This window comes from Callorhinchus milii, unplaced genomic scaffold, assembly GCF_018977255.1.
Source record: "Callorhinchus milii isolate IMCB2004 unplaced genomic scaffold, IMCB_Cmil_1.0 Scaffold23, whole genome shotgun sequence".
NCBI classification, from domain to species: domain Eukaryota; kingdom Metazoa; phylum Chordata; class Chondrichthyes; order Chimaeriformes; family Callorhinchidae; genus Callorhinchus; species Callorhinchus milii.
The window spans coordinates 8,122,930-8,193,688 of record NW_024704764.1 but is presented as its reverse complement, the minus strand read 5'-3'; the positions used below and the strand labels follow the sequence as shown (position 1 = coordinate 8,193,688).

At 45.1% G+C, this 70,759-nt stretch overlaps 3 protein-coding genes across 4 annotated transcripts; all 3 read left to right on the top strand.

Moving 5' to 3' along the window:
* The first annotated feature begins 14,782 nt into the window (after positions 1–14,782).
* LOC103183851 (protein HEG) lies at positions 14,783–41,658 on the top strand. The gene is made up of 12 exons (XM_042343288.1): positions 14,783–15,127; positions 29,492–30,196; positions 31,545–31,661; positions 33,345–33,454; positions 34,000–34,058; positions 34,655–34,797; positions 35,673–35,801; positions 36,816–36,858; positions 37,128–37,165; positions 37,697–37,778; positions 38,031–38,196; positions 39,566–41,658. The coding sequence occupies exons 1-12, from the start codon at positions 15,034–15,036 to the stop codon at positions 39,686–39,688; spliced, it is 1,809 nt and encodes a 602-aa protein (XP_042199222.1). The 5' UTR covers positions 14,783–15,033; the 3' UTR covers positions 39,689–41,658.
* A 4,547-nt stretch (positions 41,659–46,205) lies between these two features.
* Positions 46,206–56,166, top strand: LOC103183764 (all-trans-retinol 13,14-reductase). Its single transcript, XM_042343223.1, has 11 exons — positions 46,206–46,438; positions 49,007–49,189; positions 49,876–50,117; positions 50,581–50,782; positions 51,242–51,439; positions 51,529–51,648; positions 52,103–52,241; positions 53,282–53,391; positions 53,760–53,926; positions 54,286–54,445; positions 55,404–56,166. Exons 1-11 carry the CDS (start codon positions 46,267–46,269, stop codon positions 55,547–55,549), a joined length of 1,839 nt encoding a protein of 612 aa, XP_042199157.1. The 5' UTR covers positions 46,206–46,266; the 3' UTR covers positions 55,550–56,166.
* A 979-nt stretch (positions 56,167–57,145) lies between these two features.
* Positions 57,146–66,510, top strand: LOC103183765 (cyclin-dependent kinase 6). 2 transcript variants are annotated; one of them, XM_007901411.2, is made up of 9 exons: positions 57,146–57,257; positions 58,012–58,101; positions 58,671–58,932; positions 59,163–59,298; positions 59,653–59,820; positions 61,079–61,188; positions 62,079–62,129; positions 64,272–64,407; positions 65,123–66,510. In XM_007901411.2, exons 3-9 carry the CDS (start codon positions 58,709–58,711, stop codon positions 65,231–65,233), a joined length of 936 nt encoding a protein of 311 aa, XP_007899602.1. In that variant the 5' UTR covers positions 57,146–57,257; positions 58,012–58,101; positions 58,671–58,708; the 3' UTR covers positions 65,234–66,510. The 2 variants fall into 2 exon arrangements, with proteins under 2 accessions (XP_007899602.1, XP_007899603.1); XM_007901412.2 differs by lacking the exons at positions 57,146–57,257; positions 58,012–58,101 and adding an exon at positions 58,129–58,140.
* The last annotated feature ends 4,249 nt before the right edge of the window (positions 66,511–70,759 follow it).

Genomic DNA, 70,759 nt, shown 5'->3' with positions numbered 1-70,759 from the left:
GACAGCCAATAATAACCAATCTGTGTATTTGGTATAGCGGCGTTCGCAGAGTCAAGTCTGAAAGGTTTCCACAGGATTTATTATAAAGTGTATGTTTGTAGGCAAATACCCATAATAATAATAATAATAATTGCATTTGATATAGCGCCTCATTCACATCTTTGAGACCTCTCAAAAGAGCTTCGCGGGTGTACTGTCACGCGATTTGACTTGCGTATTTTGTGGGTGAGATTCCGGTTGAAGTCTCGATCGTTAACTTAGCTCTGAAGCTGATCGAATTAGACTGTGCTACGTCCCTTTGGGATCAGTTTGCCAAAATGTTGATGTGAACAGATTTCCTCACCCAGATCCGATATTCACCTCCACCACTAGATGTTGCTGTGTAGCCAACGCGGTAAATCGTCAGCAAAGAATCGTCCGGTTTCATTCACTGAAGGGGGAGAAATCTCTTCATTAATCTTCAGTCCTCTCTCTTTTCTTTTCGCGGGACCCTATGATTATATGATTCTAGCGTCTGGCTGTGAACAGTGCAGAGACTTGGAATGCACAAGTAACTCAAAAACAATTTGACTAAATTTCAACCGTGATTTTTCTGGCTCGTGTCAGTAATCTGTGGCTTTATATCAGTATCAGACTTTTAACTACTTAGTTAAAATATTTTGTGGGTGATGCGTTTTTACAGTATCCCCTGTGCAGCGCTTTGAGACGACTCAGTGACGTGATAAGGTACAATATCAAATGCAAAGNTTATTATTATTCGATTATAGAATATCAAATTGGGGGCGGAGTACTTTCTCAATGTACTCGCTCGCCTACAAATACTATCCCCAACTGCAGCAAATCCTGTGGAGCGCTTTGAGGCGTTTTGACATCCAACATAAACGATTATGGTGTTCTTGGAACTTGATTCACTATTTTGATCAATCACCAGCTGCGTCGAGTCCAGGTAAGTTCCCCACACTTGTGATATAGACCCCGCACTCCAGAGCGGTACCGAGCGAACAATGCATTTGATATTCCTCCGCTGAGATGATAAAAAACAAGGTCTCGTCTGGCTTCCGACCAGAGGTAAGAGAACTACCAACTGAACCAGCCTGACTGCACGTTGAACAACCCGTGTGTTAGAATGGACCTGACCTCCCTTTTGCCCCCATCTACTAAAACCATTCAAAGCTAAAACAACAGCACGGCAATTGGTTTGAGTACATTTATAATGGAAACTGGTTGTCTTTTCAAAAAAAAAAAAAGGCCTGATTCTGTGAAATCCAGTTCGTTTGTATCAGGATTGCTGAATATAAACTGGCTCAATGCAACGAGTAATTAATTGGTAGATAAATAGTCCTTCACAGACAGGTTTGCTTTATCTTGACTGATGGCATAATTCATTATAAGTGACGCTTTAAACGCTGTAAATATTAGCTGAGTGAATCCAGTGTCAATAGTCCTGTAATAGTAGTAACTAATAGTCCAGCTTTACACATTGTTCATCGACCCACAATAAGGGCCGTCTTTACTGTAAACACACCTGCATTAAACAGCTATTGTGTGAACTCGCTGAGGGGCCAGTTTGTAAGTCTGGAACCTAACAGCTCTGTAATCAGGTCAAATTAGAGGTATTTCGGAACGTGATTGTTTAACAAAGATCTCTGTGAAACTTCCCAATACGTGCGGGACTTCTGCTACGCAAATAGCTGACTCAGATTACCTTCCTGGGCAAACCTGTTAGGAAATGCCGCAAAATAGATCCCGATGTTATTGGGTCGAAGGCCCATTTTAAAGGGAGGACCTGGTAGAGGCGTGCGCCAGTTCAAATGCGATTCAGAAAGTAAAGGCAGTAGAAACAAGCGGACACCGGTTTGGAGTCGCAAAGAGCAATTTCAGGTCAGACACCAGGAAGTCCTTCTTTACCCAGAGGGTTGTTAACGACTGGAACAGGGTTTGCCAACAACTTGATGCTGTGATGGGAGGACGGCAGGCAAGGATGAGATCAAATGGGCCGAAGAGCCTTCTTTACCCAAATCAAGTCCCTACGACCACCAACCTCGTGGTGACCGGATATTATTGGCAATAAAACATTCCGAGATGATTTATTTTTTTCAAAAAAAAATTGTCATTCAACATTTCCGCAAGAGAGGTGACTGACTTTACGATAGCTGGGGCTCCGTTTGGTGGACGTGAGAACATTTAATACTTTTGTTACTTGTAGGGAGTGATGAGTGTGCAGCAGAATAATGACTTGCCATAAGACAAGTTTTTAATTTCAACGGATCGGGTAACGGGTCAAGTGCAAATTGAGATCCCTTCTCGAGTTATACTTCCGCCAGTAATTTTAAGACTCGGTTTGGAGCTGTTGACCCCCGTCCAAATGCTTGCACCCTTTGTCTTGCGCTGCTAATTCTCATCGGGTAGAGGGAAACTTTGGTTAAGGATTGCCTACGAAGCGGCTGAGCCGAGGAACAGTCAAGTGTTTGGATTGTGTTTGTAGCTGGAGAGGTCTTTGTATCTCGACTCTATTCATATACGTGAAACCATATCCCGATTGAGATTATTTGCCTCTAATTCTCCCTGAGCCGAAACTAATTAACACGTGTAACAAACATGCTGTGGGTTCCTTTATCTGAGAATGTCCTCATCCTTAATAATATTATTAATAATACCAATTGCCCCTTGAATTTTAACAACAATAACTTGCATTTATATAGCGCCCCTCATGCAGGGTAGCGTCCCAGAGCGCTTTACGTTGGCAGAACAAATGCCGAACTGGAGAGAGGGGGGAGTTGTCAGATTAATGAAGATGAACTTTACTGTACCCTCTGCTTAAAGAAAAAGTGTTGGTTGGGGAGAATTGAATCACACGGACCATATCAGATTTAATTCCATTTTATTTCCATGTCAGACCAACTGGTATTTAATTTTATATACTATGCGTAAGTAAACTAACAAAGGTCTCATTATGGCTTGTTAACCTACGATAATGTTTTACCCAGTGTTGACTTTTGCAATTCCTGATTGGAGACTGTTGCTTGTTATGGAGTAAACACTGAAAGTTCCATTACGTGAAATTATCACAGGGAATCTGAAAAAAAAAAACACAATCATTACCCTATAGTTACCTCAGTAAAGTCAAACGAGAGAAGGGAGTTTATCCCGGTGTCCTGACCAACAATTCCCCCTCCCAAATAAAATCGGGCACTCACCCCATGGCTGTTTGTGGGACCTTGCAAATTGGCTTCCATGTTTGCCCACAAAATACACAGTCGCACTATTTTACAGTAGAAAATACTGCAAAATAGTGTTTCACAGCCCTGTGAAAGCGCTGTGAAACATCTCGATGACATGATAAGACGCTTCTGTTACTTTGCAAATGCAAGGATTATCGTTGATCAGTAACCGTTTCACCCAACGGTAGACTATCAAACTACCTATCCAACTTCCTGAAAGATACCTTCTCTATCATCCATTAAATCTGAATAATCCCTTTAATTTCTAGGAATTTGACTGATTGCCTTTTGAAACCCTTCACAAAATTTGCCAACAAGGTTCCCAGTCACTGTAATTCGCAGTAAAAATCCTGTCGAGGGCTTTGGGACTTCCCGATGAATTGACGAGGTGCTGTGTCAAATGCAAATGTAGCTCCACAGGTGCTGACTTTGGGGCGAAAAAAAGATTGCCAGGAAACGATCTGATCCTCAACTCATATCTATCACCTAAATGTTCATCAGTGGGGCTTGACAGGAAGGGTACGTTTAGTCCTATGGGCTGTCTCTGTTCATTACCTGTAAGACAGGTGTATTGATCGCCGTGAAGTCCTTCAAACCCGAGTTGAACGTTTAAAGATCCTGTGAAGCTGTTCGAAAAGAGAAGAGAGTTTCTCTCCTGACTTGATAACACCCCAGATAAAATTGGTCATTTGCTTCACGGTACTTTTGTGGAACATTGCCCACGTGAGCTGCTGTGTTTTGCTTTGGATTACACAGTCACTGCACTTTACAGTACCTCCTCAGCGAAGCGCTTTTCCAGTGAGGACTCGTCCTGGTGTGAAAGGCACTGTACCAAACGCAAGGATTACTTTTAATTATTCTATACCTGAAAATGGTGAAACCTTAGGCGAGTTTCCTCACTCCACCACGCGCAGTAAATAGGAAGCTGGTTGTTAGTCGATTGGTGGATTACTTTCAGGGGGTAATAATTCTTCCAAAATAAAAAAAATTGGTCAATCGATCCACGACTGTTTGCGGGACACTGCTGTGCGCAATTGGCTGCCGCGTTTCGCCCAACAAGTACGCATTCTGCGAAGCACTTTGAAACGTCTCGACGACATGATAAGGCGCTATCTTAAATGCGAGGATTATTATTGTTCTGGGGATACTTCCTCCATCCCGTGTTTTGGGCTCCAGGGAGGTGCTCGACCAACAGTTTATACTTTGAGGTGAAAATCTCTCGAGTTTCTGAAGCATCGTCTGACCGACAGCCCACGATCTAACCCACTGCTTCGCAACGCTGTGGAGATGATTCGGCGTCGGGCTGTCCTGGGACTTGATCAGTCAAACGCGGGGCTCGATTAATGGGCCTTTCAGCTGGAAAAACGACACAACAACAACACACTTCCCTTTGCTGAGCCCCTGATGGATCATTTACAGAGAGGCTTCGGGTCAGGGAACACAATGTGCCACTTCAACTGCCTCCTTCAAAGCGGTGAGGGGTATAGCGTTCAGAAGCCCGTAACCTGTTCGCAATGAAGGGACAGGGTTTTTTTTTAAGGAAAAAAAAGAGAGCGAGAGAGAGGATTGCGAACCCATCCCACAACTAACGCACTTCACAGGAGCTGGGATCGGCAGTAACCTTGTTTGCTGGATTACTGCAATAAAGAAGGCAATAATTGAAGAGCTAAGTGCAGAACGGCAGTGATGGGTGGCTTTTATTCCAGCTATAATTGTGTGTGTTTTCCCACGATTCCTTTAGCAACCACAAAACTAAATACAGGGCTGGTGAGCATAACAACTCTGGGTGTTTACCGTTCTGCAGGCGGAGGTGGATAGGTGTTTGTTATTTTCAGGGTATTAAAGGGATACGGGGCAAGGGCGAGCAATTGGGGTTGAGGTACAGATCAGCCATGATCTAATAGAATGGCGGAACAGGCTCGAGGGGCTTGAATGGCCTCCTTCTATACGCTATTCGTGGAGTCCTGTAGCTCAGTGGTTAGAGCACTCGCTTTGCAAACGAGAGACCTGAGTTCAATTCCAGGCAGAGGGCGAAACCTTGGGCAAGTTTCCTTACTCCACACAGAGCCTAATAATAATCCTCCAAAACCAAAAACAATAATAAATTGGTCATTTTCAGTCTACGACTGTTTGTGGGACATTGCTGTGCGCAATTGGCTGCCGCGTTCGCCCACAAATATACAGTCAATTCACTTTACAGTGTGTTCTGTGAAGCGCTTTGGGACGTCCTCCCGACGTGAAAAGCGCTATATCGAATGCAAAGATTATTATTATTATTATTCGGGTGTCGGCCTGGCTCAAACTCACAAGCTGCAGTCTCGAACGGATAGCCTTTCTAGGCCAGAGCTCGCAGTGAAAGGCCCTCGAACGAAATAAAAGTTAGCAAAATCACACAAGGCCTTGGTTCGCGCGGAGCGAAGAAGAAGAAAATACATTCGCCTCATCGTTCCAGTTAACAGAGCCTGTGTGCCGGCAATCCTGGTTAAACTGCTCAGCAAATGCTTCAGTTGCAGCTCAATTACAAAACGTCAAGGTAAAACGGCAGAACATCAAAGAAAAGCACAAGCACTGACTTTGAGGGCTGGACATTTTTTTTTAAAAAATTGTTTTTTAAAAAAAATGGACTCTGGTGACTTGATTCGAATTGCAATTTATTCAACACATGAATAAAATAGTTCTAATCTGGTCACTCAATCCACGACTGTTTGTGGGACACTGCTGTGCGCGATTAGCTGAAGTCTCAACGATGTGATAAGGGGCTTATATCAAACGTGAGGAGCACTATTAATATTATTATAAAGTGAAACGACTTTTGGTCATTTAGCAAAATGGGCTTTTCATCGTCCATTTTTACTGCCCTTCACACAGAATTAATTGTTGGCAGCTTGTGATGACTACTATAAACAGGTAGTTAAGGCTGTGTCAGCAGACGTAAAGGAAATTGGTTAAACATCGCAGAGCCACCATAAACCGATCATTAAACACCATTAACCTTCAATGTCCTTTTCGTCAGTGCTTCCATCATAATTGTTAGCATCACAAATAAAACCCAAGGAACTGTAATGTGTACATATAATGTCATTTGCTTCTTAATTACAGCATGGATTAAGTGCTTGCCTGAGGTCTCATTCAGTATGGCCGCTTTCTCACCTTGCATTCGCTCCACCTCCTCTCCCGAGCCCCGAAATTCAACCTGGCCTTAGCCCGCGAGTCCGTTTCATTGCAAGTTTTTCAGGCGGCGCAGACTGGTGGAAAATGTATTCATTTCTGTGTTCATTCGTAAGCTGTTGGAGGTTTCTCTCTCTCTCTCTACCTCCCTCACTCACTCTCACACACGCGCTCTCTGCAGTTCCAAACGAATAATAATAATAATAATCGTCGCATTTCATACAGCGCCTTATCACGGCTTCGAGAGGTCTCAAAGCGCTTTCACAGGATACACTGCAAAGTGGAGTGACTGTGTATTTTGTGGACGAAACGCGGTAGGCAATTGCGCACAGCAGCGTCTCCCACAAACAGACGTGGATTCAAGTGATCGAATTATTATCATTTTTGTAAACGAAGGCTGAACTTTCCATAACCATAAGCAGTCATCAACTTTGCGGCCCAACGGTCTCGAGTGTAAGACTAATTAGAATTTCAGGCAAGTTTTTTTTATTGGGGAGCATAGATGGCACCAAATGTGGCAGCACAACAGTTGTGAACATAGACAGCAAATGGCAGCAGAGTCTTTAGGAAGGAGAGAGGGGGTGGTGGGAGTGGTGTGGAGGAAGGAAGATGACCAAAAAAATCCTCGTGGGTCAAGACTTGCGGTCGGTCGCTTATTAACCCATTCCCGTTGGTGAGTTCCACACAAGAAACGGGTTAAAGAATCTACCAGCCTTACCCCTCAGTGTCACGGGACACAGTAATGCCTCCAGGAGGGACACAGTCGAGCCAGTAGGAGGTTGGTAAATTTACTTGTGGTACAAAGTGTCCAAGTTCAACTTCAAAGCCATCACGGAACGTGCCATTTAAATATCTTGTTTGTTCTCTTCTTTTTATTTTAAACGCAATGTTAAGGGCTGCTGGAAAGCCAAACATTCCCGTTATCAGATTGCTCCCATTAAACAAACATGGCGAGAATAAGGAGTACCATGTGTCTGAGATGGAAAGTACGCAAGAAACCCTCCTTTGAGAAGCATCCTTTACGTCATAAACCAACTAGGGGATAAAAGAAGTTAGAGTCCTTTGTGTGACAATAGGGGGAGTTACACAATACCTTGCTGTTATTTTTAGCCACCAATTCAGTGAAGCTTCCTCCAGACAAAACCTGTCTTGAAAAGTCATTTTAATTAATAATAATAATAATAATAATCCTTGAACTTGGTATAGCGCCTTATCACGTCGTCGAGATGTCTCAAAGCACTTCACGGGATAGACTGTGAAGTGTAGTGACTGTGGTGAGGGGTGTTCAGCGGAGGGGAGGGGAGGGCGAGGGGAGTTCAGACTAGTTATCAACGAAAGGGTGACTGAGATCTGAGTCTACACAGCAACATTCATTCAATAATACCTGATCCCTGCTTCACGTTCCCTGTTAGAGCCATGTTCTCATTAGCAAGTCACCCATTAACTGGCACATACTGTACGGGCAGGACAGCTCTGACTGCGTGCAGTGCGAGAGGAGAGTACGAGGGCGGGAAGCTGTGAGGGGCTGTGACTTTCGGGAAACTTCTGCAGATTAACAGGTTAAAAAAAACATAAGGGTAGAGAAAAAAAAACTCCAGACGTTTCCGCAACGCTCAGACATTGGGTCCAAATGGTCCAGCGAGGCCCGGGACGGGTTTTGATGGATCTACAAACCGTTGGCTGGCAAGAGTTTGAGACTTGATCACCACAAGAGAGTTCCCGGGCACGAGAACGACTTCCGATTCAAGTCTTCGGAGCTCTTGCGGAGCGTGAAACGAAAAGGCAAAATGTAGGATGTATGAAAAAAGAAGTAATTGCGTGGGCTGAGTAGGTGCAGAACAATCGATCGATCGATCGATCGCCTCTGAATCAGAAGGTTGTGGGTTCAATCCTTACCTGGACTTTGAGATCACACTTCCCGTGGGGTAATGGGGGAGCGCTGCATTGCACGTAGGCGCTCTCCTTCGGGTGAGGCGTTTAAACCGAGACGCCTGTTTAGCTGAATGTTAAAGATACTATTCGGGAAGGGAGTTTCTCCCCGTTTCCTAGCAAGCAATCCCTCGGATTACAAAACAAAAGTGATCATTCACTTCTCGGCTGTTTGTGGGACACTCGCGTGCGAAAATTTGCTGCTGTTTTAAACTCACAGTCACTATGTTTCTAGAAAAAAAGTACTCTACAAAGCTCCTTGATGGCATTTTGACTTGATAGGGCGATCCGTCAAACACAAGGATTCTTATTATTCCCAAATATACCTCAACAGATTTACATTTATACAACGCTTTTCATGTTGGAGGATGTCCAAGGCATTGGACTCGTTTTTCCCCAGTGAATTCAGCTCTGATTTGCAACGGAATTAATTGAAAATAATTGGACGATCGGAATATACAAGACCTGCTTGCTGTACTTTAGGCCGTGATCAAAGTAGAATTCATCACGAGGGGGGGGCAGGTCACCATTCCTCAGCAGAAAATACCAGCAGTGAGTTACAGCACGTGAAATTGACCTAATTTTCGTCGATTGTTAAGAGTCGGAATCTAAATCAAAAGCCCTAATCGTGTTACACTGCCTGGGGCAATCCTTTAGAAGCTTAAACGGGCCTTTCGAAAAATATGACGTAAGTTCCTGAACGCTGTTTCTTCACGCCCGGGGATAAATAGAATGAAATGAGATCACCGTGTAGAGGCTCGATGGGAGACGCGACACAAAGCAACGTCCAACAAGCCAAACAAGTTCCGCCCCAAGTGTGTTAGGGCTTCGTCTTTCAAAATCAAGTCCCGCGGGCAAAACACAAACCCAGCGCGCAACCACCAGCAATAATGACAAACCTCGCATTTGATACAGCGCCTTAGCGGGTCTTCGAGACGTCTCAAAGCGCTTCGCAGGATACGCCGTAAAGCAGAGCGGCCGTGTGTTTTGTGGGCCAAACGCGGCAGCCAATTGCGCCCAGCGGGCCTCCCCACAAACACTCGTGGGTTGAAGTGACCAAATTATTATTTTTTTTTGTTAAAAATAATTGGGGAACCATGCAGCAAAAAAAAAACATCCAGGATTGTCACCTTTAGGGAGAGGTGTTCTTTGTGGACAAGTGGACTCCACGTCTAGAAGGTTGATTCCAAAGGTCAGGTCTTGGGATTTGATGATCAGTGGTCACGAGACACAGATGGTCTCTCTCTCTCTCTCTCTCTCTCTGTCTACACATATGGTCCATGACACACTTCCACTGTCGATTGCGTTGGCCTCACTGCGTTATTCTCTGCCACGAACGGCTCCCATGGTTACTTGTAAATAATATCTCGTTTCGGAACCTTGCCATTCAATCAACGATTAGGAGTCAGTCATCCAATGTTACTCACCCTCGAGGTCAGCAGCAGTTATTACCCGGAAACTTTAAGCCGATCCGGTTTAGGAACCCCCCCCCCACCACCACCCCCTTGTGAATCTGGCTCCTCGTGACTGGCTCAGGCCTCCTGCCCGTCCCACGAGTCCACCATCGGTGGCCTGCGCTTTCAGCCACTGCGCCCCGAAACTCCGGAACACCCTCCCTCTTATCCCTCTGCCTTGCCCCTTCCTCCCCCATCTTCAGATCGTGGCTGAAGACCGACCCTGTTCGACCCGGCTCGGCTCGGCTTCGCGCTCCGCGATGCTGTCAACGTTGTTGAATTCGGTTTTAAAAGAACTCACAGAAAAGTGGCTTCAAAACTTAAGGCCGCGGTTTAAGTGTTTGTTTGCCGAATTCCTGGAGCCTCTGAAAACGCTGCGTAAACACAGTAAATCTAGACCCGGGGAGGGGCGCGGAATTTGTGCCTTAAGAGTTGGAAGAAAGGCTGACTTTGCTTTGAAGCTGATCAATTGGGAAGAAGTCAGGGACTTAACAACAACAACGAGCGCAAAAACAACAACAAATTGCATTTATGTAGTGCTTTATGTGTCGGGAGGATGTCGCAAGGCGCTGCTGGGCATTGAGGAGTTTGCATCCAAGCTGCGGGTTAGGATCAGAGAGAGGTGGAGAGCAAATGATTGGTGCGGAGGAGGAAAAATCTCAAAGGCACAAAAGGTCGAAAAGGAAGGTCTTGAGATGGGCCTTGAAGGAGGCAATGGAGGGGGTGGAGACGGAGAAGTTACAGAGGGTGGGGGCAGAGAGGCGGAAGGACCGCCTGGCTGATAGGGGAGCCCGGTTAGCACCTGGAACACGTATAGTGAAAGACACACAAGGTCACTGAGATAGTGAGAATTCCTGCTTTCGGCTGTTACAACACCTGCCTCAGTTTCGGAGCTTAAAAAGCATTTGGGGATATTGAGACGTCACAATGAGAAATCCCATTGTAGAGCTGTAACAAGTGGATTATTATTTTTAGCGTAATAAAGGCCATTTGTAACAAAGGACTATCCACAGGTTCTAAGAGCCAACAACATTCATACTATATATATATATATTTATAGTATTTTCACACTCTTGGGGCTGATAATTTCACCCTCAAACATACAGTCAATTCACTTTAAGGTAGAGAGTATATTCTGTGAAGTGCTTTGAGACTTCTAGAAGATGTGAAAAGCACTACATAAAATGCAAAAATTATTATTATTATTATTATTATCGTAATTCCTTCCGAAGTCAATGGAGAATCCTGAAACTTTGAAAAGATCGCTCTTAAAAGAGCCCGCACAGACACGATGACCGAATGGTCTGTGCTGTCAATGGACTGTGCTGTAAATTTCTCCGACTGTATTGAGCCAACGCTGACTGTTATAAGCGCACTCGGAAACAAAAGTGAGGCGTTTCTAATGGAACGCCACAGATCAGAATGCAGTTCCCCGAAAATTCAAGTAAACGCGGCTTTAAAAGCTTTTATGACTTGTACTGACTATAGTCTCTTATTTGATTGATTCTCCAGGTAACAATTACGGAGGGTTAATAATAATCCTTGCATTTGATATAGCGCTTTTCACGTCGGGAGGACGTCCCAAAGCGCTTCACAGAACACACTGTAAAGTGAATTGACTGTATATTTGTGGGCGAACGCGGCAGCCAATTGCGCACAGCAATGTCCCACAAACAGTCGTAGATTGAAAATGACCAATTTATTATTGTTTGTTTTGGAGGGATTATTATTAGGCTCTGTGTGGAGTAAGGAAACTTGCCCGAGGTTTCGCCCTCTGCCTGGAATTGAACTCAGGTCTCTCACTTGCAAAGTGAGTGCTCTAACCACTGAGCTACAGGACTCCACGATTTGTTAGGAGATTGAACAGTCCTGAGCAGACTGTATAATAACTTTTAAGAGGGAATCGGACCAATATTTACAAAGGAAAAGTATAAAAGGGTGCAGTGGGAGTGGGGGGAGGGAGGAGGAGTGGGACTGAGCGGTTTCAGAGAAGGTTTAGGCAAGGGTTTGGGCACCGTGGTCTGAATGGCCTCTGTCTGTGTGTAAAAGTCTGGGATCCTTTAAGTACAACCAAGTATAACCTCCTCCACCAATAACAGGTATGAAAACTGCACCAGCTTATGTCCCAGTGATTTATTATTAATAATAATAATAATAATCCTTGCATTTGACAGAGTGTTTAGAGTGGCCCTCTACAGAACATCTTAAAGAACAAGGTCCCACACACAGCCAGGAAGTAAACGGAGGATTACCGGGCAGGACAGCGGGAGAAACTCCCTTCTCTTTTGAATAGTGCCTTGCGATCTTTAATGGCTCTGTTTTACGGTCTCATCGACAGACGGCACCTCCGACAAAACAGCTCTTCCCCCAGTACTGCACTGGAACGCCGGCCTAGACTGTGAGCTCAAAATCTCCGACGTAGGGGAGCCCACAACCTCGAGCCCACAACCTTCTGACTCGGAGGCGACTGAGCTAGTCTGACACTGGTTCTTTACATTGTCATACACTTTGTTCCTACGGTTTGAAGTACACATTTGACACATATTTGACACAGCCACTGCCAAGGCAAAAATTGTACATTCCACAGAACAGAGTGTAACGTACATACGTACATATATGTTGTATTAAAACCTCACAAGGAATGATTGCCGGTGGTTGGGGGGGTGGGGACGGGGGAAGAGAAGGGTGTCCTGAGAATAGACATTCCTATTTTTAGGGACAATCTGCACCCAATAACAGCAGATAACAAGACTCCCTTGTGTCCTTTTCTTCTAGGAACGGAGACCAAATGTTGCAAGGAGTTTTCGGGTTAAGGCAATATGGTTTGAAGCTCGATTCCTTAATAAGGCATCAGGCAAACTAACTGGATTCAAACCTATAGCAGTCTGGCCAAAGGTGCTCATTCTGCTCCTTGGGACGTCCTCCTGACGTGAAAGGCGCTTTATAAATGGAATCTTGTTGTTGTTGTTGTTGTTGTTGCTCAGCACGTCTATACCCACTAACCCATTGGAAGTGCCATAGATGTTAAGAGCGATATAACACACACTGAGATCTCACTTCTTGTAGGCTTAGCTTGGACTTTGAGCTCTCATATCAGATCAGATCAGATCAGATCAGATTTAAAAACAAAAACAATAATAAATTGGTCATTTTCAATCCACGACTGTTTGTGGGGACATTGCTGTGCGCAATTGGCTGCCGGGTTCGCCCACAAACATACAGTCAGTTCACTTTACAGTGTGTTCTGTGAAGCGCTTTGAGACGTCCTCCCGACGTGAAAAGCGCTATATCAAATGCGAGGATTATTATTATTATAGATTGTGGTTCTCACCAACGCAACTGGATAGGAGCAGAGGAGGGAGCAAGATGCCTTTGGATGAGACATGAAACTGCCTTTCCTTGTAACTCTCGAAAGATCCCATGACACTATTCGTAAAGAGAAGGGAGTTTCCCGCTAATGTCCTGGCCAACAATACGCCCAGATGTGTTAATCGGTCATTCGCTTCACGAATGGCTGTTGATGTGATGTGGCTGCGTGCAAATTAGCTGCTGAGCTTCCTTTCGCCCACAGATACGCAGTCACTGCACGTTGCAGTATTTGTCTGCGAGGCAGTTTGAGATTTGGACGATACGGGGCGCTGTACGGAAATGCGAGGGCTGTGAACACGATTCGGTTTAAAGCTTAAAAGTATGTTATATTATGGCTTCAAGTTTAAAACTATGTTGCCCCTGTAGGGAGGGTGCAGCACTTTCAACCACCGCTCCGAAACCCCAGGACACTCTCCCTCCATCTCCCTCCGCCTTGTCCCCGCTCTCCTTCCCCATCTTCAGATCTCGCCTGAAGACCTTTCTCTCCGACCGTGTCTACGGTCACCTGCTCCCCACCCCCCTCCCCACCCCACCCCACCCCCTCAGTTCGGTGTCCTACTCCGCCACCGTCAAGTATGCGGGTGGGGGGGGGGGGGGCCGGGGTGGCTGCGTAAATGCGGATCGTTTAAGGAGACTTGACTATTAAAATGAAGTGAGAAGGGGTTCAAAGTTTAATTTAAACTCTACGCCTTTCAACGACGGTTGCAAAGTTTGTGCGGGTGAGGTGGGGTGGGGGGGGGGGGGGGGAGGAGTCTTTTCTTTCTCTCTCGCACCAGCTTTCGAGTCATTTTGATCGGGGGCATCGAATGACTTTACCGCGCCGCAGCGCGAAACAGTATTTTATGATGATATGTATGAATATATATGTAAAAATGCCCATATACATCAGGCGGTGTTTATTGGGCTAAATCGGTGTTGTGTTTGTGTGTGTGTGGGGGGGTGGGGGGGGGGGGGTTATTTGCATGTGGTGCTGGTGATAGGGCAATCCACAAGTGATGTGAAATGCCTGTGACCAGCCCCTATATAACACGGCTGGCGTTATGAAGCAGAACATACAGAGAGAGAGAGAGTGTGTGTGTGTGTGAGAGAGAATCAGTCAGTGCCATTCAAGGGGTGCGAGAGAGTCGGCTGGTTAAAGGGGAGGGTGCGTCCGCGGCGGCTTTGAAAGGACCCGGCGGAGGCTTCGGCGGCCGGACGCCTTTAAGGGGCGGAGTCTGAAGTGTACAGAGGGCTACATTGACTGAAACTGATACCCACACACACATATATACACAGATCTACACACACGGACCCACACACACACACACAGAGACCCCCACACACAGACCCACACACACACAGACCCACACACACACACACGGACCCACACACACACAGACTTACACACACACACACAGACCCCCCACACACACACACACACGGACCCACACACACAGACCCCCCCACACACACAGACCTACACACACACACACACAGTCTGGTTGATTTCAACACCTTGTGAATGGTGCCAGTGGAGCTTTGAGTGTGGAGCCTGAGGACAAGAGGAGAGACACAGACACAGAGACAGACAGACACAGACAGACAGACAGACACAGACAGACACAGAGACAGACAGACAGACAGACACAGACACAGACAGACAGACAGACAAGTCAGACAGACAGACAGACACAGAAACAAGTTTGGGGAAAGGATTTCCCATTTGTTTCCCACCCACACCTTTTTTTTCCCCCCTTTCACGAATCCAGTCTGCAATCGTTTGTGGTCGTTCCTTTTGCTCTCCAGAAAACAAACCACCAAACCTTGAACCCCCCCCAAACCCACCCCCCAAAACCCCCACAGACACACAGACACAGACACCCCCCACCCCCCCCCAACAAAACCCAGGAAGGATGGCCAGAGGCACAGTGACTCTCTTCTGCTTCTCCCTCGTTTGCCTTCTCTGCTGTTCTCTGACACTCCAGGATTCCAGCACTGTCACAGTCGGTAAGTCACCCAAAAAGGGGGGGAAAAAAGGGGTTTTTTTAAAAGAAAAATAATAATGATAATAAATAATAATAATAATAAGAAGGGCTATGAGTTAATTAGTTATTCGTTAGCTTTTGTGGACAAAAGCAGAGAGAGAGAGAGAGAAAGTTTGATTGATTGATTGGGGGGAAAAAAAGTTGGAGCAAAAAGTTTGAGAAAGTTTTTTGGTACTTATATTATACATTTATTTATTTCTCTCTCTCTATATATATATATAAATTCCTCTCCCAAATTATTTTTCTGTTTAGTTCCTTTCTCTCTCTCTCTCTCTCTCTATATATATATATATAAATTCCTCTCCCAAATAATTTTTCTGTTTAGTGCTTTTCTCTCTCTCTCTCTCTCTCTCTCTCTATATATATATATATAAATTCCTCTCCCAAATTATTTTTCTGTTTAGTGCCTTTCTCTCCCTCTCTCTCTCTCTCTCTCCCTGAATTGCTTCTCACGTCTTGGGGATCGCAGTTGTTGAAGCGTTAAGTTAAGTGACTTCACTTGTACAGCGCTGTTCAGTGTGAATCCACTGTGAAATCCAATGGCTCTTTAAAACGCGCCCAAAAATGCAACCCAAGGGCATCAGAGTCGGTGTAACTTTGATTGGAGTGTCAGGTTCTCCTTTGGGTGGAGTAACCCAACCAGTTTTATCTCTCTCTCTCTCTATAATATATATCGTATATATTGTATTTTTTTTATTCATTAAAAAACAGGTATACATCAGGCGCTATATATGTGCGAACGCGTCCCAGTAGCTGGGTATTTTATTTATTATAATAATAATAATAATAATCCTGGCCTCTGATACAGCGCCTTATCACGTCATCGAGACGTCTCAAAGCGCTTCGCGGGACACGCGGAATTGTGAGTCGACTGTGTATTTTGTGGGCGAAACGCGGCAGCCAATTGCTCTCTCTCTCTCTCTCTCTCTCTGACACACGTTGAGTCCCTTTGAATACTGTTGCCCCCATAGTGAGGAAGTAAGGACACTTGTCCTATTAAATTGAAGTTAAACGGCATTTTTTTTAGAATTATAATGGGTTTACAGAGGTTAGTGCGCTGCTCTGCTTTCATTTGCATTTGCGTCTCAAAGCGCTTCACAGAATTCACAGTGAAGTGCGGTGACTGCGTGTATATATTATATTGCACAATAATTTGCATGTGAAGCCTTAATGTTTCTATCACTGAGTTGGGCCTCAATATTCATGTTTAGATACTGTATGCACAATAATAATAACAATAATAATAATCCTTGCATTTGATATAGCGCTTTTCACGTCGGGAGGACGTCCCAAAGCGCTTCACAGAACACACTGTAAAGTGAATTGACTGTATATTTGTGGGCGAACGCGGCGGCCAATTGCGCACAGCAATGTCCCACAAACAGTCGTAGATTGAAAATGACCAATTTATTATTGTTTTGGGTTTTGGAGGGACTATTGCTCATTTCATTGGCAAATTGTGAGTAAACAAGTGGCCTGGCCCTGTTCTCTCAGTGCTAACAAAGCGAATTCAATCGGCCACATCAATAACCTCCTCTCGTTTAGCGTCAGCACTAAACTGTAGATGGGTCGCTGTTCAGTGTTTTTTTGTTGAACGTTTTATTGGGAGACGGATTGTTCAGGACTTTGCCAGTCAGGGCTCTGGGCTATTTTGGTTGCATTTCATCGTCAAGGGGAAAACCTTAATGCTCACAGTTATTTGAAAAAATGACACACGTTGAGTCCCTTTGAAAACTGTTGCCCCCACAGTGAGGAAGTAAGGACACTTGTCCTATTAAATTGAAGTTAAACGGCATTTTTTTCAGAATTATAATGGGTTTACAGAGGTTAGTGCGCTGCTCTGCTTTCATTTGCATTTGCGTCTCAAAGCGCTTCACAGAATTTACAGTGAAGTGCGGTGACTGCGTGTATTGTGGACGAAAGCACCAGCCGATTTGCACACAGCAACGACCTACGAACGGGCACGAAGGGAGTGGTCAATTTTATCTTAAAAGACTATCAGCCGGGACACCGGGAAAGAGGAACTCACTTCTCTTTTCGAGCAGTGCCGCTGGGCTATTTAACATCCCGCCCGAAAAGGCAACGAAATGACTTAAAGGTTAGGGGTTGCACCCCCCACCCACGCGCACACACACACACACACACACACAGTGCGGGAAATTTGCTCTTATTTCAAAACCTGATCGGACGAACTAAAGGGTCAATTGCCATCAGAGGCCAGAGAGAGACAAGCCGTTGACCCTCACAATGAGGCATTCTGCTTCCCTGGCCAGTTGTGAGTGTGAGTTCCAGTGAATTCTGCTGTGGGAACGAGTGCGGAGGTAATTTTGCCTGGTACCCCGGCTTGTTCTCGTGACCGCAGCTCAGAGGCAGAAGTGGATTCGGAGCGGGAGAGGCTGGTTTGATTCACGCTGTTTATTTGGGAGAAGTAGAAGTTGGGCAGTTGCCGAGTGAGAGAAAAGAGAAAGAGAGAGAAAGGGAAAGAAAGAGGGAGGGAGAGAGAGGAAGGGGTTGGGGGGACGTTTCATCACAAAGAAATGGCAGGAAAACAAGAACACGTGATTCTCAGATTGGGTTTGGACCTGCGTTCAATGGCAAATGTTTATTGGTGACGAGATTGGGGATATTTCCAGTGAAGCTCTCAATGACTTGATCGATCATCCCTGATGCACGCTTCACAGTTTAGTTTCACCATAAATCTCCTTGTAGCATCTCTCCAGCACACACAGACACACACACACACACACACACACACACACACACGGTTAAATGGGAACTGGAGAAACGCTTGATTAATATAAAAATTTGGGAATAAAACTTTTTTTTAAAATTCTTGAATCCGATATTTCTGGTCGGGAGGACGCCTCAAAGCGCTTCACAGGATTTCACTGTAAAGCGTAGTGACTGCGTGATTTTGTGTTGGGGAGGTGGGGAGGTGGTGGAAGCAGGGCAGCCAGCTGATTTGCGCACATCGACGTCCCACAAATTCCAGCGGAGTTAATGACCGGGGGATAAGAAGAAACCACTGTGAAAAGGGGATGAACAAGATAAGATCGGAATGATTTAGGATTGCGGAGACCAGCAACACAGACTGGAGCTGAAGCCTCAGTCTGTATGTGATAAGGAGGGACATTGCCCCACCCAGGTCTATTGTCTGACCCACTGGAGCTCCTGAGACAATATCTAGCCCCAGGGAGCTTTGCGAGCCTGTGTGACTAAGCTCCATTTGGCACGCTTCAGTTACCACTGAGCCACTGAGACTTGCATACGATCACGGAATGCAACATTTATTTATTGCCTGCCAGGAAATCGGGGTTTGACCGGAATGCGTGATGCTTCTGCCCGTTTGAAAACCGTGCCTGGGTCTGTACGCACAAGAGCCCCCTCCAAATCAGGAAGCACAAAGGGTAGTGGAACAAATCTGGAACACCTTCCTACCCCCCCCCCCAAACCCCAACCCCAACCCCAGACCCCAGAAAGGCTGTGGCTGCTGCATTCATTGAAATATTCGAGCCTGGAGTGGCGAGATGTTTGTGAGGTCAGGGTATCAAGGGATATGGGGCAAAGGCAGGTGAATGCGTTGAGGTACAGATCAGCATAATCGAGTGGAATGGCGGTACAGGCTCGAGGGGCTGAATGGTCTCCTCCTGTTCCTATGTTTCCAACCTTTAACCTCCCCCTGATTCCCTCTTGCCATGTTTTCTCAAGTTTCTGTTGGTTTGAAATCTGATCAAGCCGAGTTTCGCCCAAGCGGATTCAAACAGATTTCCACGTTAATTTGCATTTCCAAAACAATCTGCCTTCAACCACCTCAAGCAATTAACCACTGGGCCCAATTTCAGTTGCCCAGTCTAGTGGGATGTTTGCCAAAGAGATGGACTTATAAGATTGTACCTTGTGTTTGTGTGTGTGTGTGTGCATGGGTGTTTTTTTTTTAAGCTTTCTCTTTGTTGCAGTTGCATTGCAGTTAAGGAACTTCGAGAAAAAAAATGCAATGATTGACGCTTTTGGCTCAAACGCAACTTTTAATTCTCTTCCACGGCAATTTTGTAACGTCCGGAATGCTTTTAATAAAGACGAAAGACAGATTCTGACAAGTTATTTGTTTGTAAGTCAATGATTCAACCGCCGTTGTTTGTTGCGTGGAGACCATGGCAATTGGTTTGTTGCTTTTAATGTGGTCGGCTGCTAACTCTTGTGGTTTTGTTTTTGACGGTTGTTAAAATTCGGCCCCTGCTTTGCTCCAGGAGGTTTTAACTGTAAATTAGGCTGGTCCCAGAGAGGAGAGAAGCCTCCCATACAGCTGCTTGTTCTGCTTTCGGGATCAGCGTGTGTGTATGTGGCGGAGAATGTGAGCAGGAGCTTGCGCTGAGGGGGTTAGTTTGCTGCAGGGCGAGAGGAAAAACTGCCCCATTTCTGAGTCAGTGTCAGTCTGACCACGTGCTCCGGCCTGCTCCATGTCCCCCGCCCGGCCCGCCCCACCATCGGAAAGGTCAAGCCTTCAGCCTTTCTGCCCCCATCCTCTGGAACTCCATCACACAGTCCCTTCGCCCGGCCCCCTCCCTCGTCTCCTTCAAGGCCCATCTCAAGACCTTCCTCTGCGACCGTGCCTTCGGTCACCCTCTTTCCCTCATCCTCCCTGCCCTCCATCCCCTCCTGATCCCAACCCCCCCCCCCAGCTCGGGTGCAAAATCCCTGACCGTCCAGCGCCTTGGGAAGTCCTCCCAACGTGAAAGGCGCTGTGTAAATCTAATTTGTTGGTGTTGTTATTACCGTGTGGTGTGTGTGTGTGTGTGTGTGTTTCATTTGTGACTTATACGAGGGCCCGTTTATAGTGTCCTGACTTCAAATGATCTTTGTGAGACTGGGAGCAGAATGGGGATTGTGAGGTGCTGTTATCACCCGGAAAATTTGGGTTTGTTCACAAGTTGGAGATCGAAGCCAGTTTTTACAGGGAGCAAAAAGAACTCATAACGACTTCGGGTTTGTTACTGGCCCGAAACTCCCATCGCTTATAAGACGTCGCGGTTACCATATTGACGCCAAATTGTGGTGAATTCCATCAAATCCAGCCTTCCTTAAGCCTCGGAAATCTGGCTTCCAAACCCAGACCCAGTCAAGAAAACAACTTTAATTGGTCCGTTCAGGGATGGGCCGAATTGTTCTCACGTCGATGGAGTTTTTTTTTTGATGAGCGGTCTTAACGTGTACCTGCTTGCACTGGGTGTGTCTGACACTCTGTGCCTCGTCAGCTAGTGCTCTCGAGGGTAAACAACTGCACCTATTCCCAGCTGCCACTTTTTTGCCAAAGGCGCATCAACTTGTCAGCCTGGTTCAGTCAGCAACGCTCGCCCTCGGGCTCAGAAGCGCTACAGGTTGCCCATGTCGGGAGCGTAGGCTGATCTTCCAGCTCAGTACTAAAATGTAGAGTCACTCCACTTTACAGTCTATCCCGTGAAGCGCTTTGTGAGACGTCTCGAAGACGTGATAAGGCGCTGTATCAAATGCAAGGATTGTTGGTAGTGGGCAGTGGTACTGGGGGGCGTTGGGAAAGGGGGAAGGAAAGCACTACTTAGTCGGAAGTGCTATCCTTCGGATGAGCCGTTAAACCAAGGTCCTTTCTGTCTGTTCAGGCGGATGTCAAAGATCAAGTGACTGTTCATAGAGTTCCTCCCAATGTCCTGACCATCAGTTTCCCCCCTCAGTTTATCGGTCAGGTCCACGGTCTGTAAATTAGCTGCTTACAAAACACACAGATCCCTACACTTGATGGTAGGCAGTTAGTTGCCTGCGAAGCACTTTAAGGGATGTTGAGGATACAGGACTGGGGGCTGTTATCAAGAAGTAGATGTTGAAGTCTGGCCCAACCTGCAAACTGCGCAAGAGGACAGGCAAACAGGACAACCAGGTAATGGAACCGGCCAGTCATTCTTCCACACCGTGGCCTTCACCGAGCCTGTGCTGCTTGACTGCAAATTGGCTTCTGTTTAATTTCCTCATGTTTCATGCCACTCTCAAGGTCACTCACAAAGCGCCAGCTGCAGATAGAGTTTAACCTTTTTTAACCGACGTGTTGGCCAATCTGTGCTGCAGCGAATACTTACTGTCAACCCTTGGCAATCGTAGGGAATTGTGCCGCTCAATATTCCCTGTTCGCGTAACCTACACTTTCGCAGCGTGTCTCGGGGAGGGGAAACGTCTCAAAGCGCTTTGGAGAGAATGAGTGTGAACACAATGTGTGTGTGGTGTGTGTGTTGGGTGGGTAAGGGGGGGGAGGCTGTTGGGGGAGGGTAGGAGGTTGATGACAGAAAGATTGGTCATGGTGGTAGGGTTTTGAAAGCAGAGAGAGAGAGAGGATGTGAGTCAGAGAGATTTAGGGAGAGGATTTGGAAGGGGGAGGGGTGGTGGGGTGGGGGCAATGTGGATGGAATCTCAGCCCTCAATGGTGGGCCGGTGGTGGGGGGGGGGGGGGGGTGGGGAGGGGATGTGAGGCAGCAGTGAGTTGAGAAGCATAGAATTGGGAGTGGGTGCAGCATTCGGGAGATCACAGGGGTGGGTGAGTAGGTATGTCAGAGTGCATGTTTTAACACAAAATGTGTGTGATTCAGTGTCTACGGAAACCTTAGACCCTCCCGTCCCCCAACGCTCCCAATTTTCTCGAACCTACAAACTCTGAAATGCTGCTCGGTTGACCCCTGTGGGTTTGATGTTGAGCGTTTCTCCACAAAGCCTAAACGCTGCTGTTTCCAAACCCCCCCCCGCCCCCCCCCCAACCGCTCCGCCACCACAGCCGCTCCCCTCCCTCTCACACGCCTTCTGTGAGCGGCACAGACTGTACGTTTTTACGGGGAATCATCGCTCAATCTTCCGCGCAGATTGTGTAACACAAAAAACGTGAGCTCGCTTCAAGCGAAACCGTTTCATTACCCCCTGGCTACAGAGCTTAAAAAGGGGCTCAGTTGTCGAGCAAACTTAACGGCAAGGTAGTAAGGCGACTTGCATCAGTAAAAAAGAGAGTGGCAGAACTTTCATTCTTTAATGTCAAAACGCCTCCATCAATAGTACTTAACTATTTGCGTAATTATTGTCAAGAGTGTTGTGTGTTGTTTGTGGTCTGTGTTTGTGTGGTGGGGGGGGAAAGGGGTTTTAAGCAAACACGAAGCACTGTATTACAAGCTGACGAGTGGCTAATCTGTGATGCGGTGAATACTTAGTGGCAGCCCTGGACGTTCGAGGGCAATTGTGCCATTCAATTTTCCTGCTCCCGTCACCTACAGTCACACAGCGATTCTCGGGGAGGGTGAAAGGTCTCAAAGCGCTTCCCGGAGACCGAGTGTGAGCGCTGACCAGCTCAGCAAACCACGACGACCGTTCTTACGTGCCCAGCATCGCCCCTCATGTCGTGAGCGACTGATTTATCCGACGAAAACACAAAAGGCAAAATACTGCGGACGCTGGAAAGCTGAAACAAAATCGGGAGTGGCCGGGAGCACACGGCGGGTCAGGCAGCATCTATGGAGAGAGCGAAATGAGTTAACGTTTACAGGCCGATGACGAAAGGTCACCGAATCGAACAGTGAACTGATTTTGCTCTCTCCACGGACTCTGGCCTTGACCTGCTGAGTGTTCCCAGCCACTTCCGATTGATCTGAGGGGGGATATTGTCAGCCCGATAGGAGTCCAGGGAAAAAAAAACAGTTGTAGATGGGTTTTTTTTTGATCGGGGCCGTGGAGATCCACAGGGTCCACCTGAACACTAAGCTACAGAGGGTCTCAATGTGACCTCTCGCCCAGATGGACAGTATCTCCAACGATGCAGTCAGTGCTCCCACTGCTGGATGGGGAGTGAAGAGAAGTGAGGGCTTTACAGACCCAGCGGAGGACTGTCGTCGAGCAGTTGTGTGTCACTGATCGCTGTCGTGGTGTTAACACCCCACATTGTCAAACACGCAGCAGGTGTTAAACCCTTAAACCCTTCCCGACCCGGGTGGGTGCATTTTAAGCCCTGCATCTCTCGCGCTGTACAAGCAAACACTGGAGCTCCACCCTGCGCGAGGAGCGGGCGACAGGCGATGTTTCAGGTTTCCGTTGCTGTTGTGAAACGTTACCTCTGCAGTCTTTACAAAGGGCCGACCGACCGGGGGGGGGGGGGGAACCCACAAACCTATTGTTTTGCCTTTCTGTTGAGCCGTCCATTTTAAGAGAAGTTAATGGAAAGTGAACATGCGTAGAAACCCGAATTTCTACGGCCGTTGTTGGTCGGTTTCCAGAACAAGGTCTGCCTTCAAAAGAAAGTGGGAACTTTGTTTGAATGTGGTTGAAGTGCGAGGTTCCTGGAACCCAGACTCTTCCCCCCCACCCCACCCACCCAGCTTTCGACTGCCTGAAATTTCACAGAAAACTTCTGCCTTCCTGGGCTGACCATAAAAATAATAATAATAATATTAACCGTGGCATTCGATATCGCGCCTTGAGACGTCTCGAAGCTCATGGCGGGATTCCGCTGTAAAGCGTGGTGACTGTGTGTTTCGTAGAAGAACGCGGCAGCCCATTTGCGCGCCAGCGATCAACCTACCAAACTCGATCTCGTCTTGTCTTTTTTTTTAACGTGGGGGCGAGGGAGTGGGGCTGAGAGTGGGAGAAGGGTGCGGAGTCTTCTCCTGTTAACGGGGCTGTTAATGTTTTTCTAACTGGGAGTTTGATTGCCTGAGAAACAGGCTTTCAAAGGGCAGCTTTAAAGCTCTTCGAAAAAAGGCGCTCAGGTGTTCTCAGGTCAAAGCTGGATCTGAAGGCTGGAAAGGCAACAGCCCTTGAAGGCACTCACTGCTCGGTGAACCCTCCATCCTGGCCGAGGCTGGTCAGCTGAGCTTGTTTGCAGTGCTCCAGTGATTTAAGCACCTGGTCAGGTACATTCCTCATGCTCCAGTGTTCAGAAAGCAGACTATTCCCCTCCTGTTTTTATGCAAGCCACATTTACCGGCCAAGGTTCTCTAGGTAACAGTACGGTCAACAAGTGTTAGAGAAATACAGGAAGTTTCTCCCTCCAAGCATCCTGGCTGACATTCTCCACCACCCTCCCGCAAATAAAATTGGGCTTTCACCTTGTGGATGTTTGTAGGATATTCCCGTCGCTTTCGCTTCTGAAATGCACAGTCACTACACTTTACAGTCAACCCTTGAAGCTCTTCGAGATACCCCTGCTTTGATATGGAGACCCTGTAATCAAAGCATTGTCCTGACCAATATCTCCTCCTCGTTCAAGTTCACCCAACAGGTTTGGTAGTTAATAATAATAATAATAATAATAATAATAATAATAATTGTTGCATTTGATATTGGGCCTTATCACTTTGTTGAGCCATCTCATAATTCAAATAATTGAACCGATCAATCATCTCCCTGTCTGTGTTTGATGTCGTGGGCTGGCACAGATTAGCTGCCAGGTTTGACAGCCATCAACCCTCCCCGATCCTTGCGTGAAGCTCTTTGAGCTGTCTTAACACGATCGGGCACTCTATTAAATCCAAGCCCTGCATTTATTATTCTGTCTCTTGCCACGGCACTATGATCCATAGATGAGCTGAGTGTTGGGACAGGACAAAGCCTTTAGTGCTATTATTTACCGGGCACAGTGCTTGTAACCCAAAGACTATAGTGTTGCTTGCGACTAAATTCACATTGGTTCGGCCATTCGGAAGGACCCGTTCAGGTGGGAGGTTAAAGATCCCGCGACTCTATTCGAAGAGAGAAAGGAGTTTCTCTCTCTCTATCTCTCTCTCTCTCGGGCTAACATTCCCCTAAATAAAATGAGTCACTCACTCCATGGCTAAATGCGCGACACTGCTGTGCGCAAACGGGCTGCTGAGTCTCACCCGCAAAAACACACTCTCGGTCCACTTTGCAGTATATCCTGTGAAGCGCTTTGAGACGCCTTTACAGATCCTTGAGCCGACAAGAGGCCTGAAATTTATCCTTGAGCTTGTTTTGTCTCAAACGTTAAACATCGCGTTGAATTGTGGGCAATTCTCAAAATCGGTCTTAATTTGGAAACCGTTTCCCCCCTCCTCCCCCCCCCCCCCCCAAACGAGGACTGGATTGGAGAATTTTCCGTAATACCGGGTGAGATTTTGAAGATTAAAACAGTCTCGCAGGCGGAATTCTGGGCTCCCAAGTCCTCCCCGGAGTTAATGACAGGAGATACTGTCAAGGTTTGTTCATTAAGTACAAGAATATTCTTCGGCTAAACATTTACTTTTGTTGTTTCTCTGTGGGTTGACTCATCATCGCTCATCAAGGCAAAACAGCTCAAGTCAGCGAATAGCAAAACTAACAGGATGCAGGGCTATATTTCCTAATACCTTTGAGGTCTGTTGAAAGTCATACTCGATTTATAAAGTGTTCTTGTCAGTCTAAAGGCGGCATATAGTTGCGGTGGCCACGACATAGGGTGCAAACTGAGACTCATTTTATCCCCTTGACAATAGTAATAAATGATCCGTCCATTTGATACAGCGCCTTATCACGTCTTCGAGACATCTCAGAAATATTTCTTTACCCAGAGAAATGTAGTTGACGACTGGAACAGCAAGGTTAAAGGGTGGCTGAGGCCAGGACATTGAACTCATTTAAGAAGAACAGCTTGATGCTGTGATGGGAGGAGAGGGGTGGTAGAGTGAGAGTTCTTGGAAGGATGACAACAAAAGGACCGATGAGCCTCTTCGTCCTAACCAATCTTGTGTAATCCTAGCCCTCTCTTTTAGAAGCTATAATTGCCTCTGTAATGTTTACAACCTTTGTCCGTGCCAACGTGTCTATAACTTTAATTGGCGTAATCAGAAATGCAGTTTCCAGCATGAGAGTTGATAAGAGTTGTGATTCGATCTGTTCCTGTGACAGATTTCTTACCCGGATCACAGCCCGTAATGCTTCAGGGCTCCGCAGCAGACTTAGGTGTTTTAACAATCTGCTCCATATTTTCCCGTTAACTCCTGTGAAATACACCTCTGTGGCAGTCAGAAGTGGACAAGAGTGGATTAAATGAGTCTCAGTTTCCTGGTACTCGAACCCGCCCGCCCTGGTAGCCCAGTCGTTAATTCCTCTCTTGAATTTCCAACAAAATGCCTCTTGACATCTGTCCCGAAATTGTCCTTTGCAACCTTATCTTTTGAGCGCGAAACTTCGGGTTCCACTCATGCCAGTTGCTCCTCTGACGTCTTTCCCTAGTTCTTTCATCCGCAAAGTTCAATGTGGGAGAGGAGAGGGGGTGGAGAGAGAGAGAAAGAGAGAGAGAGAGAGAGAGAGAGAGTGGGGGAAGGTGGCTGCAACTCCTCCCGCTGGCAGTGAAGCCTGACCGAGCTCCCAAATATTTCAGGAATTCCAGATAATCCCCTGGAGTCTGAGTGTCATGACCGATCGCTCCCAGCCTGGCTCCAGGCACACTCTTGTGACTGGCCTGCACCCGCTTCGTTCATCTCCCCATCTGACCTCGGACAGAGAAGAGGGAGTCACTGTATCTTGGCTCGTTTACGCCGGACCACCCCCCACAAACCCCCCCCCCCACCCCACATCCCCCCATTGCTGAAAGAATTGCTTGAACCCTCCTTTTGTTGCTACAGCAATGCGACTCCGGGCTGGGTGCTGACTTGCCACGACATTTCTGAGCGTTTTAATTGCGGTGTTCGGATCAGTGGCTGCTTTTAGGAATCCTTTCTAATCCTCGGATGTTGATAACACGCTTCACCATGGTTACGGGGGGAAAGAACCTTTTCTTGTGCGTCTCTTAAGGTTGTTGCACTGCACTGGACTGGGGGAATCCATCAAATGTTCAATCCCTGTTTTTTAAACTTTAATCAAATAATCGCTGCGTTCGTTACAGTGCCAATAAACCGTCTCAAAGCGCTCCGCGCTGAATTGTGCTGAAGTGTAGTGACTGTGCAATTTTAGGCAAGCTCGGCGGCTAATAAGTCCGCAACAACAATAATAATAATAATAATCCTTGCATTTGATATAGCGCTTTTCACGTCGGGAGGACGTCCCAAAGCGCTTCACAGAACACACTGTAAAGTGAATTGACTGTAAATTTGTGGGCGAACGCGGCAGCCAATTGCGCACAGCAATGTCCCACAAACAGTCGTAGATTGAAAATGACCAATTTATTATTGTTTTGGGTTTGGAGGGATTATCATTAGGCTCTGTGTGGAGTAAGGAAACTTGCCCAAGGTTTGGCCCTCTGCCTGGAATTGAACTCAGGTCTCTCACTTGCAAAGCGAGTGCTCTAACCACTGAGCTACAGGACTCCACAAACAATGACCCACAAACAGCCGTAAAACAAATGCGCAAGCGATTTATCTGGAGGATGTCGGCCAGGACACCACGAGAAACTGCCTTCTCTTGATGAATCATGCCACGAGATCTTTGACGTCCACCAGAACGGGATTAGATGGGTTTCTGGAGTTGAGCTGCAGATCAGCCACGATCTAATAGGATGGCAGAACAGGCTTGAGGGGCTGAATGGCCTCCTTCTGTTCCTATACCTCAGCCAAAGGATGGAGTCTCCAACATCGCAGGCTCCCACCCCCCCACCCCCCCCAGGCACTGACCGCTCAACATTGCTTCTCAAGCTGATTGCTTGCTTGGAGATTTATTCTTCCAAACCGTTTTTCCTGTTAGTTGTTTTTTTGAGTTATACAATTGGATTTGGGACCTCATTCTCGTTGATGTCTTTGCTCTATCACAACATCTCTACCGGAATGGCAGTAATTATCCCAATTAGTGGGCGTTTCTGGAAATGCAGCGGGAAAATGATTAGGACTAATCTTGGCTCCAGTTGTATTCCATCTTCGAAACTACAGAGGTCAAGATAATTAAGGGAGGACTTGTGTGGTCCTCAGTCCATTGCTCCCTGTGTACACACACACTGGGGGCTGTAAGACAATTGTATAATCAATCAAATGCATCAAAGACATTCTATTAAAGGCTGTATTTTACAAGGCAAACAAAGAGCCTTGACGTGAATGTTGCATGGTTGGTGTTTTTACTAGACCTGAGCTTTGTGGTGGAAACCTCTGATCTCAGCTTTGCTCTATGTGGTGCTGACTCCCTCAGACAGGGAAATATTAATGATGATAATAACCCTGGCATGTGACACAGCGCCTCATCACGTCTTCGAGACGTCTCAAAGCGCTTCACAGGATATACTGCACAGTGAATTGACTGTGTGTTTTTGTGGGCGAAACACGGCAGCCAATTGCGTACAGCAGTGGCCCCACAAACAGTCGTGGATTGTGTGACCAAATTATTATTATGATCATTTTTTGAAGGAACTATTACCCCGGAAAAGCGATCCGCCAATCGACTAACAACTGGGTTCCTTACTTACTGCTGGGTAAACAGAGGCGTGTGGAGTAAGGAAACTTGCCCAACATTTCGCCCCGCCCAGGAATCAAACCCAGGTCCACTTAACCACTGAGCTCCAGGACTTCGCAAGTGAATGGACTGTATATTTTGTGGGTGACTGTATATTTTCAAGGTCTGACCGCTTGCTCAGCATCGGCGAAACTGCTCGCTCGAGCATGGTCAGCCGAGGCTAATCCAGTGACGAGATGGATTCCACGGTCACCTTGTTTTTGTCGTTTCTCTCTCCCCCCACCCCCCCGCCCTTTAAGGTATCTCTAAGGTGGTTTCAAGGAAAACCGGTCACCTGTGCAGAGACCTTGCGCATGAGATCAATGTGATCAATGACTTTGCAGCCAGAACTGCTGGGTTCAATTGGGATATATGGTCTTGGTCTTGATTTCTTCTCCCCTCAGCTCTCACCCTTTCCCCTTCACCTCAAGGAGGTCTCTGTTCTGATTTCCGAATGTTATTGAGCATTGCAGTGTGACGTGATGTGCCGCGGCACTCGTGACACTACAACGTGATTAATAATAATAATAATAATAATCCTTGCATTTGATATGGCGCCTTATCACATCTTCGAGACGTCTCAAAGCGTTTCACCGAATGTATTGTATAGCGAATTGACTGTATGTTTTCTGGGCGAAGCGCGGCAGCCAATTGCGCACAGCAGCGTCCTGCACAAACAGTCGTGGATCGAGTGACCAATTTATTATTATTATTTTACTTTTTTTCGAAAGGATTATTACCCCGGAAAAGCCAATCGACTAACCACCGGGTTCCTACTTACTGCTACGCAAAACAGGCGCGTGTGTGTGTGTGTGTGTGTGTGTGGAGTAAGGAAACTCGCTCAACGTAAGGTGGAAGTCGTGAGTTTGATCGTCAATATTTTAGATTGCAAACTCACGTGGGGTATTTGTTCTACTTGCAGCGGTCGCACAGAATTCGACCAAACAACCGCCTACGACAACTGCCGAGAAAACCTCGAGCAAGGTTGAGGGGGACACTCCTTCGACTTCCAGTCCTACGCAGGAGGCGAAATCGACTCAGGCGAGCTCGCTCAAGGATACCACGCTCACAAAGCCCGCTCCGCAAGAAGATAGGAGCAATACTTCGGAGGGACCCAAAACAGCCTTCAATTCAACGTCCTGCCCAAACACTTCACTCAGCACGTCCGCCCTCGCAACTGTCACCCCAAGTGAAGTGAACACTCCCGCCCCAAGTGAAGCGAACACTCCCGCCCCAAGTGAAGCGAACACTCCCGCCCCAAGTGAAACGAACACCTCGGTGCCCACCTTCACGCTGACCCATTCAGATCAGACGTTTTCCTTAGTGACCTCCAAGGACAACACGACGCTTCAGAATGCCACCACCGCTAACAATACCACGACCCCCGTTTCAGTCGCAGGTGAGGCGACGAGCAACGTGACTGCTTCAGCCGCTGGTTCGTCAGCGAACGCGACCGTGCTTCTGCCGAATTCTTCCTCCACCGCCATTCCTATGGTGGCTCTGATCCCCGCAAACGCAACCAACGAGTCCAACACGAGTGAGGTGGTGACACCGAGGCCTGAAACGTCCGCTTCCGTCTCACCCGGGAAGGTGTCCCAGTCCTCGAGCACCACCCTTCAGCCTGCAGGTGAGGCCCAGCCGTGTTTTGGGACGTCCTCCTGACGTGAAAGGCGCTATTCGAACATAATATGTTGTTGTTGTTTGCTGTTTGCTGCGGTCGAATGCATTGGTATATCGTCGAATTATGTTGCACCCTCTCTGAGAAGCTGCCCACGTGAAGAACGCTGTATAATTGCAAGTTGTCGTCGTCGTGCTTGAGAGCGCGCCCAGCGTGCTCGGAGGGCTGTTCGCCACTTTGAGCGTTGGCGATAGAGGTAGAACGGCCAAACGTTTCGGGGAAGAAGCGTTTTGGCGAAATAATTGCCAGATGAAATAAGATCAAGGTCCATCTGGTTCACCTTCGACTTTCTCGGTAGTTACAATCACGGAGATGTTAAAACTCCGCAACGTGGAAGGAGACGTTAGCTCATGGGGCGATATGTTTGAACAGTGCGGATACTGACTTTTTTTTAATGGGTTTGGTGTAACGTGAGACCAGGAAATGTCTGAAACTGAAGCTCAGTGTTATATCAATTCTTAGATTAGGAAGAGGTCCAGGTGGTTACCACTATGATTCCTTGTTAATCAAAGAGAGGAACAAACTTCTGTTTCTAGGAATATCTTTGTTATCTGAAGGAAAACGTCATTAAACAAAAAGCCTTTTAAATTAACCCTCGTCCAGGCAATGATGTAAGCGGAACCTGGTTAGTGCCTGAAATACCGTCGTCACTGTTCGATAGGGAACTCGCATTCGATAGGGAACATCTCTAAGCACTTTGCAAATAATTGCTGACTTAGGAGGTTTACCGCAGCTTTGAAAGCCCCAATTCCTTTCCCGGTTCAGGAAACCGCTTTGTTTTAGGCTACACGGCAGCTTCTTAAACAGTAACCGAGGTTCCTCTCCCACAAGATATGTGTTTGTATTGTATTTGATTGCAGTGTGCATCTCTCTCCTTTTTTTTAACCTTAGCCAAAATGCTCGGTTATTAAACTGCCCAGGTTAATAGCGACAGATCAATAGGGTTTTTGTGGGTGAGCTCATGGCACTCGGGTTTCTGAATCAGTGGCTTGTGTCTGAACCAATTGGTTCAGATTTGACGTTTAGGCATTCGGAGAGTGTGGAGCAAACCTCGCCTTAAACCTCACCGGCCTCTAACAGTCACAGTTGCGAGTGCTATTCGGGACAACAGTGCTTATTTCCTGGCTCTTCAGATCTGTGTCGCATTCAGGATAAAGGCGATGGCTAGATTTCGGAGAATCCGAGGTTACCGAGAGTGAATTTCCCTGCACGCGCCTTTTGATTCCTTTTTTCCGAGCTTTGATTGTTATTTCGCCGGTGGCCCATTGTAACTGTTCCTTTCGTTCCGGGTTCGCAGATCACTGTGCAAAGACAACCTGCCCTCCGTACAGCAAGTGTCAGAATCTCTACCTGTCGTTCACCTGCATCTGCCCTCCTGGTCTTGCCTTCAGCTTAAACGACAGCTGCTTACCAGGTAAAATAATCCAAAGCAATAACTTGTCACTACCGTTCGTTGCGCAAATCACTGTTGTAAAGTTGGAACACTCTTCCTCTATCTCTCCGCCTTGACCCCTTCCTACCCCATCTTCCCCTTCCTTCGTCTCATGATCCACCAGTCTGTATTGCAGTGGGTTGGAAGCAGAGCGAGACTCCTTATAACTAAACTGCCACAAAGCAGGCCATATCTAACCTGGGGGCCGAGTTAATTCTGAGACAAAAGCTCTTGAGAAATCCTCGATGTTCAACTCAGAAACTTGACCCCAACTTAGATCTTCCCGAAACATGACCACCGTTATACATTTGTGTCCACACTGACGGTTCTGCTGTGTTTGCCCCCTGTTATGAAACGGAGAACGATCAAGTGGTTCGATCTGAGGCTCCAGGTCATGTGAATCTAGGTGTGACCTGATGGGATTCTGTGCAAAATAAGCCAATGGAGGAACGAATGACGAAGAGGGAAGCGAGGATCTTTATCATGCTTTTGTTTTTGTTGTCATCTGTTAGTTGAAAGGATCTTTCCAGCAGCAACTTGCAATTATATAGCATTCTTTAGATAAGAAAATATCTCAGAGGGTTTCACGATACCCAGAGCTTCAAGCAGACAGAAGGTCACGTACTGGAACATGCCCATGAAACAGGTTTCCTCTTGAATCCCAAATAAATTGAATCCGGGGAGGTGACTTGCGCTCACTTCCTTAGACTGTTCACTGACTGAATGCGGTCAGGATTTCACACGGTAGAACCTTTAGTCATTTGTACAGTAAATTTATCTATTTAAAAGCTTCGAAGAAACACTTTGAGACGAGAAGACTCCAAGCTCTAGTGTTTGGAATCGGATGCCCGATACCCCCGAGGCGGGTGGAATCCACCACCACCTAGCGGAAATTATTGGTCATTACGGATGAATCTGCCCATTGGAAAACGATAAACCCTTTCGCGAGAGGTTTCGTTTCGCCCACAGTCCATTCACTTCGCAGCGTATTCCGTCAAGCGCTTTCAGACGTCTCGAAGACGTGATAAGGGGCTGTATCAAATGCGAGGATTGTTGTTATTATTAGTATTATTATGATTATTGCAAAGACTGTGTATTTTGTCGGGGGAGGTGGGGGAATGAGATCTTCTCCGCTTAAACCAGTTTGGGACGGACGTTTGGAGACTGACTCCCGGGGAGGTGGTAATCTGTGCCAAACCAAACATTTTCTCCAGCAAATGTTTTCCGTACCAGCTCAGAAATATTTGAGCTCCCAACGCAGCTCGCTGTCTCCTGGTAACAAATTGTCCACTATGCTTCACTTGGCCTCCGAGTAGTTGCCAATTGATAAAGCCATTGACGTCCACTCAAAGCCAATTGTTCTTTCACTCCCTGTACGCTCTTGTCTCCACTGACTCGATATTTTTGTATCGGGTGTCGTTTACCATCGCAACCAACCAATTCTCTTTGGGAATTACCTCATCATCCTTTTGGGAGAGATGTTTTGTTGTCCTTTTTTTTTTAGAAATAAACACGGAAACCCTAAAACTAAAGATGATTTTTAAAAAAAAAACTCAACGAAAGTGACACAGACAGGAAATTCCAGTCAAGTAGTGCGGGTGGGTGGGAATATCTCAACCTGTGCTTTTTATGTAATAATAAATAGACTTCGAATTATTTCTGCAGCCAGAATCTTCCCGGGAACTTTGCACTTGAAAAATAAAAAGTTCTCCGAGGCGATGAAGCAAAAGAATTCTAAGGAATTTCATTCCCTTGCCAACAAGATACAGAATTTGGTGAGTTTTTATCTGCTTTCACTTCTAATGGTGATTAGTTTGCCGAGGTGTCAACCTAGACTAGGCGTTGGAAGTCCTGATGTGAGCCCACCATCAGCTGTCAGGCCTTCAGTCTTTCTGATCCCACCGCCTGGGACTCCATCCCACAGTCCCTTCACCAGGCTTCCTCCCTTTTCTCCTTCAAGGCCCATCTCAAGACCCTCCTCTTCGACCGCGCCTTCGGTCACCCTCCTACCCCTACCCTCCCGACCCTCAACCCCTCCTGATCCCAACCACCAACTCGGACCCAAATCCCTGAACGTCCAGCGCCTCAGGACATGGCCTGGAATTTAATTCCATTTAATTTTTTTTGTTACTGTGTTCGGTCAATCAAACGTTGCAATAATATCAATAAAAAGAATCGTATTGTCTGAAATCAACAGACCCTCTTGTGGATGAATGAACACCTGTTTTTTTTTGTCCGTATTATATTCTGTGACGTTATCGCTTCTAATCTTGTTAAACCTGCTCTATTTCCCTCTCCCTCAAACTCCCGTGGCGTGTAGATGAAGAACATTTTTGCAGATGAGCCTAACTACCTGAAGTCGATCGTACGGAAGTTGGAGTAAGTGATCTTAATTTAAGACTGCACCTCAGGAGTGTGGCTAATTCTGAACTTGAACCCAACTGAAAGCTACAATAATCCTCGACGTGCCCTGTTTCCCCTGTTCACGACAGTGCGTTCATACTCTTCTGTGCAAAAAATGGCCATTGTCCTTTTTTTAAAAAAAAACCCAATGCCATTGTAAATATATTTTACTGGTTACACTCGAGTGGCCCCAGTAATTTATTAAACCGACTGCCTTTAACCAAACAATGAACGGATTAGTGATTTTTAAGTCTAATGCACGTGTATTCTGTTAAGCTTTGTATTATAAACCCACAAAATACACAATCACTTCACTTTACGGGGTATCCTGTGAGACACTTTGAGACGTCTTGAACACGTGATAAGGCGCTGTATCAAACGTCTTGAAATGCAGATGGAAATCGGGACTCTTTGTTCTGTAACCCCTATATGTTAAAAAAAGGGAGTTGCTTAACTTCTCACGTGTTGAATCAATAATAATCCTTGCCTTTGATATAGCGCCTTATCGCGTCTTCGAGACAATCTTTCTGCCGGCGCACTTGTGTTTCTTACTCGCTTTGCTTTTTCTCCAGGAAGGGAAGCGTCGAGGTCCATTTGGACACCCTATTCGGACTTGCGTCGAAAGTCACAGAAGATTCAATCCATCGAAAGATCAACAATTTCATTAAGAACTGTACAGACTGTGGCCCTCTGTCGATAGGAGACACTTACTCCGGTAAGCGACAAAAACAGCTTGCATTTATATAGCGCCCTTTCACGCAGAGTAGTGTCCCGGAGGGCTTGACGGTGGCGGAGTCTGACCCCAAGTGTAACGGACTTCTAGTACAGCGGCGGATCCAGGACTGATTCACCCCACAGTGCTTGAGAGCATTTACGTTGACATGTCAGGAAGCAGGTGAACCATCTGTTCAGTCAACGAACCCGGAAACATTCTCCCCCATCCCCGTGAAAAGTTTTTTTTTTTTTTTTTTTTTTTTTTTTTTTGCGTGAATCCCTCTCTACACTTGTTCTTCGAGACTTTTGGTAGCATTCTTTCCGTCTGCTCAGAGCAAGACTATTATTAGCCAGCGATGACTCACTCGTTGCTTTGGGGTTGCAGATTCGGAAGAAAACTGTTGCCAGAGAGGTCCCGAATAAATTGTTCCTCTTTCCAAAATTAATCTGCCTGTTTGAAATTCCACTCGAACAAAACCAGCAGCAACTCGGCTTCATGAAGTTCTTGTCAGACAGAATTCTCGTACGATGATAACTTGTAACCCAGGTGACCGTAGCCACGGCCGAAGAGGAAGGCCCTCGGGCGCGATCCGAAGATGGGGAAGGAGCGGGGCAAGGCGGAGGGATAGAGGAGGAGTGCTCCATAGTTCGGGGTGTAGTGGCTGAAAGTGCGACCGCCGATGATGGAGCAGAAGGCACGGCGGTGGGGGGGGTGCGGTGTGTGGGGGTGGTGGACGTGCAAGAGGCCGGAGGCAGCGGGTTATGGGTTGGGGAGTGAGCTGGTCGGAGAGACGGGAGGTGCCAGGGAGTGAAGGAATTTGAAGTGACCGGCAATAACTTTATATCTCCTCGTCTTTCCCACCCCCCAAAAAAAAGGTGAAAGCATTTGTCATAGAAACTACTGCGATATTAATACCACAAAATGCAAAAACAAAGATGGACTGGTTTCCTGCGACTGCCTCCCTGGCTACTACAAGTTCACTCCGTCTGATCGAAGCTGCAAAGGTGAAGCAAGCCTTCTCTGCTCTGTCGAATCGCTTGCAAGGCCACCGCAAAGAGTTAGCAGAAACTCAAACATTGGAACCATGCCCTTTGATGTAGCGACATTGGGGCCAAAAATAATAATAATTCTGTCACTTCAATCCACGGCTGTTCGCGGGGACGTCGCTGTGCGCAATTGGCTTTCGTGTCTCACCCACAAAATACAAACTCAATCCACTTAACAGTGTATCCTGTGAAATCCTTTGAGACGTCTCTAAGATATAATAAGGAGCTCGATCAAACGCCAGTATTATTATTATTATTCCAACCAAATCTGTCTCTTGAGAGTTCCTAATCGCGAGGGTTGGTTTTTAAATTGTGTTTGAAATTCCCAAAGAAGCAGTGGGTGACTTGTAAAATGCAACAGAAACCCGAATGAAAGAGAGGAGGAGGTGTATTTAAGCCGCTAATGAAATTCTTTGTGCAAAGAGGGAGTTTCACTTTCTTTTTAATCAGAAAATTAATTTCTGCGATCGGCAGATGTCCCACGAGTACAGAAGGCCTCAAGGCTTCAGTTACCGGGTGTTTGTTTGGCTTTGGGTAATTTCCGCTCCTGCTTCTGTTTGCGATGTAAAACAAGCAGAGATTTGACCCAGAATAAGGGGCAGATAATGTTAATGGCCAATAATAATCCATGCATTTGGTATAGCGCCTTATCGCGTCTTCGAGACGTCTCAAAGTGCCGCACAGAATATACTATAAAGTGGATTTTCTGTGTATTTTTTGAGGGCAAATCAACGCAGCCGTTAATTGATGCCTTTCCTGCTCTGATTAGACGCTATTGATCTGGGTTGACAATTGTTTAAAAACACCGTAATGAAAAGGGTTAACACCCCCTTCCCCCACGTCGTTTCATAATAGTGTTCTGAAAAACAAAAGCGCACGCAGTTTAACGCGAGTTTTGCCGGATGTTTTTTCACGACGACAAACTGACCGCGTAGAGTGATAAAGCATAATAATTTCTTTGTGTTTCCACAGCGTGTACCAGCGGATTCAAGCTCGTGAATGGAATCTGCGTAAAGTAAGTTGGCAAAGTAACAATAACAACAACTTGCATTTATATAGCGCCCCCTCCGGCAGGATAGCGTCCCCGAGCGCTTGGCAATGGCGGAGCAGGTCTCTGAGCCGGGGGGGGGGGGTGGTCGGTGACGCTAGGCGCTGGTCGAATAGGAGGATCTTCAGGTGCGATCTGAAAATGGGGAAGGAAGGGGCACGGCGGAGGGATAGAGGGAGAGTGCAGAGCCCAAAGTAATCAGCGAAGTATCTTTTTCTTGAATTATTTTATTCCAGGTGCCCGTTTGGATACAGAGGATTTAACTGCAACGAATGTAAGTTCTTCTCTTCTCTTCCGGGTTCTTCTCCCTCGCTTTCGGTTGAGACGTTAAACGCAGCCTGATTCACTCTGTGCGGAATGTGTCGGGCTGTAGCCCCATTCAATACAATGATGATGGCGATAGTCCTTGCGTGTGATACAGCGCCTTATCACAACTTCGAGACGTCCGTAAAGTCAATCGACTGTATATTTTGTGGACGAAACGCGGAAGCCAATCGCGCACAGCGGCGTCCCCCACAAACAGTCGTGGATTGAAGTGACCAATCAATTCATTATCGTTATANTTTTTTTTTGAAGGAATTATTACTCCCCCCCCGGGAAAAGCGATCCGCCAATTGACTTAACAACCGGGTTCCTACTTACCGCTAGGTAAACAGAGGCGTGCGTGTGGAGTAAGGAAACTTGCCCAACGTTTCGCCCTGCCCGGGAATCGAACCCAAGTCTCTCGTTGCGAGGCGAGGGCTCTAACCGCTGAGCCAATATACCGTCGAAGGAACACCCTAGCATTTGTTTTTCTCTTCTCCAGCTTTCTTGCTCGCGGTTGTGGTGATCTCGTGCGTCCTCGGTTGTCTGCTGCTCCTGTTCGTTCTGATCGCTGCTTGTCTCTGGTAAGCATCCAGCGACTACAAGACGTACTGCCTGTGTCCGTGCAGGAGGCTACGATCCTATTTCGGCTCATTCCCAGCACCGTCTCAGCTCCCTTCCCTCCCTCCTTGTTTTGAAAATCCTTTTATATATAAATACAAAAAAAAATCCCCACCTCTTGTGGCCATGTCTCACCCTGACTCCGGTTCCAGAATAGACCGTGAAGTGAATTGTGTCAAGTGCAAGGATTATTATGAATTACTCCTTTATACTAGGTGCAAAAAGAGTACAAGTAACTCCTCGTGTGGCTCACAGGACTACGTGATGTGGCCTAAAGCAGATGTGCCAAAGATCCCCCGTGTTACGATGAACTGGGAGTCTCACCAGCTCGAAATGCAGGAGAACGGAAGCACCAACAGCCTGACTGACAGCGGGAGGACCGTGAGTAATGTTTTACAGTTAGAACGGGGGAGAGGAAAGGGTGATCCTCACTCGATGACACCTTGCTCTCCATCTTTGGGGTTGACTTGCTCGCCAGTCACCTTCGAAGCCCAACTCAGTGTTTCCTCTCGTGTCCGTGTGGAGAGGTGAGCAGGGTTGTTTCACGGAATCGGCTCACTTGATAATCAATAAATAAATATAATAATAATCCTTGCATTTGATAGAGCGCCTTATCACGTCATCGAGACGTCTCAAATGCCTCCTCCAGCGATGTCCTGGTAGCAGAACGGCAGGTCAATGAAGACCTTCGGTTAAAAACTAAACTCCCAAACTTGCCGTTGAGGTGTTTGGAGGAAGCGTGGGATATTTTCTGCTGAGCGTGTTGAAGCCAAGTGAAGTAGCTCAACACAAATGGGAAACTTCCGACAATTTTGCTCACCGCTGTATTGAATTCACAAGGTCACAGGATTGGTTTGGATGGACAATTTTATTTTATGTCGTGGAGTCCTGTAGCTCAGTAGTTAGAGCACTCGCTTTGCAAGTGAGAGACCTGAGTTCAATCCCAGGCAGAGGGCGAAACCTTGGGCAAGTTTCCTTACTCCACACAGAGCCTAATAATAATCCCTCCAAAAAACAAAAACAATAATTAAATTGGTCATTTTCAATCTATGACTGTTTGTGGGACATTGTTGTGCGCCATTGGCTGCCGCGTTCGCCCACAAATATACAGTCAACTCACTTTACAGTATATTCTGTGAAGCGCTTTGGGACGTCCTCCCGACGTGAAAAGCGCTATATCAAATGCAAGGATTATTATTATTATAATTTGATCTCATCCTTCCGGAATGCCCACCTTTCTGCCTTTCCCATCACAGCCTCAAGATTTTATTACAAGACAACACTAAATAGGGACCAGATTTTGTGGTTGTTAATCACACTAGTTTTCAAATCCCTTCACTCCCTGGCACCTCCCTACCTCTCCGACCTCCTCACTCCCCCCCCCAATCCACCACCCGACACCTCTGCTCGACTGGCACCGGCCTCCTGCTCGTCCCTCGCGCACTCCACCATCGGCGGTCGCGCATCCAGCCACTACGCCCCAAAACTCTGGAACGCTCTCCCTCAATCCCTCCGCCATCACCCCCTCACCCCCCTCCCCTTTTTCAAGTCCCGCCTGAAAACCTTCCCTTTCGACCTTGTTTGCTGTCAACCTCCTACCCCTCCCTCCCCCCGGCTCGGAGTCAGACTCCGCCACTGTTAAGCGCTCTGAGACGCTGCCCTGCGTGTCGGGAGCTATACAAGCGCAGGTTATTGTTGTTAATGCACGGAAGAGATTTCTTTTAACTCTGCATTAATTTGTCTCCTTTAGGCTGAGAAGACGGAGGGCTTGAAGACCTTCAAAGGAAAGCAACCATCTCGATATACGTACCTCTGTCAGGGCCAGGAGAATCCTTATTACATAAGTGACGAGAAGAAGTCGGAATACTTGTAAAGTGGAGAGAGAGAGAGAGGGAGGAGGATTGAACTTTGGGGGTGTCAGTGGTGGAGAGGCATCTAGTTTCATTGTAAATAACCTTGTGTTTGTGCTTCAGGCGCACATCACATGAAAAGCTACTGGAAGAAAGGAAACGTTTAGAATTTTGTACAATTTCGACGGAGTTCTCGGAAAGTCTTGCGGTGACGCTTATTGCAAAACAAAACCTGGTTCGTTGTCTCAGGCAGGTTTTGAGGGTTTGGGACCCTCCAGGCTACCGAAACCTGCGTTTGGCTACTTGATCTCAGATGCTACGAGCCGCTTCATGGCTCCTCTTTGCCTCTTCTACTCCCCTTTCCCCTTCGCCACACAGTCTCTGTACATATATACAGTATAACAAAAGCTTTCTGACTGTCTCGGTCTTAAAAAATGTATCGTTATCCACATGAGATGATGGGGAGCGTTGAACGTTGAATGCCGTTCGATATTGGGGGTTCTTGTGACTAGTCACTGGAGGTGTCAGTATCTTGCGATGGCGGAGGGGGGGGGGTGTGGGGAGCTGAGCTATTAGTATGTCCATTTGTCTCAGAACGTACTGAAGTGTCACTCTTTTTAAAATTAGTTTTGAGCACCAACACCCACTCCCAAAAGTCCCATCTTGGCTGTTGAGCTTCACAAGGAAGGCAGTCAGAGACGGCAAGGAAATGGATTCCCAAATAACACACCGCGGCCATTTTAAGAATGAGTTCTTCTCCCCCTCCACCCCCCCACCCCAATCACCCACCCACCCACCCTCAACGCATCTCGTTTCCGAAATAAAACTCCCAACTAAGTTATTTTTCACTTAATTTAAAGACAAGTTTGGTTTGTGCCGACATTGCCCTCTTCCCTCCCATATGGGTATTGCACCTGCGCAGGGATTGGTTTCGTTTGATGCCGACGTTAATTGCGGGAAATAGTTCCTGAGCCCGACGTTGCGGGGAGAAAACCCGAGCCAAGTTCTTTGAAACCGTTTGATTTGGGTGCTTCGGCCACCAAGGGTTGGAACGTCCCAATGCGGTTAACGTTGTGAATTGATGACTTTGGGTTAGCGATGCGGACGGGAAGACAAACGTGGATTAAAAAACAGCGGCTAATCGGGGCATTCATTCAGTGGACAACAACAAACGGGTTCCTGGAAACTGAACGAGTGTTTGCGTAGGGAAAGGTTCCCCGTATATTCAACATGCCCTTTGTCACTCCTGTTTGAAGATGGTCCGTTTTCTTGCCAACAGAAATAAATTCAACCTTCAAAGCGTTGCACCCCTTTCCTGGGTGAAATCCGTCATTATTCCCTCGAGGCACTGTGGAAAGTTGGCATTCCATCAAGATTTGAAATTCGAATTCGAATAGTCTGGGACTCTATTTTGTCTTTGAATTTCGGGTCGAGTGGATCTTTTTCTTTTGTCTCAAAACCGGAAGCCGTTTTTTTGATCCTTAGAGAAAAATTTTAATTAACGCTGAGGTTTTAAGGATTCTCCCCAAGTTTTTAAATTTTGAGCGAAAATGTCTTACGAGATAAGAGTGAGTGGAATTTCAGACGCCTGTATCGGAAGATAATATATAACGTATTAACTTTTGTGCCCGGCATTGTAAAGCTTTCCTTTTGATTGAATCTGTAGTTTCAATGTTACTTTAATGATTTTCTTTCCCAGTCTTCGATTTTCCCTTGAAAGTGAAGGTGAAAGGTCTTTCGTTTAGTTTAGCAAGTTCTGCTTAGTCCGGTTTCTTTTTAATTGTTTTTAAATAAAAAAATATATATAGAGAGAGAGAGCGAGAGAGAGAGAGAGAGAGATCCTTCTGATTGGAACCGTCAACATTCCACGACTTAGGAGCTGTCAAATTTTAAAAGTGTCGCAAGTTAAAAGTTTGCAAAAGCATGATGATATGATTTGTAAGAAATGCCAAGCTTATGATTCTTCTGAATAAAAAAAATCTAGTTCATCGTGCTTTGGCTGGATACCTTTCTTTTTCTACCGGTGCACATTTTGTGCTCATTTTCCCTTCTGCTTCCCGAAAGGCGGCGAATGATTTGAAAATTGCGAGGTGCGACGGTGCATTACCTCAAAGGCAATAACACGGGCACAGAAAGCCATCGAATCGAAGCTCTGACCTACAGTGGTCAGTGTTTCCCGGTGCCTTATAAATAGCGCTGGGAAAGCTTCTTGGACTTTCAAGAGATTCCTCAAACTGTTTCCCACGTGTTCACGACTTGCAGGGATCCCAAATTTACAGTTCAAAAGCTTGGCAAACGGGGCCTTTATTTCAAGTGTTGCCTCGTCTTTTTTTTTTCATGAAACGTGAACGTACAAAAAGGTTCTTGAAACCCACTGTGGAACGTGCTTTGCTCACGGACGGCGTTTTTTTTTCACTTGAGTGGACTTTGCGGTTGTTTCACAAGTCAAAGCGCGTGTGTGAAAGCTTTATCTGAGAACAGTTAGAAAGAGCAAAGTTAGGAAGTACTTTTTCCCCTCTCTTTATGTGCAATACCTTATATATTTTTCCAGTACAATCAATCGATCGATCAGTAGGTTTATTTTCCTCCTATTTACTTGCTTTGAATTCAATTCCAAAGTTTAGCTTGGGACAGCCCTGTGCATCTATCTTTCCATCTTGTGTGCATTGGCAAATATTTTCTGCTGGAAGGCGGAAAAGATAATCAACGCTTTTGCCTGACGCATTCATCCTTTGAGCGGTTTGAGAAGTTTCGAAGACACGATGAGGGACTATTATTATTATATTATCGTTCTTTTTTTATTCTGCACAGTGCCTCTCTGCTATAGTCCAGCCCAAGGCTGTTTTATCTGCTGTGCCAACAGGATGAGCACTTAAAGTTTAGTGTCTGCCAACAGGATGAGTTCGCTGTTGAATTGCTTGGCAGTGTGTAGTGAGGATGGGGCAAGGACACATCTGATGTTCTTAGAGCTTTAGACTAACCACAGGATCACAAACCACTGTAATACTTGGCCGTAGTTGTCCGTTGTTCCATTATTCATCGTATAAATATTCCGACGGGCTCTGTGAAATCAGTCACTGCTGGAAAATCCACTTAATTGTACGGTGCAACTTTAACTGAGTGACTTGGCTTTTCCAGCGCACGTATGATTGCTTCTGAGTCAAGTTACAATTGCTGAATTGGCTCTCTCGGCTGCAGCATTATAATGAACTGCGAGCTCCTCAAGTCTTCTCTCTCCTCTCATTCGGAACTCTGCAGCTCGTGTACTGTCCCGCACCAGGCTTCGCGACCACGTCACTCCCACCCTCGCCCTCGCTCGCCTCCACTGGCTCCCCATCCCCCAGAGGATCGAATTCAAGCTCCTCATCCTCACCTACAAGGCCATTCACGGCCTCGCTCCCTCCTTCCTCTCCGACCTACTATTCCCCTACTTACCCCCCCGTACCCTCCGTTCCTCTGGCTCCGGTCTGCTCCACATCCCCCGCCCCAACCGTCCTATCATCGGTGGCCGGACCTTCAGCCCCGAGGCTCTGGAACTCTATCCCCCAGTGCCTTCGCCGCTTCCTCCCTTTCCTCCTTCAAGGCCGGTCTCAAGACCTTTCTCTTGGACCGTGCCTTCAGCTCCCCTCTCGACTCTCTACCCCCTCCTCGCTCCCTCCCTTCCCTCCCCTCACCATTTCCCCCCAATGCTCGGGCCCCGACCCAACTGTCCAGCGCCTTGGGACGTCCTCCTGACGTGAAAGGCGCTCTATAAATGAAATCTTGTTGTTGTTGTTGTTGTTGTTCGTGCCATTCTGCCAATTAACTGCACACGAACGAAACCGACAAAATGGTTCTCCGAGAGTGTTTGTAAATAAGACTGAAGTTAGTGTTGGGTTGTGAGAGGCTGGAACGAAATGGCTATTTTCAATGCAATTTTCAGAAGGAGGTTCTTTACAAAATGCCCCCTCCACACTGTCTAATTTGGTGTCCAGTTTAAAGCAAAGAACCAAAGGAAATCTTTCAAGCAAAACCCCGCAATCTTGCACCACATCCCGCAAAAAGTACACTAACTTGTGCCCGAGTCAAAGTGCCTCAGCTTTCGGTTCTTTAGCATTCGGTATCGTGTCGCAAAAATAAAATGGGCGACTTTTTGTGTAGGTTTTACTCTTCCAAAGCATTTTAAGTTTTATGCATTTTAATGCCTTTTTAAAAATGACCAAAGCTGTATTTCTGTTTTGATTTAAATATCGTCGGTTTCTCTCTCTGTATAATTTTACTTTGGATTTCAATAGGTGTGAAATCTTTTAAGAATGTTGAGCAACTGTTACAATCGCTGATGTTCTAACAGAATGATTTTTTTTCTTACAATTGATTGTTATTGTAATTTTAAAATGCTCCGATTGAATAAAAATAAAGAATTTCTTTCTAATTTCCCTCTTTCTTAAGAGTCTTTCCGAGCTTCTTCTGTTAGGCGACCTCGATCGACAAGGAGGATGTTGAAACTTCTCAAAGCGATTCCCGAAAAATTGCTGCCAAGTGTAGTGACTGTATTTTTGTAGGCAAACAACTTACGCCCAACCAGGTTCCATGCAGAACCATTCGCCCACAAAATACACAGTCAATTCACTTTACAGTATATTCTATGAAGCGCTTTCAGACGTTCGAAGACGTGATAAGCTCACGTATAAGGACTATTGTTATAAAGTGATCAAGACACCGGAAGAAACTATTCTTTTTAAACGGTGTCATGGAATCTTAAATGTCCCGCTGAACCTAACTGACAACTTACGGAGGCTACTGCTATGTCAAACAAAAACAACAACTTGCATTTAGATTTCCCCTTCACACAGGGTTGCGTCCCGGAGCGCTTTGTCGTTAATTTACTGTATCCTTTCAGCAAGGACTCAGTTCATCTCAACAACAATACTGGAGTGTAAAATAGGAGCTAAACTAATAACCAAACCCACGATATAGGCTGCCGCTGAATTACCAGTTGGCTTTAATTGAATTCATTTAATTAATAGCATCGTCTCGGCCATTCGTATCCACATTAAGTGTTACCCTGACTTTTCAGAGTGTGTGTGTGTGTGTGTATATATATATATAGATTTATATTCTGCATTCATTGAAATTTCTGCCGAGGTTTAATTGAGCGCAGTCAAAAGCAATCTAGAATACACTGCTTCAAAACTCTCGCTGCCAAAAAAAAAAAGGTTGAATTAAAATGCGCTGTTCGGAGTAAGCCAAGCCTTTCCCCGACTGTTTCATTTGCTTTATTTCTTCGTGTAGTTGCTCTGCGAAAAAAAAATAACAAAATTGCTTAAGAGCTCCGGAATGTCCAGAGGGACTCAGAAGTTGTCTGGTGATATTAGAGCGAATGGATGGGATCCCGATGAACCAAAAAGTGAGAGGTGTGAAGAGATTCCGGGTGTTGGTAAAAGCTGGTGACTCGCTGACTACGAACGGGTGCCATTTGCTCTGCAGCCAATACTATACTTCACCACAATGCAGTCTCTATGCAACAAAATGTCTCTTAGAAAAAAAAATGCCCGAAGCATAGATATTGCCAAATACACAGATGGCGTCATCGAGTCTGAGCCGCTCTGCTTCCTGTTTCCCTCAAAATCACCTTTTTTGTTGTTAAGAGAGCGGAAAGCGCCACCGATTACCGGTGCGCGGCAACTCTTTCGCCCGCAGAATACGCAGTCAGTTCGCTCCGTATAATCCTGTGAAGCGCTTTGAGACGCCCCAACGACCCGATAAGGGGCTTTATCAAATGCGAGGCTTAGTGTCATTAGTATTATTTGTCAAATGCCGCATCTTGAAAAAAAAACACCAGGTCCGTCATTCCTCCGCTGATGATGATCATCGTCGCTCTCTTGTTATCGCTTCCACAAAAAGAGCGGTTCACAAAAATCCCTTAAAACACAACAGGCCTCGCATTCGGTCCCCCCCCCGTCGCCCTCTCCCCCCTGCCCCTCCATTTGCCTCGCGTGCCCCCCTCCTCCCCCCGTGCCCCCCTTCCCCTCTTCCTTCCCCTGTCCCCACGTGTGGCGCCTGAAGACCGGCGCCCAACGGTCTCCTCCTCCGCTGACTCCCCCGAAATCCCCCCCCCGCCCCCCGCAACCCGCCCACCGCCAACCCCCCACCGCCAACCCCCCCCCCCGCCAACCCCCCCCCGCCAACCCGCCCACCGCCAACCCCCCACCGCCAACCCCCCCCCCGCCAACACCGCCACCGCCAACCCCCCCCACCGCCAACCCCCCCACCGCCAACCCCCCCCCGCCAACCCCCCCCGCCAACCCGCCCACCGCCAACCCCCCCACCGCCAACCCCCACGTCAACCCGCCCACCGCCAACCCGCCACCGGCCCCGGCTAGGAGTCGTGCTCCGCCGCTGAACGGAGTGGGCGGGGCTGGGGGGTGGGGTTGGGTTGGGGGGTAAATGCAAGTTGTTGTTGTTGTTGTTGTTTTTGTCGTTGCCCCTTTAAATCGCTACGGTGCGGCGTTTACCGGTCGCCACGGCAACCGCCGTCTGACGTCAGACGTCCGAGCAGGAAGTGGTGGTGTGTGGCGGTGGTGCGGGGGGTGTGGTGTGTGTGGGGGGGATCGGGATCGGGATGGACCTCACGGCTCTGGGGCTGTGCGCGGCTCTGCCTCTGGTCGCCTTCCTGGTTTACCGACGGCTTTTCCGGGTCCGGTCGCCAAACCCTTTCGCCACCGACGGCGGCGGCAGCCCCCCGGGCCCCCTGGTGACTGACCGGGCAGCCAGGAACACCGTCATCCACAAAGGTTGGGTTTGCCCCGCGCCCCCTCCCCCCCTCCATCACCCCCTCCATCACCCCCCTCCCCCCCATCCCCACCATCACCCCCCCCTCCCCCCCCTCCATCACCCCCCTCCCCCCACCCCGTCCATCACCCCCCCTCCCCCCCCCACCCCGTCCATCACCCCCCCTCCCCCCCCCACCCCGTCCATCACCCCCCCTCCCCCTCCATCACCCCCCTCCCCCACCCCTCCATCACCCCCCCTCCCCCTCCATCCCTCCCTCCCCACCCCCTCCTCCCCCCACCCCCTCCATCACCCCCCCTCCCCTCCATCATCCACCCCCATCCCACCAGCATACCCCCCCCCACCCCCACCATCATCCCCCCCCCCCCCCCCACCCCGTCCATCATCCCCCCCTCCCCACCATCATCCCCCCTCCCCACCCCCTCCCCACCCCCTCCATCACCCCCCCCCCCCCACCCCCACCATCATCCCACCCCCCCCCCCCCCATCAATAACCTTCAGGGGTTTGCTTTGCTGGGGCTTTTGAGGCACCTGTTCCCTTCCTTCTCCCCCACTCCCACACTCCCCATCCTCCTCCTTCCACCCCCCCCCCCCTCTTTGCCTCGCTGCTGTGCTGGGAAGGAAGTTAGAGAAGTTGGGGGAAGTTCAATGTCTTCTCCCTCTCTCCCTCCCTCTCTCTCTCTCTCCCCCCCCCCCCCCCCCCCCCTCAGCTCTTGTTATTTCAGTCCAGTTCCTGGTTTGCCAGGTTGTGGTCTGGCTCTCAGTTCATCCCAGTGACCTTTAGTCCCACTGTGAAGCTTGTCCTGCCATCCCTTCCTCCCAGTTTTCTCTCACTTGCTCTCCCTCTCTGTCTCCCCCCCCCCTCCCCCCACCACCGCATTCTCTTTCTCCCCTTTTCTCTCCTCTCTCTCTCTTTTTACTTGTGAATATGCAGTATTTAAACTTTGTTTTCAACACTTGCTCCCCACACACACGCAGTGTGTAAGTCCGTGTGTGTTGAGGTATCTGTTAAACTTTGCTGTTCCCACTTACCTACACTTTAAAAGTGACTCAGTCACTCAGTCCACAACTGTTTGTGGGCAGTTCTGTGCGCAATTGGCTGCCGCGTTTCGCCCACAAAATATACAATCAGTTCGCTTTGCGGTGTATTCTGTGAAGTGCTTTGAGACGTCTGGAAGACGTGATAAAGCGCTGTATCAAATGCAAGGATTATTATTATTAATAATGTTTTTTTTAAAATCTGAAACCCTTCCCAGTCCCTTTGAAAAGTACTACAGAATTTGGCACTGGCAAATCAAATGTCCTTGAAGGGTACATGCATTAATCAGGTCATTAATATGCTGCTGCCATATTAATTCTTCAGATGCCTTGAAGTTCCACCCACTGCTAGCCTGCAAGGTTATTTTGACTTGAGATGTAAGAATATACGGGATTCTGTAAAAATCCTCAATTCGGAAATCGCTTCTCTTTAAGAGAGTCCTGTAGCTCAGTGGTTAGAGCACTCGCTTTGCAAGTGAGAGACCTGAGTTCAATTCCAGCAGAGGGCGAAACCTCGGACAAGTTTCCTTACTCCACACAGAGCCTAATAATAATCCCTCCAAAAACCAAAACAATAATAAATTGGTCATTTTCAATCTACGACTGTTTGTGGGACATTGCTGTGCGCAATTGGCTGCCGCGTTCGCCCACAAATATAAAGTCAATTCACTTTACAGTGCGTTCTGTGAAGCGCTTTGGGACGTCCTCCCAACGTGAAAAGCGCTATATCAAATGCAAGGATTATTATTATTATTATTATTATTAAGAGCGAAGGATCTTTGCATCTGTCAGAACTGTGAAACGTTGGCTTCCAAATTACAGCTGATTTAAGACTTTGCTACAATTTTGTGTGGCCTTATGTTTTAAGACAAAATAATCTCCACAGGCTAAGACTAGGTAGAAGGTCACCCTTGGCTTCAGGAAGAATGGCACTATTCGAAAAGAGAATCGTGTCCTGGCCAACAATCCCCCAGTTAAAAAATTCAGTTTACGGCTCTTTGTGGGACCTTGCTACATATAAATTAGCCGCCACGTTCGCCTCCAAAATCCTACACTTTCCGGTAAAATTCCATGAAGCGCTTTGAAACATTCTGATGAGAAACGTGAAAGTATTATTGTTGTAAAGTTATTGAACAAATGTCAGTCGAGGCTGAATCATTAAAATAATAATAATCCTTGCATTTGGCATAGATCTTTTTCGCGTCTCCGAGACTTTTCCAAGCGCTTCACAGAATATGCTGTAAAGTGAATTGACTGTATATTTTGTGGATGGAAATCATTCGAATGGGAACAGGATATGCATTTGGATGTGTGTGTGTGTGTAAAAAGAAGAAATAAAAAAAATTAAGGGGTAAGAGGCGGCAAGTGGGATTGATTTAAAAAAAAGTGTGACTTAAACCCAGTTGTAGTAATGTAATGTCACCGATTTGATGAGTTGAATTACTGCCTTGATGTGATGAAAAATGTTGTCATTGAAAGTTTCTTTGCTTCTAACACTCCGTACTGCCTTTTCTCTTTCACCCCTTTTCCAGGTTTCACCCTAAATAAGGTGCCGGAAAACCTGGATGCTATCGTGATTGGGAGTGGGATCGGAGGGCTTGGGGCTGCAGCAATATTGGCCAAAGCTGGCAAGCGTGTGCTGGTTCTGGAGCAACATGACCAGGCCGGTGGCTGCTGTCACACCTTCATTGAAAAGGGATTTGAGTTCGATATTGGTAAGAATATCAGGTTTGCCCATTTCAGAAGATCATACGCGGGGTTTGGATGAAGAAAGACCCTTTGGCCCATTTGATCGCGTCCTTCCAGATTACATCCTTTTGCCCACAAAATACAATCAAATCACTTTAGAGTATATTTTGCGAAGGGCTTTGAGATGTCTAGAAGATGTGATGAGGCGCTATATCAATTGCAAGGATTATTATTATTATTAATACCCACCCTACCATCTTCTCATTACAGCGTTGAGCTGTCACTTAAATAAGCCCCAGACACCTTCCCTTCCTGGAGATATTTACCATTTGAATTCCCTGCTATATAAGGAAATGTCTCCTGTTGTCTGCCCTGAGCTTGATTTCTCCTGCCCCACTGCCTTCGGCATAAGGTTTCATATTTGAATTATGTTTTAATATAATTAGTTTATTAGGCTGCCCCCACCTCTCCCAGATTACAGAGTTTCTTAAGACTGTAGTTTTTTGTGCTCTAACTGTATTGTCTTATTCTGTAAATACATTGATTTCAAAGTGTGATGAAGCCGATAGCGTTAGCTATTGTTCTGAGGACCTGGAGGTTAGAGACAGAATGTAGCAATGAATTTCAGTGGATGTTTAGCAGAAAATATTATACAATAGAGGTTTTGCAAGACAAGGAGACATCTTACCCCAGGTGCTGTGCACTCTTTCAGGAATCCATTACATAGGAGAACTGTATGAGCGCTCTTTCTTTCGGACATTGATTAACCAAATCACAAATGGCCAACTGCAATGGGCCAAAATAGATGAGCCTTTCGACACGGTTGTCCTGGGAGATCTCGAGTCCAGACGCTCCTACGCTCTCTACGGTGGGGAACAACAGTACAGAGACTCCCTGAAGAAGCATTTTCCCAAGGAGGAGGAAGCTATTGACAAATTCCTGGAACTTGTGAAGGTTAGTTTTTTGTTAAACGTTAGTTATATTACAGTCTTCCCAAGGGGGCAGCAGTACTTGAGCATAATTAAGGCCATTTCCTTGGTCGGAACATTTGGCGGTTTAATAAATTATAGTACATTGTGTGCTTTAAGGCGCTATATCAAATGCAAGGATTATTATTATTGTTGTTGTACCTTCAATATTTTTGCACCTTTCTCTATTTGTTTTTAAAAATAGCTTTGGCGTATTAGTTTTTTGTTACAATTTTTGTTGTACTCTGATTACCTGCACATTTATATTAATCCTTTGCATTTTATACAAATAGTGCTTGAAACATCAGAATGTCCCAAAGCTTTTCATAGGGATGTTTCTGCAGGAGCAGCTACCTTCCACTAGGTGTGGCTGGGTCATCTGGGTGGGGAGGAGAGAGATTAATGTTGCTTTGCTGTATTTTGTAGAACAGGTTTTGCTTTCCTTCTAGGCGGCTTACAAACGAATACCTGTGATGGCAATGATCAAAATGATTCCTCTCTGGCTGGCCCTCTTTCTCATCCGGACTGGCATCATCAACTGGATCACATCGATGTTCAAACTGGCCGTCACACCTCTTAACGAGGTGGTCAATAAGTTGACCAGCAATCAAGACCTCAGAGCGGTCATGTGCTACATCTGTGGGAATTATGGTACGGCCTTGGGTCAATGCGCAGTTACTTTCGGGGAAACGGAGGTCAAATTTGTCTGGCTGTCCGAGTCAGTAACCCTACTTTGACCGGTAAATTAGTTATTCGCTTCATGGCTCTGTGTGGCCTTGCACAAATTTGGGGTCAGACTCCGCCATTGTTAAGTATTCCAGGACTCTACCCGTCGTGCAGGACGTTATGTAAATGCAAGTTGTCGTTGTGTTTGCCTCCAATACACCATGTGGAAAGCTCTGAGCTCCTGAGAAATGCATTTCAGAGTAAGGCACAGAATTAATTCTCTCTGGGCAACGATCCTAATTGTTACTTATTCAGTGCTTCAAGGCGTTTATTCTGCATGAAAGGTGTTATGCAAATACAAATTATTGCCTTTAGTTCGTATGATGACCTCTGCAGTTTATCCCTTCGCTGTTTAATACGTTATTCTATTTGACTTTTCCACAGGTGGGACTCCTAAGGATGCCAGCTTTCTAATGCATGCGTTGTTGATCCAGCACTTCAAGGCTGGTGGATGGTACCCTATAGGTGGGGCCAGTGAGATCGCATTTCATATCATCCCGGTGATTGAGAAAGCTGGAGGTTGTGTTCTCATGCGGGCTCCTGTTGAACGTATTCTGGTAAATCAGGATGGCAAGGCTTGTGGTAGGTGTCAACTGCTGTTGTCAGAGATTTTAGGAAGTCACTTTTTTATCAGCTTCCCACTCAAAACTTGTCTTTGTCTCTTGTCTCAGGTGTATCTGTGAAGAAGGGTGAGACAGGAGTAAATCTCTTTGCTCCTGTTGTGATTTCTGATGCCGGGATATTTAACACCTATCAACGCCTCTTACCCTTGGCAATACAGAAGAAACCAGGTGCATGGATACTGAAGTTTTTTTTCAGTAATTTATATAGTGCCGATCATATATAGGGTAGCATCTCAGAGCACTTCAAGTTTAGTATATATGATACAGAGAGTACAGCCTGAGAGTTGGCAAAGTTATAGATCTATTGTTTCTCTGCCAACTCATTATCTGATAATGTGAAATTGGGCACTGAGTGAAATGGCCATTCAGCATAATCCCACTGATGTTTCGAGCTGATGCTATAGAGTATAAATGTTAGGCCAATGTTTACCACGAAGAAGGGAAAGCTAACGAGGCAAGGTACACTCGACAAAGTTGCTTTTAAGGCGGGACATGAAGACAGGTGGATGTGATGACTTGTTCTCATTTATATTGACTGTTGTATTGCTTATAGAAGAGAATGTAACTTCTTTTTACCCTGAATGGGAACACAGTGGCTGACTATGGTTTTGCTTGCATGCAGCTATCCAGGCTCAGCTGAAAATGATAGAACATGGAGTCGGAGGATTCAGTGTGTTTGTGGCTCTTAACGGTTCGAAAGAAGAGTTGGGATTGAAAGGACTAAATTATTGGTTTTACCAACATAATAACCTGGAGGAGCTGTAAGTCAGTCTTACCAGACAATGGCAAGCTATGCAATGCTAACTTGTTAAACTCACAGCAACTACAGTTTGCAATTATATAGTGCCCTTCATGGGAGTGTCTCGAAGTGCTTGGCATTGGTGGAGTCTGACCCTGAGCCAGAGGGAGAGGGAGGTGGGAGGTGACCGTAAGCACGATCTTCATCAGTACTCCCAACACATGAGCATTGGCTTCCGCTAGCCTGTGTCTAAATATTTTCCAGAATTAACTGAAGTAGAATATGTCCCTCTGGGGAGAGAGTGCACTCACTCCATTCCAGTCAAATGGGGAATCTCCATGCATAGATGACATACGTATATAATAATCTTTGCATTTGATATAGCTCCTTATCACGTTTTTTGAGACGTCTCAAAGCTCTTCACAGAAGATACTGTAAATTGTATGAAACTCCGTCAGGTTTGGATTCACGAGCATGACAATGGGTTTCCGTGCCTGTGTCAAACCAAAAAAAAAGGCAAAACAAGAGGGGGTGCAGCGTAGATTCACTCGGTTAGTTCCTGGGATGAGGGGACTGACCTATGAGGAAAGACTGAATAAACCAGGGCTATATTTTCTAGAGTACAGAAGAATTAGGGGAGATCTTATTGAAACGTATAAGATTCTTAAAGGGCTGATAAGGTAGACACTGAGGGTCTGTTTCCCCTGGTATGAGAATCTATAACCAGGGGTCAGTCTTAAAATTAAGGGTCAGCCTTTTAGACCAGAGTTGAGGAAACATTTCTTCACTCTGAGGGTAGTGAATTTATGGAATTCACTCCCCCAGAAGGCTGTAGATGCTGAGTCCTTGAACATCTTCAAGGCTGAGACTGATAGATATTTTTTTAAAAATTAGGGGATATGGGGATAGGGCAGGTAATTAGAGTTAGGTCTGAAGATCAGCCATGATCTTATCGAACGGCGGGGCAGGGCTCGAGGGGCCGAATGGCCTACTCCTGCTCCTCATTCTTATGTTTTTATGTTCTTATGTTCTTAAATATATTCATTATTTTTTCTACTGCAGGTCAGAACGATACTTATCACCCAACAAAGAAAATGCCATTGATGGATATCCCCTGATGTTTGTTTCCTTCCCATCAGCTAAGGATCCATCTTGGGATGAAAGATTTCCAGGTAAATGGAATATGTGCATAGTGGACAGTGGACAGATGACATGTTTGTTTAAGAGTTAATCGCACTACTGGTTTGTTACAGTTTTTCTAATGTTTGCCTTGACTAATGCCTTCACGCTATATCGAATGCAAGGATTGTCATGTGTACCCACTACAAATAACGTTTCACCAAGTTAGTTTCTTTGCTCCTAAATGGATTTTGCGTGTAAGCATGTTGCTCTCTGACCTTTTTTGCCGAAAGCAAAATGGCCTTTGCTGATGTTTGGCATCCAAACTATTTTTTAGATGTTATACAACTCTTTATTTTGAATATACTGCAAAGCTACATCTTGTCTTACATGACTAATAACTTAAATTCTTAACATTCAGGGAAGTCTTGTTTGACTATTGTGACATATGCCCGCTACGACAGCTTTGAAGAATGGACGGATGAACGAGTGAAGAAAAGGGGGCACGATTATGAGAATTTGAAGATGGACATTGCAAAAACATTAATAGATAATGTGATGGAGTATTTTCCACAGCTCAAAGACAGGGTATGTTTTTGTCTGATGTTGGACATGGTGATAGAGGAAATGCTGGATCTATTTGAAGTATTGTTCACTGTTTCTATATTAAGAAAATCATTTAATTGATAAATTAAGGCAAAATATAAATAATCAACAAACTGCTTCCACTTTGGTCACTCAATCCATGACTGTTTGTGGTACTCTGCTGTGCGCAATTGGCTGTCCCGTTTCACCCACATAACATAACAGTCAATTCACTTTACAGTATATTCTGTGAAGCGCTTTGAGACATCTCGAAGACGTGATAAGGCGCTATATCAAACGCAAGGATTATTATTATTATGTGTACCAACCTGGCTTGCTTTATGTATCTGAAATCTATCTAGGTTGAGTACTTTAAAGCTGGCTCTCCGCTTTCACATCAGTTCTACATTGCTGCTTCTCATGGGGAGATGTATGGCATCCACCACGGGATTTCACGCTTTGCACCTGAAACAATCGCCTCCCTCAGAGCGCAAACACCAGTCGAGAATCTGTATCTGACAGGTAAGCTATCCAAGATATTTAACAACAACAAGTTACATTTGTATAGCGGCGCTTGATGTCGGGAGGACGTCCCAAGGCACTGGACAGTCAGGGATCCGCGCCCGAGCTGGTGGTTGGGGGTGGAGGGCAGTGAGGGTGAGGGTAGGAGAGTGGCTGAAGACACGGTCGAAGAGGAGAGTCTTGAGAGTCTTGAAGGAGAAACCATGAGGAAATCTTCAAGTCCACAACAGAAGAATGATCCCAGATTTATTTTGCTAAATACGATGCAGATCCCCAAGTTCAGCACTCAGTCCTAAATTGCATCTTAAAGAACAGCAGTCAGGAACACTTATCAGTACCACTTGGCTTACTTGGGTGAGCAACTGAGTACCTTTCCCAGCAAGTTTTAGTAATAATGAAATGGGAAAAGTATGGCCAGTGAAGAATAATAAGAAAATGAATAAAAATCAAATTAACATGGAATTTTAACAGAGTAGATTAGTGGGTCTAACCTGGGAATGGTTACAATATATAACGTAATTTACAAAACGTATAGAATAAGCAGCAATAAAAGCAAGATTGTTAAGCCATGCATTATAACATCATACACTATGGTGTCTTATCAAATAAAGTATGAATGTTATTAATTGAAAATCGATATATTCAATGGAATTGTACAGCCAACGATGTTTGGAGGATAGTATCTGAAGCATAAAGAAAGTTTGAATTTTAAGGACTTCGAAACATCTGTTTTAGTTGCAGTTTTCAACATTTTTCAGTTTTCTTTACATTGATCTAATAACAATGACACACTCTGATGCATTTTTTTTAAAATCAATGTCATGTGATGTGATTCTATGTCAGTTTGTTTGCATTGTGTATACAAAAAAACAGAAAAATCGATTGCATTGACTGTGGAACTGAGAATGACAAATAACCATTTCGATGTCTTAATCATTTTATCCCTCAATTGTTCCAGGTCAGGATATATTTTGCTGTGGGTTTGTAGGAGCAATGCAAGGCGCAGTTCTCTGTGCCTCAAGAATCCTTGGTCGAAATCTGTATGTGGACGTCATGAAACTTAAAAAGCAAATTAAAAAATCCCAAAGTAAGAAGAAAGCCTAGCATTGGACTTCAAATTCAATCTGAAAAGATGTGATTATAAGTACTGCTTGGATTTAGGTATTGTGCTCATAATGTCTCCACATCTTGAAGGCTTCGTATCAATTTTCATACCATAGTCTGAGCAGATATGATCTATGCTGTTCAAGGGTTTTAAATGAAATTTAGTTTGATCAGTGTCACTTAAATCCTATTAGACATGAGCCAAAGAACAAAACTGCATTTTTTAAAATTTAATTATTTTTAATTTTAATGTAATTATCGACGAAATATCAATGCAATTATTGCTTAATATGGTGATTTATAGAAATCACAACATCGATAAACCATGCACTATAATCTCCTACACTATGGTGCCTAAACAAATGAAAGAATTAATTTTATATACAGAAAATCAATGTGATATTCAAAATATCTTTTATCTCCGAGACAAAGTTGAAGGTACTAAATGCTATATCTCGCATACGAGCACCGAATTTTTTTAATTGTGACTGATATCATGCTTTGTAGACGTGGTCAAGCGACTCACTTGTTTTAGCTTCAAGCGGTCTTGGGGAATGTTGTGGTGTGGTCAATCACTCTCCTGATCAAAATAAAGAAGATTATTTGAAGGAGAAAAAGGGGGAGATTTCAGGGAATTTTTTTTTTGTATACACACACACACACACACACACACACGCACACAGAGTTATTCGGCCGTTAAATGTCCTGCCAGGCACGGTAACCCAGGCAGAGTTCACGTTCGAGAGGCAAATTAGATTTCTAATAGTTTTATCAACAAAAAAAAGGAATCACTTGCAGGGTACGGGACTGAATCGAAGACCGAACGCGTTTCAGATAGGTTGAGCCCGCTCCAAACCCGGCCGGTAAGCGACACTTCAGTCTTAACAACTCGACATTTTTTCTTTCTGGCTGCGAACGATTAACCGCCCGTTTCGTCCCCGACGCGCGAGTCTCCCAAGAGTTGGCGGGTATCCAACTGGCGGGGATCGGGGGGGGGGGAATATCTTGACTGTACGCCCAGTCAGTCCCGCGCGAAGTCTTAAACGTGCGCGTTTTCCACGAGGAAATCGCTGATAATAAGCGATAATAATCCTTGCGGTTGACACGGGCGCCCTGACCGCGTCCTCGAGACGCCTCGAAGCGCTTCGCGGGATGTACGTCCAGTGGAGTCCAGTGGACCCCACCCCACACCCTTTCCCCCCCTTTGAAAACCTTTTTTTCCTCACACACACAAAAAAAAAGACACAGACCCCCCCCAAAAAAAAAGAACCACAAGCACTAACCTGAATTGGGCCGCTCAAATGGACGTCCCGTGGGGCGACTTTTGGGCGGATTTTTGGGCGACCAACGGTTTTTTTTCAAAAAAAATCTCTGGCCGCGAGTCGCCTCAGTGGCGGTTGGGCGCGAGCGCGGGGCGGGGTTAGCGGCGCGACGACGGCGACGGGTGGGTGTTTCGGCGCATGCGCAAGGGGAGGGGGGTGTTTCGGCGCGTGCGCGCGGGGCTAGTCGAAGGTGGTTCGGCGCATGCGCGAGGGGTGTGGTGGGGTTTCGGCGCATGCGCGAGAGGGGTGGGGGTTTCGGCGCGTGCGCGGGGCTGGTCGAAGGTGGTTCTGCGCATGCTCGAGGGGGGGGCGGGGGGAAGAGAAAGCGCGGGAGCGTTTTGCCGGCCGGGCCTCGTCGTGCTGTCCCATGGACGCCCGAGAGCGCAGTAAGTCCCAGGCGTTTGACTCTCGGTCTCCAGAGCAAAAGTGTGTTCATTTGGGTTTGCTGTCACTAGCCCCTGGGAGGGAGGGAGGGAGGGGAAAGGTTCCCGAAGGAAAAAGGGGGGAAAGGTTCCCGAAGGAGAGGGCGGAAGGTTCCCGAAGGAAAAAAGGGGGTAAAGATTCCTTGGAGAACAGGAATGGTTCCTGAGAAGACGGGGGGAAATTTCCTGGAGCAAGATTCGTTAGATGAGGCGAAAGGTTCCTGGAAGGAAAGAGTGGGGGGAATGGTGCTTCGGAGACGACGTGTTCCTGGGGGACAGGGGGAAATGGTTCCTGAGGAAAGGGAAGAGGTTTCTGAGGAAGGGGTTGGTGGTGGGGGAGGGAGGGTGAATGGGTTCCAGGGGGAAAGGTGCCTGGGAATGATGGGTGGGGGAGGGAAGGTTCTTTGGAGAGGAATGGTTCTGGGGGTGAAGTTTCCTGGAGAAAGGTTCTTTAGAGGAGGCGAAAGGTTCCTGAAAAGAGAGGAATGGTTCCTGGGAGGAAAGGAAAGGTTCCTGGTTGGGGGGCAACACTCTGCACTATTTTGTAGACGTGGCTCGATATGAAGCCACGTAACTGCAGGAATGCAAGACACCATTTATGTTGGATCAACTGTGGTCCTCAGAGGTCCGTACACCCTACCAGCCAAAGCACCTATAGGCAGCATTAACTCATCAAGCACAGGTTACCATTTATATTTGTTGCCTATTTCCTCCTTAGACTTCCTCCAGAGTCCTGCAGCGTAGCGGTTAAAGCACTCGCAAGCGAGAGGACCCGGGTTCGATAACCGGGCGTTTGGCAAAACCTTAGGCAAGTTTCCTTACTCCAAGCGCCTCTGTTCACCGAGCAGTAAGTAGGAACACAGTTGTTATTCAATTGTAATAAATCCTTCAATAAATAAATAAATTGGTCACTGAATCCAGGACTGTTTGTGGGATGCTGCCGTGTGCAATTGGCTGACGTGTTTCGCCCACAAAATATGCAGTCAATTCGCTTTACAGCGCTCTTGAGATGTCTCAGCGACGTGATAAGGCGCTATTTCAAATGTGAGGGTTATTATTATTAGACTTGTATACCTCTCATTTGTTTTCTCCTCTTTCTGCTATTTACTTTCACTAAGCACAATTTGTTTTATTATTATTGTTGCAAAGTAGACTTTAATACAAATTTTGCAGAGAAATGTTTGTACTGAGATCTGCAGGGTGTTTATAATATCGATACAACAAGACAAAACAAGTGATAAGATATTAAGTATTCTACATAATACACAGGATCTAGAATTCTGATTGCGTATAGCTTTTTAAAAAATAGATTGAAAGAAATTTGAAAAGTGCATGTAACCCAAACCTGGAAAATTACTGATTGTTTATTCGCTTCAGGCAGGATTATTCTTTCCATGACCTGATCACTTACAAGAATGGATAGCAGTCATTCTTCTGTACAATATGAACTCCTGGCTGAGATTGGAAAAGGCGCTTATGGAAAAGTTTACAAAGCAAGAGACCTGAAGAATAATGGGAAGTTTGTGGCTCTGAAGAGAATTGAAATTCCCAGAAGAGAAGAAGGAATCCCTTTCATAGTAATTCGAGAAGTGGCCTGGTTAAAGAAGTTGGCAGTTTTTGACCATCCAAATGTAATTAGGTGATCTGTACACTTTTTCAATGTTCTTTTCTACTTTTTTATCCTTTCCACCAAATTTGTTGGCAGCATCAATGCATATGTATCTTTGCTTGGTGTAACAATTAATCGATGAATTTGCCAACCTAATAGACTAACACTATAGTTTACCTCTAAACATAGAGATGAAGCTTACAATACTTGTTCATTTCATCAAGCTTATCTGTTCTGAAGACTTACTCTTTATTGCTCAGGTTATTTGATGTACACCTCACCCCGCAAAACGATCAGATGATGAAATTGACACTTGTGTTTGAACTCATTGACCAAGATCTATCAGCTTTACTGATGAAAGTGGATGAGCGAGGACTTCCCCATAAAAAAATAAAGGTATAAAATAGTGTGCACATTCTGCCAATAGCATCTCATTGAGAAATTATGAACTTTTTAAAATGTTTTGCCAGGAAGACATTCTTAATTCATTCTTAAATTGAACAGAGTAACTTTGGAGTCTTTCTTTTCTAAATCTTTATTCAACATCTAAATGCTTAATTTTCTCTGGCAAATTTTCTATTAGAGGGTATTTGCGCAATTAAGCCTTTGCCTTACATTAAAATCTAAAATGACTCCATAATCAGCCGTGATCTGTAATGAAAAGTAAAACCAAAATATCTTGGAAAGTATTGAATGCTGTAAGTGAAGGTTGTGTTTTTCTCTTTTAACTGATTTAAAATATACACACAGGATATGATGATACAGCTGTTTAGAGGTCTGGATTTTCTCCATTTAAATCATGTGGTGCATCGAGATTTGAAGCCTCAAAATATTCTAGTCTCCAGCACTGGCCAGGTAAAGTTGGCTGACTTTGGTCTGGCACGAGTGTACAGCTTTAACATGGCACTGACACCTGTGGTAAGTTTCCAAAGCTATGTGTTTGTAATAAATATGTTAATCCTTGCATTTGATATAGCGCTTATCACGTCTTCGGGACGTCTCAAAGCACTTCACAGAATATACTGTAGAGTGAATTCACTGTATGTTTTGTGGGTGAAATGAAGTAGCCAATTCTGCACAGCAGCGTCCCACAAACAATCATGGATTGAAGTGACCAATTTATTATCATTTTTTGAAGGAATTATTACCCCCAGAAAAGTGATCTGCCAATCAACTAACAATCAGGTTCCTACTTACTGCTAGGTAGACAGAGGCGTGTGGAGTAAGGAAACTTGCCTAACATTTTGCCCTGCCGGGAATCAAACCCAGGGTCTCTCGCTTGCGAGGCGAGTGCTCTAACCACTGAAGCAAAGGACTCCACAGCTTGTTTTATTAGAGCAACCGTAAACAAATATGGTTGTTTGAAAATAATTGAATACGGCAAATAAATCTATATTCTGTAGCGAATGTAGAATTCTGTTTGGAGATTGTTGACCAGGACACCGGGAGAAACTCCCTTCTCTTTTCAAATAGTGGCAAGAGACAACTCTTTCAGAGAGCTAAGCTAGCAGGAGCTAGCACGAAGGGCCAAGTGTCCTCCTTTAGTGAAAGTAAAATTCTGAAGTTCTATGTAATTGAAGTCTATATTTCTGTAAATTAAATTAATTTATAATATCAAACTTTGAAAATGATCTGAGGAATTTCACATGTAGGTATTTACTTTCATCTTTTAAACTAAATAAGCACTTGTTTATTTCTGTTGGTCTTGTCAACAACACAACAATTTCCTTCTTCTAGAAAGTATTATTAATAATAATATTTTTACGTGAACCTTTAAATATTTATCTTGAGGTAATCATCCAGTTACATTTCAAATGTTGTGAACTCAGCCATGGTATTCCGTACCCCACTAATCCACTGTGCAAGATAATATTCTAACCTCTCCTTTCTTCAGAAGTTTTAAAACAAATGTTAGCTTTGAGTTTTACTGATTTATCGCTGTATTGTGTCAGCACCACCCAGTGGCACATAATGAAAAGTGAGAACCTGCAGTACAGTACATGGTAAATACGTTGTTGAAATATTGTAATAAAATATTTGTGTTTCACAGAACCGGAGATAGTGTTTTAAGGTTACTATGCTTTATTTTTGCATTAGCAACAATATCTATATTAGTGCACAATGGTTTATAACTTATTAAACAGCAGATATTTCTACAATTTATTATTTTATTAAGGTTGTTACTCTCTGGTATCGAGCACCAGAGATTCTGCTGTATTCCAGATATGCAGCAGGAGTTGACATTTGGAGTGTTGGCTGCATATTTGCTGAAATGGTTCAATTAAGGTAAGGTTTCAACTCTGATAATAAATGCACAAGTATTCACTTTAATAATTCCATGCTTGAAATTGAATGATCTCCTTCATTAGGTTTCCAAAATAAATATAGTGGTTTTAATCATACAGCTGCTGATTATGGACGAATCTCTTCCTATGGTGGTCTTATACCTTATCGTTTCAAAACAAAGTATGATTAAATAATAATCCTTGCATTTGATATAGCATTTGAGATGTCTCAAAGCGCTTCACTGAATCTACTGTAAAGTGAATTGACTGCATATTTTGTGAACGAATAAAGAGATATCTTAGTTTCTTAACCTACTTAATTCATACTAGAACCAAATTATTCTCACATTTGGTTATGATGGACAGCTTCTTTTAAAAGGTGGACATATAAAATCTTTTTTTTTAAAAAGTGCAGCTGAATAACCAGTTTTCAACAAGAACTCGGTATCATAGAAATGAGGCCTGTGTAAGGAAACATCAGGTAGACTTTTTCACTCTTGTAATTGTAAAATGGACGGATAGTATTAAAAAGTAAGGTATCTGGAAATAAACTCTGGTCTGAAATGCTGTACACTGTCCAGCGCCTTGGGACATCCTCCCGACGTGAAAGGCGCCATACAAATGTTATCTTCTATACATTCTGTGCTTTCAGACCATTGATGGTATCAAGTTTCTAGTTGCAGTGCAGTAGAGAAACAAGTCTGATTTTGTCAGGAACTAAATAATAATAATCCTTGCATTTGATATAGCGGTTTATCACGTCTTCGAAACGTCGCAAAGCGCTTCACAGAATATAATGATGCATATTTTGTGGGCGAAATGTAAATGACACAAAACAAAGTCTCTGTTTGCGTGTTTCATTTAATAGTTTTTGTTTCTGTTGCTTTATAGGCCCTTGCTTTGTGGGATTTCAGATATTGATCAGCTTCACAAAATATTTGAGTGAGTATTACTCAACTTTGCACGGATATAGATTTTGCTTAGGATAATGAATTCATTGCCTGAGAACCCAGTGCTTAAATGGCAGTATCCATCTATGTTAACTGTTGTTAAGATGGTTAACGTAGTTTGGAATGAAAGTGCCTTGGGACGTCTTCCCGACGTGGAAGGCCTATACAAATGTAATTTTGTATTGTATTAAAATAATAGTATACTCCACCCGCATGCACCTCTGTTGTAGGAATTAAGGCTTTATTTTGTCCCTATAGTCATCTGGTTTAGATTCTGATCAGTGTTTCTAGTAAAACAGAATTTGATTAAGGTTAGGTATTTAGCTCTAGGAAGTGGAATAAACTTCTACTTTGAACACCCACTTACTTAGCCAACCATTGACCTACCCCATCCTCAGAAGAAGATCCCTTGCTATATCAACAACAACAAAATTACAATTGTACAGCACCTTTCATGTCGTGAGGAAGTCCCACATCAGTATAGATTTTTCCATGTACCTCAATAGCTATCATAGATTGTCAAATCAAGCCCAAATTATGGACAGTTTAAAGCTATGAGCTCATGTCCACTAATAACTTGACACTGTCCAGTCTTATTTCACACGGGGCCCATTACAGTTACCAGAGAATGAAGGTGCTCATTTCAACAGTCTATGTTGAATTTGAAATGCTTCTCGAAATGCTAGTTTTGAACTTTGAAAGTGGTTGCAGTGGAATAACACACAGAACGGAATGATGAAAATAGTGCTTAACATGGTGTTGTTTCAGGTAGAAGGCAGGGCTTCACACCAACAATTTGGTACTTAATAATAATAATAAAATAATAATAATCCTTGCATTTGATATAGCGCCTTATCACATCGTTAAGACGTCTAAAGTGCTTCGCAGAATTATACTGTAAAGTGGATTAACTGCAGTTTGTGGTAATCTCACCATCTGTTAACGAAAGGAGAAATCAAAGCTTTGTATTTCTCTCAAGAGGGAAGAACGAAAACACTGCCTTAGGTGAGACTCACTTCTAAAGAGTGACATTGGGCCTGGGCGTCTTTCCCACCAAACTGGAACTCAAAAAAAATAGAGTTTATAAACTACTCAATTGTTGCTCAGATATTGTCTTGAACTTTGTGAAAGAATTGGTGAATCTTTTCTGTGTTTATATCTGACTGAGTGCTTGAAAATATGTGAGTAGGCAGTAAAAAGGTACACCATTCCTGCTTTATCATTTTATAGAGGTTTGAGGTTCAGCATTATTTTAGTCGTGACTAATTCAACAACAACAAAACATTATCTTCCGTAACAGAGTGCACCTGAATCACAATAAACATGCTTTGCACTTAGTGCAATGTAACCTTTCGCTGTTGACTGCTGCTATAATTCATCTACGGTAGGCTTTGTATTGTCAGGTTTATTAACTCTTGCAAACATTCAGCTTAAAACACTAGCCAGCTTGTGATTCCTTTTAAGAGAGCGTGTGCATTGAAATTTAATTTCTAAAAAAAGTATATAAACTTGCATAGGAAGTGACGGCTGTAAAGGAGTTGTTCAGTAAATATGCTTTTACAGAGTGTTAAAGTTGTTTTGAACCGTGGCAGGGAAATGTAATGCTCAGAGAATTACCAAGCTGTGACATTTGCTGTGACAGCTGTTTCTGCCCTTCTGCTATTGACCTGTTAGTCTCTCAAAAGTAAAGCTCTCCTTATCTATTGTTTTATGACTGGCAAGTAACAAGTCGAAACACGATAGAGATGTACACATTGAGCTTCCGCGCGTGTTTTTTACACTTTATTTCTACATAGGGATGTCCGACTGAGGTGAAAGGCGCTATCTAAATACAATTTGTTATTGTTCGACACATTGGTCAATGTGAACAAAAAATCATTGTGCAGGAGAGAGTAGATTGCATTCATACAGAAACAATTTACTTAGAGTGAATTCCTTAAACATGTTTAACAATGAAGTCAGGGAGAAAAAGTAAGGTTGAGAGTTGAATTCAGCAACGGAATCTGTATCGTGTGTTGATATGTGCATGCCTTCGGCATCACTGGATCTCAGCCCATGTTCTGCGAGCGATTTTTAGTCAGAATTTGGTCTAATTGCAAACATGCATTGCACTGAAATGCTTTTATGTTTGCAGTACCCTGGGGCTTCCTGAGGAGGTGGATTGGCCTGCAGACTCTCCACTGCCCTACAGTTCCTTTACTCCCAGGCCAAACAAGCCCACTGAAGACATTGTGCCTAAATTCGACTCATTAGGAAAAGATCTGCTGCACGTGAGAGACCTCAGCAATGTTTCTCAGTTAACACCACATGTCACTTGTGTTTCCATTATCTTTCTCCTTGTTTCTTGCATTTTTCACTGACACTTCCACCACATTTCCTCCAGTCTGCACTGCACTTCCCCCAAATCACCACTGAGAAAATCTTCGCCATACATCGCTTGTATACCTCTCGGGCAGCAAATTGTGAAACGTTTGCAAATCTCTTCTACGTCAGTTTTTTTTTCCAACTTCTCATTTTTTGCCATCAAAAAAATGTTTTCCTTAAAAATGTCAACTTTACTGTCAGCACAGTTACACCCTTGACCACAATCTTTGGGTTCCAAGACCTTCTCTTTGTCGGTATAGTATCGCCTTCACCTTGTACTTTGAACTACAATGTCAGGCTTGAAACACTGTGCCAAGTGGACTAGGGCAACACACCTGCAATTGCTGTCTTAAATTATTCAATTCAGTGCATTATTTGTTGTGGAATCCTCTGTGGGGTGTAAATGATGTGAATTCCATAATACCATGATCCCAGAAGCAGTTTTGTAATATAAAAACAGCATTAATCAATATTGGATTAATAGTCTTTAACACAAATTATTGCTCACACATGAGAAATGTGATTCTATAGTCTTGAGTCTTGTTTTAAGGCTCAATCATTTCTTTTTTACTTTTTCTTCCAATTAATTTTATTGCACTTTTCTTTCTCCCCTCTCTCCAGAAATGCCTGCACTTCAATCCAGGCAAAAGGATCTCCACTTATGAGGCTCTTGCTCATCCATACTTCAACGATACGTCAGAACATTTTGACGTTGAGGTCAAGAAGGAATAAGGGAGCATTTGTCTCTTAACTGAAAGAAGGCACATCTCTGTAGTTGCTGCCTACACCACCCACAGAAACACTAGCGAAAGAGAGCACTATTCCTGATTAGCACGCAGTAATGCATTCAGTAATGAATGGATATACCCCTACCAACGTATCTTAAGGCCAACCTTGGAAGATAACCTACTGCTGTCCCAATGTCATTGCTTCTAGTTCCCACACCATGTAACAAGATGATCTCGTTGAGGTTGAGAACCTTACAGCCAGCACACTTTCATCACATCAGTCTGGTCAGCATTCACACTCTAATCCTAGAGACGAAAGGATAATGGCAAATGCCCTGTGCCACCCAGACTGCAAGAATGGTTAAGCAAAATCATTGAACGTGCCTTTATTTTAAACCAGGCATTATCACAAATAGTCAAGAATAAAGAATTGGAATGTGAATCAAAATCAGGAACATTTAAGATCAATCTTAGCAGTTTGTTCATCTGTGAGACCTGAACTCAGCACAATAATTGTTGATCCCAGTGACTGGGTTTAAGATGTCATTGTGTAGATTGATGAGCCTTTTAGCTAAATATCAGTAAATATGGCAGAAATGACCGTCTGTAGTACCCGATTGTATCGGGATTCAAGCAATGCAAGTTGAACGGGAGTAAGCGGGAAATTATTTTATTTTATTTTAACACTAAGATATATTTTAGCTGCAAAACTATTATTTTTTGAATTTTACATTATGCTGAAAGAGAGGAAAGTGAGTGAAGTCAACTCATTTTCAGGACACAATTGTTTTTAAAGAAAATTGTTATGAAAAATAGAGAAGCAGTTGATTGAGAGGACACTTGCCAGGGAACAGAGGTTTTCAGAAAATAAAAACAAAACTTGCATTTGTTACAAAGTACTGAATGCATTGGCATTATATCTCACTACACTGCAGGAATAACTAATTTATACTAACTTGACTGCAAGTGTTAATATTTGTACAATTTTTGTTGTGTGTTCTGTTCTATGTATTGTGGCTGTTTAATCGCTATTTTAATTGTATTTTTGTATAATTTTTTTCACCAGTTTTCAAGTACATTGTATTCTGACTGTTCCAAATTACATCAATCACTACAATCTTTAGTGTATTTTAAGAGATTCTAGATTGTCGCTTGGAGACTGAAGCTTCGAGAGTTGAGGTCAATAAGTGCAAATTGTTGTTGTTACAGAGTTATAATTTTTTTAATTGCACTGTGCTGGAAGAACATGTGCAAATAAAATTTAAACTTGAGTGATTAAAAAGAGAAAAAGCCTTTTGTGAAATAACCTTACCTCTGCCCTTACCAACAGGAATGTTTTCCACCTCGTCATATTTGTTAGTCACATATAAGTGCAACAGCAGTTATTACCTTAGTGGAAGGGAAAAGTAGTCAAACTACTTTAGGTGATGGGAGAGGTGAACAAAGTGGCAGAGAAAAAAATTTGGCAGGTCTAAAATAACCGTAGTTAAGCATTTAGAACTCAGGGCTGGCCAGTACTTTTCAGTGAGCTATTCAGTTTGATGTCTAATCTTAAAATGATGGCGACTATCAAAGTTATTTATAATGTACCTAAAATTAAATGATTTACAAAATGTCTCTGTTGGGAAAAATCTGCCAAGCTCTGCTCATAACAGCATCGTAAATTTGCAGAATATATATATAATATATATGGTTTCATTGTAATGCAATACTTTACATTCATGAATTGAAGTCTTACGTAATGGAACAGATCATATATTTTATACTTTAGGGACATATTAGATCTTGGAGTCAACTTGCCTGCTACTAAATTACTTGGTGTTTTGTTTTTTTTAATCTCGCCAGTACAAGCCAATACTGTGCGTTCAGTCCAGGAATGTGACTTGCGACCGTTTTATCTCAATAGAAACTGTTCTGAAATACAGTATAGTCCAAAGCTGTGTTGGACCAGTTCAAAGAGCACCCAAAATAATTATGTGAAGGAAGAATGATTTACTTTCATATGAAACATTCTCAACTATTTCACCCACAAAACACAGTGAATTCATTTAACAGTATATCCTGTGAAGCTCTTTGAGACATCTCGAAGAAGTGATAAGGCGCTCTTATCAAGTGCGAGGATTATTACTATCTTGCAATCGTGGCCTTGAGGTATGTCTGGAATATTAGAGGTTTAAAGAGTTTTTTTTGTGTGAAGGACGTCCTTCCCTCTATCCCATTCTGAGATGATTAAAGTGGAGAAATGTCTCCCGTGTCGAAACATTTGGTTAAGACGCAGAATTGTCCCAAGGTTTGATTGTAGTCCATTGTAGTTTCTCTTGTTTTGGTTCATAAGACGAGCCTTTCAGATGCTGCCTGTTTGTAGAAACAAAAAACAAGCGTTTTGCACACAGAAGATCCCACAAATATCTAAACAATACCAACTTAGTGAAGGATGGTTGGGCAGGACATCAGGAGGAACTAACCCTCTTCTCTTTTTGAAGAACGGGCAGTTTTAATAAGTTTAATACTTCACATGAAAAGTGAAAGCGCCTGAAATACAGCGTCGGCCCAGTATTTGAACATTGAGCCCATAATTCACAACACTAGGTTCGAACCCATCACCGTCTGCCCCCCAGAGCCAATAGAGCCACCAAGTGAGCCAAGCGGACGCCAAACAAAACCATTGGGCTGCACGATAGGAAATTGGTCTTGAATTATGAGCAGTGCAACATCTTTTAGCAGAAAGAAGCCACCGTTTCTGACGAGCGCAGACTGCAGACTTGTGGGCATTGGGGTCTGTGAGGAAATCATTGCTGTTGGATGACATTTGTCACAAGAGGGAGCATCGAGCAAAAAGTCTACAGATGGCCTTGTTTTAACGTCTCACCACGACGGCAGTCTTTGCAAGGAGATAAAATGGCTCAGCGTTGACCCGAAAACCTGTAGCAACCTTTGAAGTTTGCAGACTGGCAATCTACGGGATCGTAAATTATATTCCTCGAGTCATATCCGTAACCGCAGACAGACAGAGCACAAAGCATAAATGACGACTCACAGGGGTGTGTGATCAGAAAGTCCCCGAGAAGCCGGGGGTGTGTGATGCGGTTGGGCTAGTCGAGGTCAAATGGCAAAGTTGACGAGTTGTACGACAAACAAGAACCAATACAAATGGTTAACCGTGTGCATTGCGCAACTTGACCAGTACTGACCTTGAGGCTTTCAACTAAACCAATTAAACTGCATTTGAAATGCAGAGAGAGGCAAATTTAACAGTTCGGCATTTTAATAAGGAGATTTCATTCGAGCCACTCCTGTCCCCAACTTATCCCCCAACTTACTACTATTTGTTCCAGCTCATGTTTTATTGACCAAAATAGAAGGCAAGTTAAGCAGACCCAGTGGGAATTGAACCCCAACCGCTGCAGACACAGGTCCCCTTACTTAAGCAACGGGGCTCCCAACATAGTTCTGGCAAGTAAATTGCTTTTGTATCCGTAGTTAAAAACTGGTTAAAAAGTGCAAAGCAGGTAAATTGGCGTCTGAATGTGTGTTGCATCAGGTTGTGTTATATCCACACCCTTTGGCAGTCCCTTCGCCTCACTCCCTCACCTGCCTCCTCCAAGGCACATCTCAAGACCTTTCTCCTCAACCACGCCTTCGGTCACTCTCCTACCCCTACCCTCCCTCCCTGCCTTCAACCCCTCCCGATCCCAACCCCCTAATAAACGGGAATTCATTCTGGTTTTGTCCCAAATCTCCTTCACCCCAGAGTGTGCTTCATCCCACTTCCTCTCTGCAATGCTTCCTCTTTTGGCTCGCTCTGTCTGACAAGAGTTAGCAACAGTACGTGGCAATAGAAAGGGAGTTTTAAAACTTGTCAGTTTGCACGCAATACCCAGGACGAGGAAAAGACACAGTTATTACACAAATTTTGATGGGGAAACCTCTAAAATGAACCCACGAAAGACCGGCAGGGAATAGATGTTTAGAGCGAATCACAATCGAATGCATTTCTTTCTTGTGAAGACCGATCTATTTATGGCCCGTGTGAAGAGATTTGTCACTGAAGCTGTGCCAGGATGCTCTCCTACCTCCTCTCGTGTGAATCGGCCTCAATTTCCCCCGCGATGGGGGCTCATTAGCCTAAGCCATTCCCTGGAAACGCACACAAATCAAGTTGATCTCAGAAGCTGACATCAGCACTCCCGCGGAGGTGAATGCGTCACTACCTTTCTGCAGTGTTAACACGTGAAAGAAGAGCCTCGTAAACTGCCTGAAGCATTTCACCGCGTTACAGAAACTGGCAGCAAACCTTTCAATCCGTCGCATACGGTTCGCCCACAACCACAACATCCAGTGAATCCACTTTACAGTCTACCCTGTGAAGCGCTTTGAGACATCTCAAAGACTTGATAAGGCGCTGTATCAAATGCAAGGATTACTGTCATTATATTTAGATGTTGCTGGGTTATTTTACTGGATCTCCAGTTACCTTGGCCCTTTTTCTCAGTTCCTAGTCACTCCGACCTTAATCAAAGCCCTTTGTAATCACACACGGCCAAGATTCGGAAATGTATTGACAAGTAGGGAGTCTAACATTCACTCTTTGCTCGCAGATTCTCCGGTGGGACTTGAATACGATCGACCATTTGATGGTGTTCAGCCTCAAAAAGACACTCTCTATGATCACGTTTTTCAGTCGAATTACTTTGGACATTGACAAACCTCTCAGTAAACCATAACTACATTAACTTGGACTTTGTGGAGTCCTGCAGCTCAGTGGTCAGAGCACTCGCTTTGCAAGAGAGAGACCTGAGTTCAATTCCAGGCAGAGGGCGAAACCTTGGGCAAGTTTCCTTACTCCACACAGAGCCTAATAATAATCCCTCCAAAACCAAAAACATTAATAAATTGGTCATTTTCAATCTACGACTGTTTGTGGGACATTGCTGTGCACAATTGGCTGCCGCGTTCGCCCACAAATATACAGTCAATTCACTTTACAGTATATTCTGTGAAGCACTTTGGGACATCGAGAAGACGTGAAAAGCGCTATATCAAATGCAAGGATTATTATTATTATTATTTATGCAGCTCCTTTGCGCTAACAATAAACTCTTTCAAAGGGCTTTGCAAAGCAAACATTACTTTGATATAAAGTGTGAAGCCATTAGGCCACATCTTTCCGCTCAGACAATATTTAGGTGAATGGACTTGAAATGCAACTGGTCTCAAAGTTATGCTGAGAAAGATTTACGGTGTGAGTGAGTTTGTGTGCGCGAGCGAGTGAGTGTGAGAGTGTGTGTGTGTGTTAGGTCATTGCATGGTATGGATTTTCTCTATGCATTTCGATCTATAAACTGGACAAACAAACACATCCCGAAGACAGGGTGACCTGTGCTGACATTATGAACCGCCGGTCACGCATCCCTCGAGCCGGCTTCGAAATAGGAACTTTACCTGCGAGACTCAGACGAGGAAAAGGCTTCGGTAAACTTTTTAATTCAATTTTTAGACTTATTTTAAAAAATGAGATCATTGTAAAAAT

Coding starts and splice junctions, on each gene's coding strand:
- LOC103183765 (XM_007901411.2), top strand. CDS start 58,709: ATGGATAGCAGTCATTCTTCTGTACAATATGAACTCCTGGCTGAGATT. Junction 58,933..59,162: donor GACCATCCAAATGTAATTAG/GTGATCTGTACA, acceptor TTTATTGCTCAG/GTTATTTGATGTACACCTCA. Junction 62,130..64,271: donor CAGCTTCACAAAATATTTGA/GTGAGTATTACT, acceptor TTATGTTTGCAG/TACCCTGGGGCTTCCTGAGG.
- LOC103183764 (XM_042343223.1), top strand. CDS start 46,267: ATGGACCTCACGGCTCTGGGGCTGTGCGCGGCTCTGCCTCTGGTCGCC. Junction 49,190..49,875: donor GGGATTTGAGTTCGATATTG/GTAAGAATATCA, acceptor GCACTCTTTCAG/GAATCCATTACATAGGAGAA. Junction 50,783..51,241: donor CTACATCTGTGGGAATTATG/GTACGGCCTTGG, acceptor ACTTTTCCACAG/GTGGGACTCCTAAGGATGCC.
- LOC103183851 (XM_042343288.1), top strand. CDS start 15,034: ATGGCCAGAGGCACAGTGACTCTCTTCTGCTTCTCCCTCGTTTGCCTT. Junction 33,455..33,999: donor CCAACAAGATACAGAATTTG/GTGAGTTTTTAT, acceptor CGTGGCGTGTAG/ATGAAGAACATTTTTGCAGA. Junction 34,059..34,654: donor TCGATCGTACGGAAGTTGGA/GTAAGTGATCTT, acceptor CTTTTTCTCCAG/GAAGGGAAGCGTCGAGGTCC.